General features: G+C 49.9%; 7 protein-coding genes across 7 annotated transcripts; 3 read left to right on the forward strand and 4 right to left on the reverse strand.

Moving 5' to 3' along the window:
• Positions 1 to 9193: 9193 nt before the first annotated feature.
• LOC143170211 (adenosine receptor A3-like) lies at positions 9194 to 10746 on the reverse strand. The gene is made up of 2 exons (XM_076358305.1): positions 10412 to 10746; positions 9194 to 9809 (listed from the first exon to the last, which is right to left on the reverse strand). The coding sequence occupies exons 1-2, from the start codon at positions 10744 to 10746 to the stop codon at positions 9194 to 9196; spliced, it is 951 nt and encodes a 316-aa protein (XP_076214420.1).
• Positions 10747 to 13176: 2430 nt separating this feature from the next.
• LOC143170043 (adenosine receptor A3-like) lies at positions 13177 to 15268 on the forward strand. The gene is given in 3 exon segments (XM_076357967.1): positions 13177 to 13564; positions 14545 to 15104; positions 15107 to 15268. Coding segments are annotated over 3 exon segments (981 nt in total). The 5' UTR covers positions 13177 to 13214; the 3' UTR covers positions 15178 to 15268.
• Positions 15269 to 19604: 4336 nt separating this feature from the next.
• Positions 19605 to 23507, reverse strand: LOC143170235 (uncharacterized). The gene is made up of 6 exons (XM_076358334.1): positions 23178 to 23507; positions 22377 to 22439; positions 21928 to 22027; positions 21524 to 21612; positions 20810 to 20889; positions 19605 to 20197 (listed from the first exon to the last, which is right to left on the reverse strand). Exons 2-6 carry the CDS (start codon positions 22405 to 22407, stop codon positions 20138 to 20140), a joined length of 360 nt encoding a protein of 119 aa, XP_076214449.1. The 5' UTR covers positions 22408 to 22439; positions 23178 to 23507; the 3' UTR covers positions 19605 to 20137.
• Positions 23508 to 24402: 895 nt separating this feature from the next.
• ATP5PB (ATP synthase peripheral stalk-membrane subunit b) lies at positions 24403 to 27579 on the reverse strand. Its single transcript, XM_076358333.1, has 7 exons — positions 27480 to 27579; positions 27327 to 27369; positions 26767 to 26912; positions 26102 to 26265; positions 25570 to 25695; positions 25168 to 25347; positions 24403 to 24560 (listed from the first exon to the last, which is right to left on the reverse strand). Exons 1-7 carry the CDS (start codon positions 27505 to 27507, stop codon positions 24489 to 24491), a joined length of 759 nt encoding a protein of 252 aa, XP_076214448.1. The 5' UTR covers positions 27508 to 27579; the 3' UTR covers positions 24403 to 24488.
• A 129-nt stretch (positions 27580 to 27708) lies between these two features.
• WDR77 (WD repeat domain 77) lies at positions 27709 to 32900 on the forward strand. Its single transcript, XM_076357793.1, has 10 exons — positions 27709 to 27859; positions 27991 to 28176; positions 28277 to 28418; positions 28491 to 28540; positions 29203 to 29273; positions 29657 to 29711; positions 29985 to 30056; positions 30156 to 30264; positions 30734 to 30802; positions 31015 to 32900. Exons 1-10 carry the CDS (start codon positions 27709 to 27711, stop codon positions 31172 to 31174), a joined length of 1065 nt encoding a protein of 354 aa, XP_076213908.1. The 3' UTR covers positions 31175 to 32900.
• Positions 32901 to 34408: 1508 nt separating this feature from the next.
• On the reverse strand, positions 34409 to 51255 carry C22H6orf132 (chromosome 22 C6orf132 homolog). Its single transcript, XM_076358043.1, has 5 exons — positions 51041 to 51255; positions 46203 to 46318; positions 41503 to 41578; positions 38265 to 41160; positions 34409 to 37853 (listed from the first exon to the last, which is right to left on the reverse strand). Exons 1-5 carry the CDS (start codon positions 51183 to 51185, stop codon positions 37742 to 37744), a joined length of 3345 nt encoding a protein of 1114 aa, XP_076214158.1. The 5' UTR covers positions 51186 to 51255; the 3' UTR covers positions 34409 to 37741.
• A 9948-nt stretch (positions 51256 to 61203) lies between these two features.
• Positions 61204 to 64693, forward strand: GUCA1A (guanylate cyclase activator 1A). The gene is made up of 4 exons (XM_076358010.1): positions 61204 to 61401; positions 63336 to 63485; positions 64050 to 64140; positions 64533 to 64693. The coding sequence occupies exons 1-4, from the start codon at positions 61204 to 61206 to the stop codon at positions 64691 to 64693; spliced, it is 600 nt and encodes a 199-aa protein (XP_076214125.1).
• Positions 64694 to 68372: the final 3679 nt, after the last annotated feature.

A 68372-nucleotide genomic window follows, 5' to 3' on the forward strand; every position in this document is an offset into this window, starting at 1 on the left:
GTCCATGAATGCCAGTCAGAGAGTGAGTCATGTTTCATAAATCAATTACACAAAGATATTCCCTGTCCCGGAGTACTCACCCATGGCAGGAGATTTCCACAAAACACGACAGGTGAGAAGCCAGCCCCAGGGGAAGGCAAAGGCACACCCAGAGCCCACAGCCTTCGCCCTTGCAGCAACCAAATTCCTGCTGGTCCTGACGCAGGAATCCCCAGTTCCTGAGGTGGGCGACATCCCGCCGGGCTCCCTGCAGCTGCATGGCGGGAGGGAACTTCGGTAAGGGGAACGGCCAGGGCAATAGAGGGGATGGAGAGAGCCGAGAAAGGGGTAAAGGGACTTGATTAAACCCCCAGCCGCTCATCACTGCCCCTTGGGGACTTCAGCAGCATCCGGGCCCGCGTGCCATGTGGCTCGGAGGAGGCAGAGGAGGCACAGGGTGGCACGAGCTCCCCAGGAGCTTGTGTCCCTGCCCGGAGAGAGCCCAAGCTCTGCACCCTTCTCACGCTGCTGCTACTGTACCTGTGTTTGTGTAGCCATAAGGCCCCACTGTCTGCCACAGGCCTTTCCCTGGACAGAAACCAGGCATTATCAGCTTTATTACTAGTAATAATAAAAATAACATTCTGCATACGATGAGCATCTTTCATCTTCACAAGCTGCAGCGCAAGCGTTTCGCTCTGCAGCCGCCCAGGATGAAGACGACTGTCCCCATCCAGCCCACGGCACCGCCGGGCACGGGCGAGGGCGGAAGGGAGGGTGAACTCCGGTCAAGTACGCAGAGAGTTTGGAGAGGCTGAAAATAATTGTCTAACTTGAAAGGTAGCCAGGGCAAAGGAGCCAGCAGTGCTATTCAGAACGTGTTAATGGGCTTTTAAATGACAACAAATGGCCATGCCTTCAGCTTGATGGTGGATCGAAGAGGCTGCATCTTCAATCATTTGTCTGAATTTTGGATTTTCACTCAGGAAAAAGAAAGGCAGGCATCTGTTGTTTGAAAGTGAGCAAAAGCTTTGCAGACTTCTGTTTAAGTACCATGAATACAGCTTGTTTCCAGAGGGCTTTTTAGAGCCCAGGTGCAGCCTGTGCACCCCTCAGTAATATTCACCTAATCCGGGACATTTGTAGGCTGAGATGCAGCTAAACGTTCAAAATTAAGAATAATGCAGTGACCCCATATTAAGCACGTATTTATTGTGGTTGATGTTAGAGCCACACATTTCGGGCAGTGTCCGTTCAGCCCTTGTTGGAGACAAACCGATATGGAGAAGCTGCTAAATGGGGTTTACACCCCATGTCCTCAACGGCCCTACCCCGGGGCTGGGAAGGTGAGTGAGTGCTGCCTGTGCCGGGCGGCTTGTCTCCTCCAGCGGCTGCTCACCAGCGGAGTAACGGCACTTTCCTCCCTCTTTCTTTTAAGAGAAAGAGGCTACTGTAAGTTGCAGTCCGCTGCAGTTAAATAATTTGCTGGTGGTCAAAAATAAGAGCTGGGAAGAGAGCTCAGGCCCTCGGCTCTGGTGTTTCACCCCGTTCTGCCTCCCCCAGCCTTGCCATACTTAGATGCAAAATTATCAGCAGAAGAGTTTATAAAACGTCAAAACAGTTTCTCTCACGTCAGCTAAACAATTTGTATAAATAGTGCCTCTTTAAAGATCTCCTGCCAGCTCAACCCTCCCTTTTATCTCCCCATGATTTATTTTATGCTTTTTTAATGGGATTTTAAAACAATCTCTAATGAAGAGCGAGGACGGAAAGTTCTGTGCTGTGCAGAAGAGTCCCCGGCGGTGGCAGGAGTGTGGCAGGCACCCAGCTCCGGCAGGATCCCATGTTTGCTGCCACCTGCCAGGTGCCTGATAACAGCCACGCAGAAAGGCTTTTAAAAAGAAATGGAGAGGTAGTTTCCTCTCATGTTACATGGGAGGTGAATGCTCAAAACTGCTATTGCTTGATGGGTGATGTCTCTATATCGCTGTGCAACAAGTCAGAGAAGCACCTCTGGGAACAAAATATTCCAAAAAGCTGCATTTCCCAAGCATTGCAAAACCACTTGAAAGAGCAGAAGAAACCATCTCAGTCCTTTTTGTTCTGCAAAATAAACAGGCTATCGCCATGCCAGGTAGGCTCAGATGAACATGGAGAAATTCTGATTTACAGGAGACTGGGCAGGGACAGCCCTTGGCTGGGATGCGGGAGACAGCAGCGTTGTGATGGCACTATCCACAGGGAAAGGGGGTGGCCAGCCTGGTCCTTTGCTAAATCATCACCGCTGCACAAGGGAACGATGGGGTTTGTTCAGCTCTCTGCCACGTCAGTACAGGGACCCAGGATGGCCACAAGCATCAGGACATCTCGCTCCCGTTGCAGTTTTCCTCCCCTTCTGCCAGGTTTGTCAGGGTGTGCTGGGTGCCGGTGGAGCAGCTCTCCTGCAAACCTGCCCCACACACACAACAAGGTGAAGCTCACGCCACAGCGGTGAATGCTTCGGTGCTGGTGTTAGCCAGGCTTTGCCAGGCCTGGGAGAGGTGCCAGCTGAGAAAGGAGAGAGCCCTGCAGGTTCAGGGGGATGCGGTGTGTGTCCACAGCCTCTTCGGCAGCGCAGGACTGATGCACACATGCACCCTGCCTCGCCAAACCCAGACCAAACACCCTCCATAGCTGGCGGCTAGGGGTGTCTAACCCAGGGGTAGGTGCGCTGTGGCAGCGGCAGCTCCCATAACATGTCCTTGGCCGCTGGCACGACGGCACGACACGAACAGCAAAGGCAGCGCTATGCTTTCTGCCTGGCTTCTCCAGCCTGACGTGACACGGTGGGACGAGGACCAGCCCACTGCTGTGTGATGTGTCGCAGCGCCAAAAATCATCTGGTGTTAATGAGGGAGGGAGAGGAGGGCCAAGACCATGGAAGGGTCCTGGCTACTGCACAAATGGGGGTCAGCTGTTCGCAGCAGCCCCCAAATCCTTTTGGCCCATAACTAGTGGGTCAGCGGGAAAAACACAGTGTGATACAGTTCACTCACGGCCCCAGGTTCTTTGAGAGAAAGGAACAGCCTTGGGCAGGGCGAGCTGGATAACCGGGGGGAATCGCCGTGCCCACGGGCTGGGAAAGATCATTGCTGTGCGGGTGAGCAGATTTAGCATCAAATGGGGTCCTGTGCCAGTTGCTCTGCCCAACTGCGGCTTCACCCGTTCCATAGCCACAGCCAAAGAAAACCGTAAAAAACTCCAATTATAATGCAATTAATTTTGAAATGCACAAAAATAGCAGTTGTCCAAGCCCCTATTCCTGCATTCCTGCCCTGTTTGTACTTTAGGGAGTTCCAGGGGCTGACAACCAGGAGCCGTTTCAAAGCTGCAGCCGCTGCATCCCTGCTGTCTGGTGGGCAAACCCACCGAGCCTTACTGGTTTGACAGCCCAGGCTCCCTCCTACACAGGCGCTGCGCTCCCTAACGAGCTGAGCAAGAAGAGCAAACAGATACACTCACTCCCAGGTTTCGGGAGGTTTAAAATCCAAAGCCACATAATCCAGCTGAGCAAAACCGCATAGGGAGCATAAGCATTGCAACGGTTCTTGCTGTTTTCTGAGTACAGGTTTCACTTCTGGAGCAGCATCTCCCCCCGCCCAGGCACAGGGCAGTGAGAGTGTCCGGCCAGCCGTGCCCCAGAGAGCAGCCCGGGCAGCCGCTGCGGCGAGCACCCTCCCGGGGAAGGGATGCCATCCCCATACATGGAGACCGCTGCCGTGGAAGAGCTGTACCGGCCCCTTGGACTTAAAAGGAGCGAAGCTCTCCCCACAGCGGGGCAAAGGCTGGCAGCCTGCTCGGGAGACGTGCAAACCCACTTGGCAGGAAACATCTCATGTCAGCCTCCCGGCTCACCTAGTGACAGTCTGGGGCCACGTTTCCTGCGATCGGCAGGTTGTCGGCACGCGCTCATCCCCGCTGCGGTGCCCTGGGAGCGATGCCTGTTGCTCCGCTCCCACTCAAAGTGTCAAACAGCGGGGAGGAGGGACGGGCTGTCTTTGCTGGAGGCGCCCAGGTCGCCACGCATGCTCCTTGAGAAATCAGGCAAAGCCACAGATTGCTGTCTCCCAGGAATTAAAATACCGAGAGAACACTGGTGATGCAGGTTATCCCAGCGCTGCTGCGGTCCTTGTGGCATTAACACTGTTTATTACCACCCTGATCTTTCCCACTGTCAGACCCCGGGGCGAAGGCTGCCCTGGAGGGCTGCGGTCATGCGTGCTGTGGGCTACATGTGCTGTAGGCTACGCGCGCCGGTGCTGGCGGTGCAGGAGTGCAGAGCAGTGATGCAGAGGGCCGGGGCTCAGCGGGAGCAGAGGCTGGGGGGTTCCCACGCTGCTGCACGGCTGTCCACGGCTGGACACCGGCTGCCGTGGGCAGCGGCGCGTCTCGCAGCACCATCTGCCGGCTCCGGCCACCGCTGTGCTAACCAAGTCCGGCGTTTTACACACTCTCTAGCTTTACTGCTCTGCTTTAAATAACATTCAGGACCAGCCAAGACTGAGACTATGCACTGCTGTTGCACTGGAGAGCAGTCAGCAGCAGATGCACATTTGCACCCTTTTCTGGCTGTCCAGAACACTGCGGGTGAGTCACCAGGAGTAATCCCCCGATTTCCAGCACAGTTCAAGCTCAGGGAACGGGATGTGGAAGGGAAGAAGAGCTTTCCAGATCTGATTTTCCACTGACAATTTGCTTTTGACAGTGGTTGAAATCATCTTTGGAACAAAACCTGGATTTTAAGGGCAGCGAACTTTGTCTTTCAGCAAAGCTGTATGCGTACCGGAGGGAGAGTTTTCTTCAGGTTTTCCCATCTGTGAGAAATACTGACAGCATTTTTTTAACATCACGGTACCCCCATATCCAAGGGGGCAGGTAAAATGATGCCCAAACGGGAAGTTTCAGAAGGAAACCAAAAGGACGCTGCTCCTGTCCAGCCCTTCCCAGCTCACAGAGCACTGTCAGGACCAGATTGACTCTCTTCTTTCCATGGATGGGGAAACTGAGGCATAGAGCAGTGACATGACACTGGTCACCAACGCCAGGCTCCAGACTCTCATTCTGGCTCATTATTCACCAGACCACAATCACTCCCTGTTAAACCAGATGCGACTCTGCTTCACATTCACATCCTCTCTCTGCTTTGCTTTCGCTTCCTTTCAAGGCAGGGAAGAGCCAGGACAGCACTCGCCACTCACCACCTCTTGTTCTATGAGCTGCTGCTTTTTTTTTCCCTTTAAAGTAAACATTAAATTTTAAAGTCGCAGAAAAAACCCTCCTCCACACCTCCTGGCACAAGAGCAGAAGCTGCCAGAAAGTAAGGAAAGAGGAACGAGAGCGTGGTATGTCGATGCCTCAGAGCGATGAGGCCTGGCTGTGGCCAGGGCACACCGGCACCATGCGGGCACAGGCTCTGGGGGGGCGGCCGGGAGCCCCGAGCCCCGGCGAGGGCTGCCTGCAAGGAGGCTGCCTTTTTCTCACTGCAAGTGTTTTACAGCTCTGCCAGAACAAAGGCGGCTGTTGCTGTTGTTGACTCACACGATAAGATCATTGTTGTGGGATTTTTTTTTTTCCCTGCATCTGTGTGTCACTTAGAAATAAATTTTTTTCTAGAAAATCTCTTCTCTCCACCCGCAATGTGCAAAGGGAATCTGTGCTCAGAGCTGCAGCTGAGATTGCAGATAGACCGTTCCCTTCCTGATCCTTATCTCACCAGGATGTAGGAGGATCCTTGGGGAATAGCTGGAAGCCTTTCGCTGGAGCCATCCAAGAAACAGCGAGCTGACTACAGCCTTTAAATGGCAAATCCATCAAGTGCTCGGGGACCAGGATCCGAAATGCTGTTTAACCCCATCAAACTACGACATAGCTGGACTCTGCCGCATGGGAGCTGCCCTGGCAGCCTGACCTGCCCCGGGCGCAGGCTCCTCATCGAGCCGCCTTCTCTGCAGAGCTCCGCGGGCACTGCCGCATCAGCTAAATAACATGATCTAAAAATACACCTTCGAATCCTAATCTAAACCAAAGCTTTAAATTGCTGGCTCACAAACTTATTCCAGCTGCAGCCCACTCGCAGGCAGGTAGTTTTATATGGCAGCAAACCCACAGCTGAGTTTCTCTTGGGCTGTGAGCGCTCCAGGGGCAGCCCCAGCTCCAAGAGCCCAGCCTGCAGCCTGGGCAGGCAGAAGCAGAGGACGGGAGAGCCGGCTGGGTGCCACGCAGCAGGACTGGGAGTAAAAGGTGGTGGGAAACAAAGAGGGGTCTGGTCCTTTCCTCCACCTCGGGCTGGGTCACACCAGCACTTCTGGATGCCGCTCTAAGCTACAGCCAGGAGCTCTCAACAGCAACGCAGCCACGGGGACGGACAGAGCCACCCTGGGTGACCGGAGAGGGCTGTGGATCAGTGGGTGCTGAAGTTCCCCGTGATGGTCATGAACCCAGGGGCTGACGAAGACCGTATCATCTACCTCAGCATCATCCTCCCACTTGTCCAGAGCAGACTGCTGAGATGTCCGACAGACTCTCTGCCTTTGCTCGATGGCTGATGCCCGCCTGATGCCATGGAGGAATGGAAAAATGAATCCTGGACCCCTGTGCAGCCGAGCCTGATCCTTCTTACTCAGTCCCTCCTACTGCCAGCTTTATCAGCCTGCACAAGGCGGCCTGCTTCAAATCATAACTGTTTTTATGAAAAAATATTACTGTATGTGGCAGCAAAAACGTCCAAATACTCTAACCACACCGACACAACTAGCAGAAGGATCATATATTATGGCAGCGTATATTTATATGTATACACATGCACACACGCAGAGTATAGCCATCAGCAGCAATAAGCAGAGGATTGTTAGCACCGATGTACGGAGCTCTGCTGCCTGAGCTCAGCCATATGTTTCCCTAAGCCTCTCGGCGGGAGCACAACACATGCTTATACGAGAGCGATTTGGTAGAGAAGTAAAGGAGGGAGCCCTTCGGTCAGGATCTGGGGTTGGATGCCTGTAAATAAATAGTGAGACGGGGACGGCAGAGCTGGTTTCCACGCCAAAACACTCCCTGATCCCACGCTTCAGCCCCACTTAGCTCCTCTGTGCAGGGAGTGTTTAAGCACTTTGCAAGCCGTAAAAACCTCCAGTCCAGTGTTTCCTGATGCTGGGGCTGAAGGAGGGCGGTGGGAGAAGAGCTGAGTGCCCACGGAAGGAGGATGCGGGGCCGCAAGGAGGGATGCAGCACCCACAGCACCCCAGGGTATCCCTGGGCTGGGGGTGAAGCCGTGCTGGTGCCGGGCAGGGACAGCGGAAAGGCACAGGCTCGTCCTCCTTTGGTGACAGAGGAGTCGCAGCAGCCCGGCAACCTGGTTCTTTCATATTTAGGACAGGAAACAGATGCTGCCTGGCGGAGGAAGCATCTGAAGAAAATAAGTGCACCTTGTGCCTTCCCCAGCAGGAACCCGGTGGGAACAGGGGGTGCTGGGCGGAAACGCCCCGATTCAGCCCCAGTGAGGGCAGGTGCAGCTCAGCTGGGTTTGATGGTGTTGCCCTCGGCTGCATCAGCGGGGATGGGGGCCCAAAGGGCTGTTTTCCTTCGGGTCTTTTATTTATCCTTAGAAGCACCGGGAGCTGGGGCAACAAAAGCACAGATTAGTCATGTACCTGTTGGGAAGGTGATGGTCCCCTCCTCTCGCAGTAACGGCTGCAGCAGCCCCTTGTGCGATCTGGCCTGAGGGTCATGAAATGAGCCAATGAAACATTTCTCACCCGACCTACAGCCCGAGAAACGTGGGCTCAGTGTACTGCGCAGTCTGGGTACGAAGCGAGACCCCTTGCCTCTGCTCAGCAGCAGGTTTTCAGTCCCAGGTCACACGCTTACGCAGGCACACGGACATGGGTTTACTGAAGACAGGTGTTTTTCTGAACACATCTCCAGTCCACCGCTGATAAAAAGGACAGACAAAAAGAAGCCAAACAGCCTGTGCCCTGGTAGGACCAGCAGCGTTGTGGGCATCTTTCAGGCAGCGACGGTGTTCCCATGGGAAAGCACCTGCCTTCTAAGAAAAAGCTATGGGGTGATCTAATGCTATTAAAGTTTATGGGCTGGTGCAAACAAAACCTTGCACAAAGGCTGCTCGTTTTCCTTCCGTTCCAAAGCACCTTTCCACAAGCGGGTGCTGCTGCCCCATTGAGCCGGGGCAGAGAATTTTCAGACCGTGAAGCACCCCCCTGCCAGCAGCTGGCCCCTGAGCCCCCCGCCCAGGCCTGGGTCCTCCATTTTGCTGTGCTGCTTTTTGCGCAACTAGGAATCTGGCAGCCAGGGTCCGGCTTCTTGTTACATCCTATAGTACCTCAGCATTTATAGAGAGGTTTGTTCTGTGGCAGCATGCCAGAGCATTTCTTTGTAGCTCCAGCAATTTGAGAAACAGTGTCCTTAAATAGAGCTGAAAAGACAAAGCAAATACTCTGAAAGGAAGAGCCGCTAGCCAGGGCAAACGTAGTGCCAAAGGTTAATGTCAGCTCTCCTGTCAACCCGCTAGAGTCAACCGCGCTGGCGGGCTGCGTCTAAGAGCCTTGCGCTGTGTTTCATGGTCAGTCGGGGCTTCTGCAGCGGTGGCTCCTGCCCCAGCCCACCCAGCAGCTGCAGAAATATTTGGGCCAGCCCAAGAGAGAGGGCCGGGGCTTGGGAAATGGGTGCCCCGGGAGGGTGATGAAGAGCCCGCATCTTGCCAGGGCACCAGCTGGGACCCGGACCCGCGGGGAACCGCTGCCACCTCCCGGCAGCTGCCGGCTGGCACCCGGGCTCTGCCGGCCCCCACCGCCTGCCAGCAGAGCACGGCGATGCTTGTTACGAACAGAGCAAAACACCCGCAAGCACGAGCAACGCTACCCTCTCCCCCGCACTCCCCCGTCGAGCTACCGCTCTGTTCCAAACCCGTCACACCTTTTGCCTCGGAAATGCAATGGAATTTCTTTGTTTTGGGGGCTAGCTAGGAACCTGAACTCGGCATCGCGTTGCCCAGAGCTTAAGTAGCTGAACACAGAGATATACACGCAGTTGTTGCTCCAGAATACATGCTCTGAGAAATACGTCTCAGTGTCTGTGCCATTTTCACCCCACTCTTGTTGCTCGCACGGTGTTTCGGTTGTTGTATCCAGCCCGGACGGACTGACGAGCGGGGCACAGCTCAGATGGTGCTCACTCCCAGCTCCGCTGTGTGCTCAGCTCTAGAAATAATTGACTCCGACTTCTGGAGCAGGATGTAAGTCCTCAGAATGAAAGTGTATGTTTCTTTGAACTTCTGTATTTTGAAGGCATAGATGACAGGGTTCATGGCTGAGTTGGCATGAGACAGCAGGATGCCCAGGTACATCAGAGGCTGCGGGATGGCGCAGGAGGGGCAGAAGTATGAAATGCAGTTCAGGATGCCCAAAGGGAGCCAAGACACTGCAAACAATAAGAGGATGAGGGCAAGATATTTGGCCATTTTGTATTCCTTCCCACAAACTCTTCCTCCTTCTTGAGGACTTGCTGAGCTCGGGCTTAGTTTTATCCACATGCTGTAGAAAATCTCGGTGTAGAGGGCACACATGATGAGCAAGGGAAGGACGATCCAGGCAAAGAAGCTGAAATACACCACATAATCCATTCTCATCACAGCCAAATAGCGACACTCGATGTAGCTGGAGCTGCCTGTGTGCTGGTTCCACCCCAGCATGGGGACCAGCCCCACCAGCACGGACACAAGCCAGCAGAGTCCCAGAATCACACAAATCCTTTTCTTCGTGACAGCTGCCCTGTACCTGGGTGGGCAGGAAGCATCAGCCATGTTAGATGCAATTCTTCAGAAAAAAGAACTACAATATTCAGGAACTTGGGCTTTTAAGCACTTATTTCAGGTTGGCCTTATTCGAGGTAAGCACAGTTCTGTGCAGTTGGTCCTTAGCAGCTTCTGATATTTAAAATGTATTTTGAAACTACAGGGGAACCCCCAAACGGTCACCGATCCCTTTTAAATGAGAACCCACAGATGCAGGGTCAAACCCTTTCCTCAGAAATACTGGTTTATTTTGATTCGCATCAGTAGAGCAGTATGGTTTCTCCCAGGGGAAAACCTAAAGACCACCACCTTATCCAGACTTCAAGCATATATGCATTTATGAGCAACCCTTCCCTGACTCTCTGTAGCTTAAGATCTTCAGGCATTCCTGAATTTCCAGGAGTGCCCACACTGCTGGTGCTCCATTGCCTACACTTTGGGAACCTCTGCCTTTGTGTGAGTTTCTCTCAGAGAACCAACAATACCCAGGAGGCCCTATGATGCTGCAAATACGGGAGAAGGAAAATGTAAGGGAGGAGAGAAATGGGGAAAAGATGATGAGATGGGACCTTAGCCCAGACTCACCTGGTCGGCAGTTTCACTCGCAGGTACCTGTCGACTGCGATGGCCAGGAGAGACAGGATCGAGGCATGAGAAAAGACCATCATCAGGCAGCACATGAACAGGCAGGAATAGAAATGGATGATGACTCCCAGGCTCACCAAGACAGCCAGCGGTATGACAAGGATCCCCATCGCAATGTCAGTGAGTGCCAGGGAAACGATGTAAAAGAAGGTGGTCTTCTGAAGAGCTGGGTTCAGCTTCACTGCCCAGATCACCAAGGCATTGCCCACCACTGCAAATATCCCAATAACAGACTCCATCATGATATAGCTCACATCCAGGCTGCCTACTGACATTTTGGACATCTGAGGCTGTTTAAATCCAAAATTAAGAAATGCTGCACTGAATTCTTTTTTTTCCTCCAACAGCCAGGTCAGAAGCCAGATCTTCTCTGCTCTGCCTTAATTTAAGTCCCTCATTCAGAATTTTGCACACTTTCTGATCTGCATACGCAATTCACTCTTTAAAGACGAGCAGAGCAAATTGTCCATGAAGATCCATTTATCAGATCTCCTATAACAAATCCCGTAACATCTTTCTCTCTGTCTCCTTGAGATTTCAATACATTTAGGTATGCTTTTGTAGGAGAGTCAACGTTATGTAGCGGCAGCATCACACTGTGAACAAACCACAGGGGCTACCTATTGGATGTGGTAGTTTTGCTAGCCTATTTTAGCCCCAAATGCACGCTCTCCTCCCCAGCTGGGTGCTCTGTACTACCTAGCAGGGTGAATTAGCCAATGCACAGCTACACAGCACTGCAGCTAGATTGCTGTCTCTGAGCTTCTTTAAAGCCTGCTCAGTCTATACTACATGCAGCGTAGGTGCAGCATCAGAGGAAACAGGGCCAAGGGACCTTGAGTGATCTAGTCTGTTCCCCTGCCACAAAGAAGGGGTGGGGAGGGCAAATGTGAAGACACTCAGCTGGATTTTGGGTGAGCAAAAGGCAAATGGAGGGAGAAACATTTTCTTTGACTCTGTTAGACAAACCTCTCCCCTACGGCCCCACGCAGTACCAAGTTCTTGTTCCCAGGAGCTGCGTTTACAGCAGGCACAGGGCAGCAGAGGAGGGTGGGCCCAATTAAAGCTTTGCAGTAGCTGTCTCTACGAGAGGCATCTGGCTGCAGCCACAAAAGTAGATGACAGAAAAAGGAAGCTGGCAGCTGAGGTCAAGAGAGGAGATGCACAGCGAGTGCAGGAAGTGGGGACCGCTCTTAACTCAAGCATGGCTGGCAGCCAGGAGGACACAGACAGTTGCCATGTCTGCCCAAAGCTGCAAAGTGCCGGCTACCCGCTCCTTCCCAGAGAAGTAACTCATTCAGCTCATGAAAGCCTAGCATACGTCCCAGCTGTGATCTTCACATGCCTCTCCTGGGATTTATCTCCTGCACCCACAGATATCCTGTGTCAGGTTTGATTAGAAAACCAGCACAGCCAAGTTCAGTTGCAGACCGGGACTGTCTATAGACAGCTCACCATTTTCTCAGCAGTAATTCTGCCAAAACGCCCTCCAGTCAGGGAGCAAGAAGCACTTACATCGATTTCAAGGAAGCGGAATTTGTCCAACTCTTTTGACAGCAGAGAATAAAGAAGTCTCATTTATTTCTGGCTCTGTCTCCTCCCAGGGCTGATTTCACTCCCCTATCCTCAGTTTTGCCAGAAAGTTGGATGGAAGAGATGGAGGACTCGCTGTCCGGGAAACCGAATGCTACCCATGTTTGCTTAAGGCTTCGTTACACTAATATGGCACCATCCACCTAGTCATTCACTTGCTATTTGCTCATTCCTGGAGAGCGTGCATTTCTGTTTGCCCAAGAGCCAGGTTACCCTGCGACTCACAGGCTGACATGAGCTCACACGTTTGCATCTCTTCTCAGTTTCATCCGAAATGGGAGCAGCTCTTTCACTGCAGACCCACGTCAAGGAGCAAGGCACCACGCAGTGCCGGGCTCACCCACAACAAGCAGATCACAGCTTTCACACCCTCTCCCTGCTACTTCCCATCACTTCCCACACCTTTCCTCAATTTCTCCGTCTTCCATAAACAAAGCGTAGGAAAGCATGCCACTCTCTGAACATGACTTGGGTGGTCGTCATACTGATTTCTGGCAGAAATGAGGGCTCTCACTGAAAACGTCACCTGCATTACGAGTGTTCTTGTCAGACTGAGAAAGGTCCAAGTAAAGAGCGTTTTTCGGCCACCTCAGGGCCTTAACTGAAATAGTATACCCTGAATTAAATCAAGTATTGGAATTCAATGAAACACTCTTCTAACATCCTCTGAATTGCCTCATTTCCTACAGTGACTGCAGAGTGATTATCTAGATTGATAAGTGGCAGCTTTGCACAGTCAACTCTGGTTACAGTTCTCCCGCTTCTAAAACCGTAGCTTGGAAGAGGAAGCAGTTAAAGCATTTGTTTATAGGTTGCTGGTAAGCAGGCTTGTGGAAACTTTTCCATTTTTTTTCCTTAAAAATAGCTTTCCAAAGTACTTTACTGATACCAGGCTGCTGTGAGCTTCAGGAGATGTGTCCAGAGGGGGAAACGTTTCCTGGATGCTAAGGTATTTGCAGCTCTTTGGAAAGGCAACAGCTGATTTGCTGCCCAAGTGCTGAGGATGTAAAATACTGGAAGAGGTTTGCATGCCGGAGAGTCACTGGAACAACTGAGCACAAGACACTGAGGACAAATCCCACACAGTCATCGATGTCCATGCTCCCTTCTGCAGCTCAAGCCAGGGTGGGAGCATCTCCAGCAACTCACCATGCCAAACGACAGCCTGGTGCTGAGCAGCCTGGATGGGATTTACATTGGTATCGAGTGCTTGGTTGCTTTGTTTGCCTCTTTGGGTAACATCCTGGTCATCTGGGCGGTGAAGCTGAACTCGACATTTCATAACACGACTCTGTACTTCATCGTTTCCCTGGCGCTGGCTGATATCGCGGTGGGGATCCTTGTCATGCCCCTGGCCATCGTGGTGAGTCTGGGCATCAGCATCCACTTCTACACCTGCCTATTTATGTGCTGCCTGATGGTGGTTTTCACTAACGCGTCCATCCTCTCCCTCCTGGCCATCGCCATCGACAGGTACCTGCGAGTGAAGCTGCCAACCAGGTGAGCACTGAACCACCATGGGCCCCTCCACTCGCCCCACTCCTGCCAGCTTTTCTGTGCCCAGCCTCTGCCCCACGGGTGCCACCTCCTCTCTCCTCCTTAACTCAGCCCTTTTCTAACAAATATTTACTCTAAATGCATGCGTGCGCATGGAGAAAATACCTGTGTCTAAAAGCCCACCTGAGACGAGCTTTCTAGAGCAGGAACTGCTCCCTGCGGTTAATAATGCAGCGCAGACAGACCCCGGGGGTGTTGGTGTGAGGCCGATAGCTCAGTGTTATTGCTGACCAGAATTTGGCCACAGGATGAGTATGTGGTCAAACAGCTGAATTCTTCAGATGTTTTGTTAATCGCACAGGGTGCTGAGAGTACTATAGATTTCTTTGGGTTTCTGAGGCTAGTCTTTTAAATAAAATTCCTTTTAGTGTTTGCTGAAAATACAAAAGAAGTAACAGACTTCTTAAGTTAGCCCTTAATAAGTAATTCACTTTTTATATTTGAATGGAAAAGTACGTAAGCTAGAAATGCAAAGCATAACCTCGAGTATGAAAGAATTCATATTTTTAATGGGGAAAGGACCTATAAAATTGAAGAATGAAAGAACAGTTTGGTCCTACAAATGGCATAAGCCAAATGTAAAGAGTAAGGTACACCCAAGGAAGCTGAGAAATAAGAGGACTGCTAACAGTAGAAAAGCAATATCTAGGCAAGAGGAGAACTAAGATCATAATGAAACAAGAAGCGAAATAGCTGAAAACATCCAATTATAGAAGTTAAGCATATGGGTGCTGCAAAGTAACTGTTACAAGTGAAGAGTTAGGGTTTGTCTCAAAATAAAATTCGGTTTCCCCCAAAAAAAAAGTTAATCCTCCATTTTGTGACAATGAACCTGTAGTATTTGAACATGCGAGTTCTTGAAACCATCCTTAACTATTTTCAACACTTCTGTTTAACACCACCTGGGTTTTCTTCCCCAACAGGTATAAGAGAATCACTACAGGGAGAAGAGTTTGGTGGGCGCTGGGTTTGTGCTGGTCTGTGTCCCTGCTGGCGGGATTAGTCCCCATGTTTGGATGGAACAAGACAGAACCAAGAAACTCTGACTTTCTCAGGTGTCAATTTACCTCTGTGATGAGGATGGATTACATGGTATATTTTGGCTTCTTCACATGGACCCTCGTCCCTCTGCTCATCATGTGTGCTCTGTATGTTGAAATCTTCTACATCATCCGGACAAAGCTAAATCAAGGTTCAACCAATGTGAGAGGAGCAGGAGCTTTTTATGGACAGGAGTTCAAAACAGCCAAGTCTCTAGCACTTGTTCTCTTCCTGTTTGCAATATCCTGGTTGCCTCTGTGCATTATAAACTGCATTGCCTATTTTTACCCTGCATGTCAGATCCCCCAGTATTTGATGTACTTGGGAATCCTGTTATCCCATGCCAATTCTGCCATGAACCCCATTGTCTATGCTTGCAAGATAAAGAAGTTCAAAAACATGTACCTTTTAATTTTAAGGACCTATATCCTGTGCAAAAAGCCAGACCCAGTTCTTACAAAGCAAACAACAGACCAACAATCATAAATAAAGAACGAACGTTGACCTGCCAGTAGATACCAGAGCATTGATAAACCACTTTGCTTTGTTAAGAAACTCATGGGAAAATATGTGTTCTGTTTCATCTACGCCTGCTCTTGCACGAACTGTTTTATGATAAGGGCAAGCTCCTCTTACTCAATCTGATGCACATTTGACATTAAGCCCAAAAGGATCATTCATGATCTTCTGCATTATTGTACCCCAGGGAATTCTGCTTGGTGATTGCTGTACCAAGCCCAGATCTTCTAGGCAAGCATCTTCATTTAACAGGACCTTGCAGTTTTTATTTATTGGCTTGGGCACTCTTTGGTAGACCAGCGACCCAAAGCACTGGTAACAAGGCAGGCTTTTTGCTCCTAGTTCCCCAGCTTGGATCCATGACCAACTGGTAAAAACAACAGTGCTTGTTCATTTCTAGTTTTAAGTCAAGACTGAGTAATTTTCTGTTATGATTTTGATTTCTCTTTTTGCCCAGTTATAGGCCCTTTGCTTACACACAGCCAGACTTGCCCTGACTTTTTTTTTGTCCAGTAGGACCTGTCCAATAAACCTATAGCATCTCCTGCGACACCTCCACCTGCAGCTGACCTGCATTGTGAAATTACCCTCACCCGCTGCTGATGGTCCCGCTGCTGACCACCTCAGCTGAAAGGCCAGAAGCTGCACAGCCTTTGGTGACCCTCCTCTTCTTTGGGGGAGATCCTGTCAGCGGGAGACTTTCATCGCTTTTTAATCAAGACAATTCTCGCCCCAGAAGCCTGCAAAATTGACCTCAGACATAGAGCACCAGGCAAGAGCCGAACTGCCGAACACACTGAAGCTATTCATTAATGAGATATGCTGGGGACAGGGGAGCACGCCAGGAAGAGATGACTGTCAGAAAATAAACTGATGATATCTTTAAGTTCTTCCCTCCTCCCCCAGCTACCTGACCAAGGATAGAATTGACTATCCCAAAACCATCAAGGATGCGTTTTCCTAATTTGTTACTAAAAATCATCCATATTTGGGATTCTTCCTGCACAGCATATTCCCATGCTTAATTCTGCTTACAATCACAAACTGTTTTCCTAACACCTGATTTAAATGTAATTTGCTGCAAGTCTCCTCTGCAAACCTGAAGAACAGTTGCTCTTTTTGTAGCCACCTGTTACAGATCTGAAGACTACTCTAAAGGTGTATGTAAATATGTGTCTATATATGTCTTCGTATTAAATTGTTTCAAAATACAGAAGAGATACCCAAGAGAAATTTTTTCCAGTGGGTTTTGGTTTGGTTTTTTTGTTTGTTTTTTTTTTTTTACATAAGGATTGGTTGGGTCCACTGAAAAATAGGATAAATGTGTTCTTTGTTGTTGGCAATACAGCAGCTCGCAATCCAGGCATCACAGTCCTCACTGACTGTTCTTACACCTTTTATCTTCTCTGTCAATTTAGACTAAATTTGAGTCTGGTCAACTTGTGCTGCGGTGTTGTCACATTTTCATGAATAATAAATATTAGATGGATTTTATATTAATTCAGTGTGCTCGTCTCCCACGACAGTCAAAAAAGCAGCCTGCATGAAATCTCCATGCTGTTTTAGTCGGTGTCCTGACTGGGATGGCATAGAAATTGAAGTAAATATTACACCACAGCTCACACAGCCTGTTTTTAGGGAACATGGGTCAAGCTGAAAATAGGTCATTAAAGGCCAGGCTCTTTTTTGTCCACCTTTAAATAATAAAAGTGGTCTAGAAAAAGCAGAAAAGGGAGCGCATCATTCTGTTATTTATCTCGGAAAGTGTTGGCGGCTGTTCCTTTAGCTGAGATCAGACATCTCAATTCATTATCTGATGTAACCCTTGTCACAGGCCAAAGCTCTGCCCTGTTACGCAGTTCAACTCTATTAATAAACAGGCCAAAGGAAGTCACTGCGTAAGTACATCAGAATTTTGCTACATGATCTCTCATTATCAGTTGATAGAACTGATTACTTTCAGCAGAAAAGCAGGTCCCTCCTAAAGAGGGGAAAATTATTCATTAGAACAATGCACAGCAAACTTTGCCTATGTATTTTTGAGAAATTGAGAAAAGAGGGAGCAACACTGCACCAAATTCCTAGCAGGCTGTCTGACAAACTCCAAGAGAACAAGGCATAGGGATATGGAGAAAGAACAGAAACAGAGAGGACTGAGAGCAGGGGAAACCGCCCTGCCTTCTGAAAGAGCGCTGCAAAGGAGAGCAGTCTCAGCAAGCTGACGGACCCCGCTCAGCCCCCCGAGAGGGAACCCCGGGCAACAGCTCACCTTTTCGTGACGAAGCAAGACGCTCAGCACAGCTGGACCCAGCCTCTCTCCACAAGGCAACCAGAGGAGGAGCTGCCCTGCTGCGGGAGAGGGTTCATCAGCTGCCTTCTGCCAGTGGCGGTGCTGGCTGGAAAACATTCATGCAGGTCTAGGTCCCCCGTTCTCACTTCTGGCAGTTACTCTGGAAATAGTTCTGGCGTTCAGCCCCAGACAGAGATCAAACAGGCTGAATAATGCTTAAACTAGATGTGAAGATGGGTGAAGGCACATACCAACAGTCCACTTGTATACAAATATCACCCAGGGAAAGCAGAGGATTTAGCTCTCCTGTGAGAGCCGACTCATTGCCGGCTGAGGGAAATGCAGCCTGACAGTCACATCAACATCATCGCTGTAGCTCTAATAGTCCATCCTTTTAACACTGCAACCAGATGTCAATTCCAAAATACCAGGGAATATCATAGGCCACTACTGCCCATGCATCCTTCAAAGCACCATTTAACCCGTGAGCCGTTTCCACCCACCCTTCCAGGGTTGGAAAATTTGTACTGGACTTTCCCATACCCAGGCAAATTCCTTGCAAGTTCCTGCTGTGAAAGCTTCTCTTTGGGGAGACCGCAAGTACGAACACCTCTAGCAGAAGCCTACTGAAATAGGGAAAAATGGGAGAACCAGAATAGAGAAACGCCTCTTCTATTCTGATTAGCAAACACAGTTGTCCCAAATTCCTCTATCTGTCTATAAAACAAAGAGTTGGCTGATGGCTACCATTAAAAGCTGTGTATGACTATGCAGAGCTCTTGGAGTGGGAAAGGGAGAGACAGACAGATGCTCTGGGATGAGTCTGAGACTTGTTAGCAGCCACGCAGCAAACGGAGGTTCTCTGTCACCCTCCATCTCCAAGGGCTATACCAGACTCCACTCTGTACGTAGGCACACAAAATCGCTGCACCGTGGTTGGCAACATTTCACAAAGTACATGAAATGGTTGTGCTAAGTCTCAGTACAATTCACGGTGAAGAAACATCTACATGAAAAACCCAACGTCCTAGCTGGTCTCAGGGGGGAAACGCATGGTGAGTCACCTTTTCTTGCACTTGTAACACAGGATCTATCAGTGTAGGAAGGTAGCGTGCTTGTTGGTGTGGTGAGATAACTTTTGTGCAAGCCAGGTAAGTTTTCAGACATTCTTACTTCTCAGTCGCTGTCAGGCAGCAGAGTAACACTGTTATTAATTTTAAACAAAAAAAAAAAAAATTGTGAATCAACTACAATCATCCCTCACAAACTTCTCAGCAGCTGCATTTGGAGGAGTAATATAGTATTGTCTCTATTAAATGGCACTTGAAAAAACTGCCAAGACTGAGATGAGAGCAGATACAGCAAAACAAAGACAGCAAGTTCTACTCCTGACCCTGTAAAACGGTCAGCAGCCTTACCCACAACGCCTCTCAGGCCAGATTTCAGAACATAAACGGTGTTTGTGCACCTGCTTTTCAGTGGTCCCCCGGCCTTCCACCAGCTTCTACAGTCACGAAGGCAGGACAACCCAGCAGAGCTGGCAGAGGTGGAGCCACTGCTCTGCTGACTGCTTGTTGGAAAGACACCAAACGCACCAGTCTAAGCTGAGCTAAACCCAGCTGCTCCCCTATGGCTTTGTGCTGCCATCAGGCGGCACATCCAGTCTCACTCGCCTGAAGCCTCTCAGATGTGGGGCTTGCTGTCCCCAGCTGCAGCGCACAGGACGCTGTAGGACCCAAGGCCCTTGTCCTGCCTAAGAGATTCCTCTAGAGAGGTGTTTACAATAGCGCACACACAATCATCTGCATTTTCAGAGAAGAGACACATCTGCCAGAATCTGACGCGCTCTGGTGACCAGAAACAAGGAGGCTTCTGAAGCCCAGAGGGTTGAGGCGGCAGGAAACTTAGCTCCCACATTCAGCCTTGCAGGAGAAGCGTTGTACGACAGAGTTCACTGCGCTTCCTCAGCCACCAGACCTCCCACCCGTGGGCACAGGAACATGCAGAGAAACTTCTCCACAGCTGCTAAGGCTGAGTCCCTAGTGGTACCTTATTCCCCAGTTTATGAAAAGGGGGTGATTTTTAGACTTTTTACAATATATTTAGAATGCTCTGGGTAATAACACATGAATGAACATGTCCATAAATTTTTATTGTCACACTGTGATTGTGCATTTCCTTTCTGTGACCCAATCAGGAAGCAGTCATTTGCATACAAACATTTCATTATCATAACTTCAATAAGCAGAAAATAACTTATCAGAGCACCTGGCAATCAAAAAACAAGAAAAATGCTATAGTCAGTGACAGAAGAAACAAACAAGGGCACAGATGTGAATAAATGCAGAAAACATTTCCATTTTTCAATTTTCTGGTAGTTCAAAGCACTAGCAAACACACAAATGGAAGCTTTACAAGCGCATTGTAAGGACTCACCGAGATTTCTACAGATAAGGAAATACAGTATAAAAAGTAACTTGTCCACAACTGTTGGTAAGCAGTTTGGAACAGGAGACATTTGTTTCCCCTTATAACTATAAAACGAGCTGATGTTACATACAGCAGTGCTGGCATTTTTCAGATCACCATAGGCCTTGACATAATGTTCCGGTGGCATTTGATGTGCAGAACGTGCAAACGTCTTCATTTCACTAGAAACTTCATCATCACACAGCCATCAATGTCTGACTTTGCTGGAAGACTAGAGTGGTGTAAGCAACCTCATTCTGGGGATGCGAAAGAAGCCACAAACATTAGAGTGTGCAAGCATCACATCTCAGCGTGAATTTCCCGCTTGTAATTTGTCCTCAACGCTACACACCATAAGCGGTCACAGTCTGTCCCTGCACATGGGAAATCTACTAAACGCTATGCTGGATCAGTCCAGTTGTTAGTCTAGCTCAGGATCCTGGGTCGACTCTGCATTAGGGGCTTCCAAAGAATCAATAACATGAACGAAAACTGCAGAAAATTTTGCCCTTTAGAAAGATTTTCCCCTAACTGGCCTAATTAGTGGTTAAACCATGACATGTAGCCCCAGAACCCTTGAAATACGTGGGGAGTTGGCATTTGAGCCCTGTGATAACAGAGAATGAATATCTTTCCCTCCTACACGTCGAGGTACCTCCTCAGGTAACTCACTGCAACTGTAAACACAGGCTGAAGCCTTGGATGCACAAAAGGAAGCACTCTTCCTCAGTCAAAAGAATTGTCGACTAACAATTGAGTCTTGCAAGAGCAAACATCTTTTCTCCCCCCCCCCAAATTAGTATTTACCATTCTCTCAAGAATCTGAAGTCTCTGCATTAAGTATTAGAAATAATAGTTGTGACCTTTACCTGGATGTCCTTAGCAGATTCCTCAGTCACTGTCTGGGAGGGAACTCGCTCTTGTAAATTTTGGTGGGATCTCTTGCACTCTGGGAAGGAGAGGGATACCAGTCTCAGCTGTCTGCTCTGTGTTTGGAGACAGCAGCGCAAGAGAGGCGAAAGAGTGGGGTGACAGAGCAGCACCAGAGAGTGCATGGCTTCGACACAGCTTGTAAAATCTGTCTCAGACCTTCACTGCAAAGTGAGCAGTTTGGCAGCCCAGGCAGGAGGGTAGCCCCTGCCCCTGCCCACCTGTTGGAAGGGGCTAGGATGAAAGCAGCTGATGAATTTGGTGAGAACTTGGTGTGGCCAGTGTTAGGATGAAAAAAAAAAAAAAAACCCACACACCCAAACCAAACACAACCAACAAAACCCACCACAACTCATCAGTGATAAACTTAATTCTTCCATGAAAACAGCCCCGGGATGATTCATGAGGAGTTACTGCCAGGAATGACCTGTTCACCAATACATTCATTATTCAAGGGAGACATAATTTGAGCCTCTTTCAGAGTAACTTCTGCAGAAGTTACTTTGAAACCCTAGTGCTGTAAGATGCAGCCCAAAGAGCATGGAAACTTAGCACCATCCATCTCAAGATGTGCAGCACAAGATGTTAAGCACTTCTCTGCCACCAGGTCTGGATCATCACGCTGCCGTTACTCCCTCTACTATGCCACTTACTTCTTCTGATGATGTAGATGATTGCAAAGACCAGAACAGTCAACAAGATGCCGGAGATAAAGGCTAGCGATATGTAGAGTATTTCATAGCTGTTGATACACAGAAAATAGTGTCAGAATCCCCAGTTTTAACAGAGGTGTTGAAGAATCAGCAGTGCTCAAATTCGCCAAGCTTTATGAAGTGTACTACATCATTTATCCCAAGCCTCATGAGATTAAAAGGTGCGTATCTGCATTAAGCATCACTATGAATTAAATATCTAGTGCACAGACTAGGAAATTCTAAGCAACCTTTTAAAACCCCAAGACATAAAACATATTACATGTAACTCCTCCTGTAAGGAGGAGTCTGCAGTCTCAGGGAACTCTGTGTTTGAAGTCAGGAAATAAAGGTGGAACATTTACGTATCAATCCAGCATTTGACTTCTGAAGCTTTTAAGGTAGCCGCAGGGGTATATACAGTGGTATGTACAGTGACAGTAGTGGAAATGGGTTCTGGTGTAACTGGAAGTGAATAGAAAAAAAATATTAAAACCTGTTTTTAAACATGTTGATTTCTCCAGTAATATTACAAGCAACAAGAACTACATAGAGGCACACGCCTATTCCAGTAAGTATTATTGTAAGTGTAACATTTCTCTATCAGGGGGCTGAAAGTAAAAACACCAGACAGAGAAATTTAGTTAGTTATTCATATTACTGTCCCACAGCGTCCTTCGGCAGCCATGCAGTTCTTCCCCAAACACATACATCTCCCGCTAAGCTACCCCCACAGCAGCCCGTTTTGAATCAGGGCAATATCAACTTAGGCAAGAATACTGCATCTAAGAAAATTCTTTAAAGAAGAAAATACCTGCATTTGCTTTTGAGGAGCTACCTCCCATTCTCTCCAAACACTAATGAACAGTAAGAGAAGCTAAAAGGAGGGGAGGGGGAAGAGAAAGTTGTATTTATATACATATATGTACACACACGAGAGCAAAACAAACCTATCGCCCTCTTCTAACTCACAGGCTTTATTTAGTTTTTGTCAATGTTTCAGACATCTTATACCAACTGGCACAAAGTCACAGCAGCAAACCCAGCAATTACTCAGCATGAATCCTACTTTCCAAGGTCTTCCTGCTCCTGTGCACGCACAGGCACGTTCACTATGCTTTGATGAACATGCTGCCTTCTTTCAGAAGGATCGAGTATATTTAATAACTAAAAAAGCACCCACAGTATTATTTTTGCAGCAGCTAGAGCTGAGTGAACATTTTCATAATCAGAAGCAGCTTTGACAAAATGCCCCTTTAAGTGTTTCTCCCTCAAGTTACACTGACTTTTTCCACCAAAGCAGGAGCGATAACTTTCTTCTCAAATTTGGGGGTGGAATCAAAGTTAGGGAAGTACCAGTCTACTAAGAAATTCCTACCCCGGTATTTCTCGCTACATGGCTTGCAAACTGCACAGTGTTAATAACATGGAAGTATTACCAACGACATGAAAGCAAACATCCTGTTACCATCATCTTTTTCTGCTGCATGCCCATTGCTGCCCGCGTTCCACGAGAGTCAAACACTTGAGGCCTCCCAGTTTCCTACACCAAGTCTAAAAGCGCGTTGTGTTCGCAGCGATAGAAGTAACGGCAGTAAGCGATACACCATCTTACCTCGCACCATAGAACTGCTGCCCACCTGCTGGTTGAAGACTCCTGAAGCGTTAGCACGGCAGTTTAACCACTTGCTTTGTGAAAAGCATCCCTGTCAGAACTAGTTAAATCTCACGCATCATTCAAATGTGGGGTTACACAAATGTGGAAGTTGAGCAACTTCACTTTAAAGTAACAGGAAATTACAAGAGACACCTGCATTCTCAGGAACTGTTGATCTAAAAAAAAAAGTAAGCTAACGATCTGAAGCCGACTTTAAGTAAGGTTCTTGCCTCTAAAGTACACCATTTTTGCTGAACTGTTGTATTGAAAAGTATAGAAAACTGTGCTATTTTACTAACTCCGCTGAAAATAAGTATTTCCTCACTCTAGTACCAATCCGCATAAAAGAGGCATGTAAGCACACCCTAGTCTGCTTACTTAAGTTTATTTACTAAATAAATCACTTCCCAACACAGAAAGGATGAGATTACACAGGCAAGTGCTTTGCTCAGCTGGAACATTTGAGATATAACAAAATCTTTCAGGGAAAGAGTTTCCTATAAGAAGAAAATGAAAAGGCTTATACTGTGTATTATCATAATGCACATAAAACCATTTTCCTTCTTACAGAAAAAAGAAAAAAGCAACTTTTTTTTTTCTATGGAAGTCTAGAAAAAAAACCCCACCACCCTCTAGAATAAACATATCCATTTCACTGTTTTAAACTTGATACTGGCAAGTTCAGTTGAAGCCAAGTTTTCCGGTAGCTTTTGGTATGCTTCCTGCCAGCTACATCCTCTTTTTTAGAGCACAGGGTAATGTTTTCATCACTATTTGAAGCTTTGTTATGAAAGTGTTTTTTTTCCAGTTCATTTTTAGAACGAGGACACTGATTCAGAGCACCTCCAAGTATTGGACTAGGTGAATGGGAGCACCGGCCCTCATTCTGATTTTAGAGCATGTTTACAGTTACAGTAGATATCTATATGTCATTATCACACAGAATTCTAAAACAAAAACTGATCACTGTATTAAAAAAATCACAGAATTTTTCACTGTGAAGTTCTGTATCTTGTCTCTGGAAGCGTTCAGGACCAAAGAAGGAACCAAACAGAATCGTACATACTGTAGTTGCAAATAATCCCCCAGATTAAACTAACTGTAGTGGTTTACAGGACTGATCTAGCTACTTCAAACATAAAGAGGAAATTACTGTTGCTACTGCTAGTGAAAGACAGCAGAGTGGTTTGTTTGTTTGTTTAATGATGCTTCAGAATCATACAGTTTCCAACAGTAAGTAACGAGACACGTCAGTGGAATCAGACATGGTTACACTGCTGCCTGTGCACTCTTCGATAATGCCTTCAGGTCCAAAATGCACTTTGTGATACTCTCCTTCTGCTGCAAAAGAGAGGAAAACAGCTTTCAGAAGAAAGACTTCATGAAAGACATTTAAACAAGCAAAGTATGCATTCTAATGCATTTTAGATACTCCTTTTTAGACCCATGAAATGAGTTACAGATTAAAAGGGATATAATTATAGCTCACAAAGTCAGAGATTCACATCCAAACAATGACCTATATTAAAGCACCTGCATGCAGTGCTAGGAACATTTTTTCTTTTTTTGTTGCTATCAGCTTCATTCCTTAAAAGAAAGGACATCTAGAGCCCATCTGCAGATCTTAAGCTGCCATGGTCTTACACGGAGAATTTTACAAGGGAGTTCCCTGACCTGTTAGCTATTCACCTTATCACAAGCTTAGCTCTACGTTGCAACGACAAACACCACACGTGATTCTACCTTAAATCACCAGCAACACAAGCATCTGGTACCTAGTAACTGGGCTTGTTAGCTCTTACTCAGCAGTAGGAATGCGTTGCAGCCACATTTGGAAGTCACCCAAAGATGACCTATCATCTTCTGGCTTAAGCCAGAACCACCAGACAGCAAATATTTGTGCTGACTGAAATGTAAAGCAGATTAAAAAAAAAAAAGGAGCAAGTACCTGTTGAGGTGTGATGCTCTGAACAACATTTTTCTCCACCCAATGAATCATGTGATCTTGTTCTTTCTGACGCTTTAAATTCTGCGTAGCCACTTGATAGTCCAGCCTTTTCTTTACTTCATTGTACACTGTCAGTAATCTTTCTCGATAATTAGTTTCCAGCAACATGGCAATGTTATTCTAGACACAGAATATGAAATCAAAAGGTTAGCGTTTGGCAAGAATACAAAACAGCAGCAGAACACATTCTATAGCAAAAGTCACTGGATCAGGTGGTGGAACTGGCCCTGTCTGCAACACACTGAGGGTAAATGGTTTGTTACTTGCTAGCGATTTAAGAGGTACCCAGGTTATGTAGCAGAGACTGCAGGGGAAGTGAACAGTAGAGCTGGAACTGCGTACCCGCTTAGCGTCAAAGAGGTAATTGCGGCCTTCAACCCGCCATTGCTCCTTCTTCTCCTGTTCAATGGCAGTCTCAAGATCTTTAATAGCTTCATTTTTCACAGCTAAAGCTTTAGCAACTTTCTCCTGGATGAAAAAACAAAAAATATGCTTCAGAACGAAAGCAAGATGCAAGGAAAACAAGTGATCTGTAATTAACTTCTGAAATTCTGCATTAAGATTTGAGAAATGTCTGCATGAACTGGACTGTGCCAGGGTTGAGGTTAAAGGATGGCAAGACAGAAGAATTAGGGTTCACAATCAATTGTACTTTAAAAAAAAAATTCTTTCGTGCTGGTATGAGGTGTTTTATTTTTGAAGACTTATGTAACAATACCAAGACCTAACACATACCTTATTTAAGCAACATTCTGAACATATTAGACTCAGATTTTTATGAGAGCCTGGACACAGTATTCTTTTAAATATTTAAGCAGATAACTTAGAATAGTTATTAATTACTACAAACTTAGATTATGGTTTCTTTTGTTACCTCATTAAGTTTGTCCGCAAAAGCTGCTACATCAGAGCCATATTTTTTCACGCCATAAATGATGACTGACAATATGCAGGCAGCTGCAACTGTCTCATGGTTAATTACATAGATTTCCTTAGAGAGAAAGTAAAGCAGGAGTCCAGTTCCCAACATGTAAGGCCCTAAAGAAAAAATAAAGCAGCAATATTTGTACAAAGCATAAAGACGCTCACTAAAGTCAAATACATAAGAGGTAGCTAGTTTAAGGCTTACAAGAAGAAGTGTTCTCTTTTACCATGACAAAAAGTAGAACCCAATACCACCAAGGGGAAGGGTGCCGTGAGAACACTCACCAGAAGTGGAAGCAACTTGCACCTTGCATGGGACCTGCTGCTTCTGGTCATTCAGAAACAGACAAAAACCTCTGTTTAAAGGTTTTGAGGGTCAGCAGGCAAATAAATCTCCCTGCAAGATCAAGCTCATGACAGTCTTTTAACCTTTAAAGGACAGATGCCTAGCTTTAAAGCCAGGAAGTGCTGCACTGGCTCATTCTTCACAACCTCCTTCTGCATATGCAAAAAAGAATTTTCCCTAATATTTTACCTTTTCAGCAGCCAGAAGTGGTGGACAGAACTAAATAAGCATAACTAAACACACGTTTAAAAAAAAAAGTATATGTTAACCTGTGACTCCTGTTTTAGGATAGAGAAACTGGAAAAACTCCTCAGGGATCAAACCATAACGTACTTCTCCTCCTTTCTCAGGCAGAGGTGGCAAAGGAGCCAAACACTGCTGAGTTGTATGCAGCGGTCTTGAGGTGTGTAGTACACTACAAATAATGAGAAAGTTTCCATTAAGCTTCTTAAAAAAACCCCAGCCTTAGATGAGACTCAAACACATTTCCAATGAAATGGGTAGGCATTAATTTGGCACGCCTCCTTTGAGGAAGTGGGCGGGATTAGATAACCTCCAGAGCTTCCTTCCGACAGTAACTGTTTCATAAGCCCACAACATTAATTAGGCAGATAAAGACAAAAAACCCGGAACAACGATATTTAAAAACAACGACTGGCAGGTTCTGGAGGCGCTCCCCGGCCTCCTCAGGCAGCTTGTCACTAGGAGGGGGCGGTAGGGGGCCGGGCCTCCCGCCACACCAGAGGCGCCACCAGGCCTCAGCCGGAGGTCAAAGCCCTCAGCGCTGCCCGCCGAGGCCCCCTGGCCGCCCGCCCCCCGCGGCACTCACCCCACGGTGACGGGAGGCGGCAGGCTCCTCAGCGCGGCCGGGACTGAGGGAAGAAGAGGGGCAGAGAGGGCGTCAGGACAGAGCTCAGCCAGGACGACCCCCCGCCCGCCCGCCACCCTCGCCCCAGAGAGACGGCGCTCCCTCCCGTCTCACCGGCGCGGAGGACGAGGCGGGAGAGCATGGCGGGGCGGGACAGGGCAGGCAGCGGCGCAACCCCCTTCGTCCCGGTGACCGCCGGCCGCCTCCGCGCCAAGATGGCGGCAGAAAAGCTCTCGCGAGAGGCGCGGGGCGGGGCGGGCGCTCTCGCGAGAGGCGGTGGCGCGCGCGCGGCGCGGGAGCACGTGGGGGCGCCGCCGGTCCCGCTCCCGCCGCCGCCGCCGCCATGGAGGAGCCGCCGCCCGAGCAGCCCCCGCCGCCCCCGGCAGCCCCGGCGGGCGGGGAGGCCGCGGCTGCGGCCGGCCCCGAGTGGAACATCCCGCCCAACGCGCCCGCCTGCATGGAGCGGCACCTGGAGGGCGCGCACTACCGCGCAGGTAGCGGGGCCGCGGGCGGGCCGCCGGCCCGCGGGAGGGGAGCGGGGTGGGGTCGGGGGCCGGGCCGCCCGGCCCCTCGAGGAGCGGCGGCGGCGGGCGCTCACCGGGCCTCTCCCCTCGCCTCTCCGCAGACGGGGCCTTGCTGCTGGGCGCCTCGGGGCTGAGCGGCCGCTGCTGGGCCGGCTCCCTCTGGGTCTTCGCCGACCCCCGCCGCGCCCCCAGCGAGGGCTTCTGCACCGCCGGCGTCCAGACCGAGGCGGGCGTCGCCGACCTGCGCTGGGTGGCTGACAGGGGCATCCTGGTGGCCTCCGACTCCGGTAAGCAACGGGGATCCCCCCGGTGGCCCCCCTGCCCCCGCTGAGATGGGTGCCCCCCCCCCTCCCCCGCTGAGGTGGGTGCCCCCCCGCTTCCCCCCAGGTGCCGTGGAGCTGTGGGAGCTGGATGAGAACGAAACCCTCATCGTCAACAAGTTCTGTAAATACGAGCACGATGACATCGTGATGACGGTGGCCGTCCTGGCCGGCAGCACCCAGGCCGTCAGCGGCGGCAGGGACTTCTGGTGAGTGTCCCCAGCCCGGCTGCCGTGCGCCAGGGCCGGTGCCAGGTACTGACTGCTCGCTCTTGTCCACAGCGTGAAGGTCTGGGACCTCCCACAGCAAACGGTGCTGCACTCCTACAGAGGTGAGTGCCACACCGGCCCCATCGCCCGGCTCCTCCTGGCCCCTCGCCGGTTGCTGCAGGCTGAGCTCAGTCCAGCAGCATCGCTGGTTATCTGTCTGCCAAACCGCGCTTGGGGCCGTGATCGAATGTCTGCCAGTCTGTGGAGTTTCCGGCACAGCCTTATTTCTTTGTTGTTTATTTGTCCTCACAAAATGAATGCTATAAGGCTTAGTTTGCCTTGCATCTCTAAGAGTATTTTATTTTTTCTGTACTGAAATCTTTCTTCCACCTGCATACAATCGTGTGATCTAACCCGTATTTGTTTTGAACAAGAGCTCATTGGAGGTGCCAATCTCAGGAGATGTGGTATTGTGATCTCTAGCCACAGCAAAGGCCATATTTTGTTTGATCCTCTCCCCCCCGGCCCCTTTTTAACTGACCTGTCTGGAGAGGCTTCCTCAAGCTTATGCATGTCACGGGGACTTGACTGCAGCGGCTCTGGTTGGATTTGGCAGCTCATCGGTTTGGGAGGAAGCAGTTGGCTATTGCTGAGTAGAAGTTAACCCTGTATCTGGGCATAAACTATTCTTTATTATACTGCTGTGCCTTCAGAGGTCCTTGGGAATATGCGGGAAAGTTGGATACAATCTTTGAGGCTCTTTATCCTTTTGTGCTTTTGGTAGCTCACTCCGGTTCAGTGACATGTGTGGCTTCCTGTCCTGGTAAGGACACTGTGTTCCTGTCCTGTGCTGAGGTAAAGCTCGCTCTCTGTCTAAATCTACCCAATAAAAGTGATATTTTAGTTATTTACAGTTAAGTGCACTTACTGAGAAACCACCTGTTGTGTCACAAGCTGCGTACCTGTGTTATTTCAATGTTCCAGTCTGATAAGTTGCCAGTCGGCTTACCAAGCTGATTTCTACAGGTTTGTATTAAAATGTGGGAGTTGCCAGCTCTGTCCTGGGGATGACTGAAGGAGCTAACTTGCAGTTGATGGCAGCATCATTTTTAACACAAAGGAAGAGGTGGTGTGGGTTTGAATGTGGGTCAGTGGCGGTTCTGCAGTGAATCTGAGTTATGCCTACGCCCTGCCACAAAGAAATTGTAGAAACCTTCTCATTCACTTTGGATTTATAGGACAGCAGAACTTTACTCTGGGACACCAGATGCCCGAAACCAGCTACTCGAATTGGTATGTTTCTGTATGCAGTCACTGCTTGCGTATGAGTTTTTGTTGGAAGAAATAAATTATTTTATGCCTGACTTCACTATGTCTAACTTCAAGTCTAGCGATCTGACCATTTGGGCAGAAAAGCCTATTAAAACCTAAGGAAGTTTAATACTATCACAGAAGTACAATAAGCTTTTAAATATTTGTCTTAGTGCAGTAGCAGTGCTAACTGAGATAGTGTAGGAATATCTTTGTACTGACTTTTCACACTCATCCCAATTTATTTACTTGCAGTTTGCAGTGCCTGTAATCACCTCCCTACCTCAGTCATGTGGCATCCACAGAAAAGTGACATCTTTGCTTTGGGTAAGAAGTGATCTTACTGACTTTCACCAGACAAATCAAGGTCTTCCTTTTCACATGACAATTTTGCTAATAACCTCATTCTCCCTTCCTCTCTTAAAGGTGATGAAAATGGAACAGTTGCATTAGTAGACACAAAGAATCCCGATTCTGCTCTCAGCTCTGCTGTGCATGCCCGAAGTATCACGGGGTTTGCATTTTCTACACATAGGTACAGTCTGATATACTGGCATAGAATGTGTGTCTGCATACACTTGAAAGCCTTATTTGTTTTTAGAGTAAAACCTGTGAGTACTAGTTTTGGTCTTTTTATCAAGATCGATAGTGAAGAATAGAGTAAACGAAACAACGTCTCACTTTTGACAAGAAGTGTGTGAATGTACAGGAGAACGCTTTTGCAGCATTCAGAATTATTGACCCACTCACTGTGGGGATTTTTCTAATTACAGTCACCTCTGCTTGAAGAAGGATTACTTGCTTTCCGATGCTAATAGAATATTCTCGCTTAGTGTGCTGGCGACCTGCCAAATGATGATGAAAAAATTTTTGTAAGATTTGGCATCTGTTAATTCACTGTACCTGGGTCAGGCTCACTAAGAAATGCGCTTTTCACAAGGTTATCCCTAAGCAGCTTTCTTGTATTTGATTGTTCTAATCGTGGTCTCATCTCTGTCCTCTAGTTCACCCTTACTGGCTTCAATCAGTGAAGACTGTTCAGTAGCTGTTCTTGACTCAGACCTCTCAGAGGTGTAAGTACTAGACAGAACGTATTCACTACTGTAGCCGTTTGTCTTGTTGACTTTTCATTAAGCTAATTATTTATCCGTATGCTGAGTGGAAGATGAAAACACCCCTTAAATAGGGGAGCATCATCCTAACAAACTAGCAGTTAGGAATTGCACAAGCCCATAAACTCTTACTGACAATGCTTTATGGCTAATGGAGTGTTCATGTTTTCCAGGTTCAGAAACCGTTCTCATCGAGACTTTGTAAAAGGCTTATCGTGGTCTCCTTCAGACAATGCCTTGCTCACTACAGTTGGATGGGATCATCAGGTTTTACATCACACTGTCCCCATACCAACTGGTGAAGCTTCTGGAGTCAACTGTGTAAAAGAATAGTTTTATAAACTCATGGTCCAAATTCCTTCCTGGCATTACTTTGATTCTGCTGAAGTCAAAGGCGTGTGTGAACTGGAGTGGGTATGGTCTCTCGTCTGCCTTGAAGCTTGTGACTAAGAAGGTTCCTGTAGTAATTTTGAATTAGGCATAAATTAGTTACAAACCAAGCTTTACCCTCTCCTCAGGAGTTGGCTTTACCTGTAATAAGACTTCAGTATTTTACCCAGAAAAAGATATTTACTTCAGGCACAGAGGAGACTTGGAGAGACAGGGAATTAGGTATAACTAAAAAAAAAAAAAAAAAAAAAAAAAAAATCAGAAAGACTCGATTCCTCCCTCAGTTCTCCAAACCATCCATGGAATTAATAGAAACATTTTTTGGGGAGGTTAAAAACACCACCGCTTGTTAGCTGGATGCGAGAGCCTCACCCTTGAGCAAAGCTCTTTGCTATGTAAATCAATTCTTCCAACTGAATGGGAAGATGGGTTAGCATTTAAAAGCTAGAAGGGTTCCACTGCTGTCCTTAATGCAGCATGTGGTTTAGAGGGCTGGTCTTCACTACCTACGAGCATGGATCCTATGGTGAGCACTGTTTATGCACTTCTGCTCCCTTGATGGGTATCGGGATGCCAGTGCTTGGTGTGAGAAGTCGAGTATGCTGTATGATAAGGATCCCAGCTGTAGCCCTGTAATTAAAACACCTTTGTGATAGTGCATGACACGTGCTGAAATACTGGGACCTCTGATGCTCAGCATTGGCTTGCAGCTGAGGCCAGCTCAAAGGGGCTGTTACTGCAGCATGCTGAAAGCCAAGAGAAGTTAACCGTTGCAATGCTGTTTGACACCATGTTCCATCTCCTCTGTGCTGAAGACAACTTACTCAAAGATAAGACCTGTGAACAAAAGTTTATGTAAGGGAAAAACTGGACTAAGGACTTCAGTTTTCATTTGCTTGCTCCTATAAACAGTCTCTGCTTAGTGATAAATGAGACTCTTTATGCACTTGTGATGAGTGGCTTTTTGTGCTGGAGACTGAGGGGACCAAGCATTCCCATAATCCCCAAAACAGACTCCACATAATCCTTAGAGGTGTTTTGTAATATACCACATACTTTTCAAACTAAACTGTTTCCCTGGAACATATTTAACTGAAAAAAAAAAAAAAAATCATTGCTCTGCATGCATTGCCACTGCTCTAGATGTGGCTTGGTCTGGCCTAATATTTCCTAGACAGTATAAAGCAGGTCCTGACTAATGAAACAAAAAATACTATTGAGATGAATGCTACTCCTGTTTCTTTAGCATGATAGCAACACTAAAATGTACACCACTTCCAGTGGGCTTATCCCTGCATAAAGATAGGTTTTAGCTGATCCAAATTATGCAGAGCCCACAATTAATCTTTAGGCAGACTAAGCTTTCCCAGGCTCTGTACTTTTCTCATACTCTTTAAACCTCGTTTGCTGCTTTTTTAATTCCCATGTCATACAGGTGTTTACAGAGCAGACATCCTGATCTAGGGCAGTGTATGACAAGGAAAAGGTAAATGATTATAAAAACTGACAAGTTTCTTCAAAAGTACCCCTCGAACAACCAACAAAAGTTACCTGTTACGGACCTCTGATGGTGTACTGAAAACTGAAACAGGTCTTGTGCTGTTTGTGAAAAAGTTGTCTTGGAAAAAGTGGAAGACGGTTTTTAAATAAATCATAGTTTTCATTTGTACCTGGGTATAAGTTTCACTGGGCCACTTCTGTAGTATTGAAGAGCCAGCTGAGATCATTCACACAGTTAAAGTGAAGTTGTGATTTCAGTCCCTGAAATTAAAACCGTTCTTAAATAAATGTGCACCGTATTACTGCTTAATGCTAGGGTCCTATGATTCTTCAGCACTAGTGCAAGGCAGGCTGTAAGTCAGTCCTGCTTGTTTTCAGGAAGCTTTTCTTTCAAAACTTGAAGTAAGTTTTCCATTGTGCCTAGCTAAAAAGAGGAGTTTCAGATGTCAAGTATTGAATCACGTTAAGTTCCTCACATTGCCACCCTGTGAGCAAAACACAACAGTCCATGGCAAAAAGCATGATGGTGGAAGGTGAAGCCTAGATCGACAACAGGTCATTATCGATATATTAATCCTGTTCTTTTACAATTGCTGAAAGACTTTTAGTGTGGCAGCACAAAAAAAACCCCAAACCCAAATGTTTCAGCATCTGGGTGAAGGTTTATGTTCTGCCACAGGAGGGCAGCAGCTGCCAGCTTGACAAGCGGCAAGGCAGCATCTCCCCCAAACATTTGGACATTTCTTTAAAAAGTATCTTTTTTTTTTTTAGCCACTTACACTTGGTTTTTTCGCCATCGTAAGAGAAGCACAGAAGAGCGGCAGTTTATCTAGGAGTCACTCATGCTGTGTTCGCTTGGCTCCTAGCTGATTGTACCAGCAAGGCTGTATTAAATAGTCACACCAACACGCAGGCGGCGTGGCAGAAACACTGGCAATACCACACCAGTGCTTGTTGACTTTGTAGCTCTCTGCAAAGGAATTGGAGAATTCTCTGGGGTTTGCGATATGCTCACACTGTCTGGACTACTTTACATGCTGCTCAGGTTTGGGGACACTTCAATAAATACATTGTGGCTAGAGTAAAAGCTTCAAGATACACATTGCACGCTTCCCTCCCGAAGAACCTGTAGCCAGAGCTGGATTAAAGAGGTGAGAATGTAAATAAGTATAATTTTGAGGAGTGGAGAGAATAAGCCACTATGAAGACAAGCCTGCCTTTTATGTTGCCGCTTGTATTGCTCACACGGTATTTTCAATTTTAAGTACAACATTCGAGTTAGGACTTGCAAATAAGTATGCAAGTTTCATTACTAATGAAAAGCTCAAACCCAAGAACTATTTATAGAAGAAGCACAGGCTGAACTGCACAGGCTCCTTTGCCAGCCTGCCTAACCAGCTGGATGTGAGGGGTGTTTGCAGAGTGACAGGGCAGTTAGGGCTAGCTGCCCGTTCATTCCTTGATCGGGCTTCTAAAAACACTTTAATTGCCACAGGGTTTATATCAACAACTGGTAAACAGAAATTGGACCAAGCCCGAGGTCAGCTGAAATTCAGACTGTTGCTGAGGCCAGTTTGAGCTACATTTTCCTGTCCTTTTAATCTTGCATGCAAAGATCTCGATCTTAAGAGCAGACGAACCACTTAAGCAATACTAAATAAAGACAGACCACACATGTAATAAAACAATATGTCCAGACATATTTAATGCAAGAAGGTTGGTGTTCAGTGGCACTCATAAATAAGACACTTGGACACTTTACAAGTAAAGCTATCAGTTATACTACATTAGCAGGTACTTTTGAGGAAGAGGCAGCTGCAGGGGATAATTTAAGTTGTATCAAGTCCTGAATGACTAAACCGCATCAGGAGAGCTGAAGTGAGAATAATTCCCATTGCCAGGCTTCAAGATTGCTTTCAGCACTAAGACTGGGCTATAAGGCAGGTTGCTTTGCTCCATTACTACCCCTCAGTTTCTTCCTCTTCTATTGCTAAATTTATATAGTGAAACAGAGCTGGGGAGAAGGAGCAGAAATGGGAATCGGAGTAGAGTTTATCTACGTGCTGTCCTGACAAAGTTACCTGACCAAGGAAGAGGGAACTCTTCCCCATCCCTGCAGCTGAGAGGTCTTTGCTCTTCATTACGGATTTAACTTTCTCCGTAAGTGCTTTGGCTGCCAACAGCTCTGACAGTGGTTTCTTTGTAACACAAACAGTTCCCAGTGGCCCCAGCATAAATGTCTAGTTGTTACTGAAATACTAGAATTTTGCTTAATGCATTCAAAATAAGCAGGGATAGCCCAAAGTGTTTAAAGAATAGAATAGTTCCGCTGCTTAAAACATTCATGCTAACCAGTTTTACAAGTGTGAGCGGAGTCCTACCTGATTTAGTTACAGCTTAGTCCACTACGCATTCCCAGAATGGTGTTCTTTGAATGAATAATGGCTATTTCATAAAACTGACTTACGTTATCATGCTTCTAATATTTAATATAAACAAACACTTCTGCTAGAAACAAGACACTCCACGCTATGTAACACCATATTACAGCTACATATGAATTGCGTGTCTGGGTGAAACAGTAAATGTGAAATTCAAAGCAAGTGCCACCATTGTAGTTTCACATTGTGCTCTTAAAAAACAAACAAACAAAAAAAAGAAACTTGTGTTGGAGATATGCTCAAATTTAGGAGAATTCTTGAGGGGGAAAATTGCACACACGCCATTTCTGGGCAAAGTCAATCTTGAGGGCCAAAGTCTCCCAACAAGCCTTTAAATTTAAAACTGCTTTTGAGAATTAATTTGCAGTTATAAGTTATTTTGAAAAAAAAGCATGAGGAAGAAAAAACAATTAGGTTGCAATATTATCAGAGAGGCTTCTTTGTTTTGTTTCAAGTTAAACTGGTGAAACTTCATCCAATACTAAAACATGACTCTGAAGCCACTCAAACAGGATCATGGCTTTACTTCCATAGATAAGTAAGAATCCTCAAGATGCTCCTTGCATGGAGAAACTTCCATGTTTTAAGGCAGGGGGGCTATTCTACATGACACTGGCACACTTAAATACCCAGATAGTTACTCCATAGTCACTTTTCTCCATAAATGTTTTCTAAAAACCAGCACCCAGATATTTAAAACGCTATTTCAATACTGGCTGGGGTGAGCATGTCTGGAAATCTTCCAAGTCACTGTGACTTACTGGCATAAAAATGCCATTTGAATTAGCTATTAGACCGATAATGGTATTTGCGTTTTCATTTTATTCACAGCAAAGTAAAGTTCAGAATACTTTGATGCTGCTGCAATATTTGAAACAACCATTAAATTATTAGGTAAAGCTGGAAGTAACATAAAACGTAGAACGTCAACGACATGACATTAATATCGAGATAACTTGAAAATTCCACCGTGAAGGAAAATTTATCGCTGAATTTTGAGTTGAATTGTAGAGCAAAATCCGCTTACATGCACGCATACACACGTGCATGCAACACAGGATAAGCTGGAGTGGAACTAATGATACTGCGTAGTATTGAAAATAGAAAGTGCTTTCCATAAAAGTAGACTAATGTCTCAAAGTGCTTTTAGTTTGTCAGTGATTAGAAAACGTTCTCTACAAGTTTTTACACTTATCTTACAGTGATTTTCAGCAAGTTTACCTATAAGGAAGATTATATATTTCTAATTTCAGGAAGCTGGCTATTCAAAACTTTGGTCAGCTATCGTGAGACTGTATTGCTCGCTCCATAGTATAAAATACCCTCTTTAAGGCTACTCATATCTCCCACCCAACCGCACAGCCATCACTAGCTCCTTCAGAGAGGCACTGGCAGGAAGCAGGGACAGGCTTGCACGCACGCCCAGCACCCAGACAAGTGCTTATGGAAACAGCAGGAGCCAGGTCCCTTAGGTATGTCACTGCAGACGTTCCACACACCAGGAGCATCGAATACTCTACAATCGCACCGAAATTTAGCTTCTTAGTCCCCCAAATCAGACAAACTAAAGCCAAGTTCTCAATACAAGTTTATAAGGACTCCGTGGCTTCGCTTTTAGAGCTGGGGTTTACATGGGTATGAAGTGGCAAGAGACCCCTCGAGGAAAGCACCACCAGCACAGCACCTTGGTGAGTCGCTGACACCCACCAGCTGATAAAGGAAAAGAAGGATTGCTCAATGTCTTAAGTCTCCAAAGTGCTTTACAGCCATCCATCCAGGCCTCACAGCCTTCTTCCATGAAGAATAATTACCAACAAAAACATTTACAGTGACCAAAAGGTGCAGGAAAGCAAGGGCCCGTACTCCCGAAGCTGCTGTCCCCCCCCAGTTGGTTCCTGGAGAAGGGAGCTCAGACCTTCATGGCAGAGCTGCCCCCGGCTCGGCAGGACAGGCACTGAAAGCCAGGAGCTGTTTTTAAGGCATCGGCATAATTGATTTGCTGAAGGCCATCGAAGGAGGTAGGGACAGAAGAGGTTAGGATCTAGACATCCTAAGCTCTTTCTATCCCATTGGCCTCACATCCTTATTTTAATCCCCCTACATTTAGCTACACACTGGCTTGTTTTCATTATGCACATCTCCCAGTTGGTTTCTCCCTACTCCCAAGCATGTTGGATTTAAACCAATTAAAAAAAACAAACTGAAAACAATCTCTCCAGTGGTGATGCTCTTTAAAGAGAGCTAAGGATGCTTTCTTGGAAGACCTATCAGGCTACAATTTTGAAAATAATATGGGGGGGGGGGGGAATAGGAGAAGGAAAACCACGTTTGCTCACGTAACAAGACAGCAGCCTGTCCTCTGTAGTAACTACTCTCCGTGACAGTCTTTTGAGAAGAGTCCAAGTCCCAGGTTCATTCCCCGCCTTCTCCATCAGTAGTTTCAAGCAGTGTGTTTGCTGGCCGGGTTGGGACTGTCCCTGGTGCCCGTGGAGAAGGAGACGATTAACCCAGGTGCCTTCTCACCCCTTCCCAGCCGGACGAAGGCGGCAGAGCAGCCCTGCGGACAAGCCTATCGGTGGCCGCTCTGGTAGGTGTAGGAGATGGGCTGCCGTGTCCCGGGCCTGACCGTGAAGGTGTTGCTGGGTCCGCCATAGCCATACTGCGAGCTGCCATGAGCAGGTCTGGAGGGAAAACAGAGCGGAAAGTCACTGAAAGCCAAGGAAACCCTTTATTTTTATTCAATATTGCAATTATATATTTTATTTTTTTTCCTAGCGGAGCAGGGCGAATTTTGTCACCTCGTGTCTCCATTCAGTGACGTGGGGAGGAGAGGGCGATGGGTGCCAGGGTTATGGCTGGGACCAGGGAGGAACCATGCCACAGCTGTGGCCCCGGACCGCGGCGGCGGGAGGAGACCCTGGCCGGGAGTGAGCACAGCCAGGCATCCGGCGGCACTGCACAAGCCAAGGGGCAACGACTTCTCTTGGGCCTGTGCACTGCTCTGGGGCCAGCCCAGGGCCCAGCACTCCTCTCCTTCAAATCAAAGGGACACAGAGGACAGAGAAGGGGTCAGCTCAGGGGGCAGCACGTACCTGCTGGCTGCCACCACGCTGGTGGGCGAGAAATCCCCGTTCTGCCCCTTGTACTTGGCATCAGCCCCGGCACTGCCATACGGTGTGGCTTTCCCAGCAGCATCGATGGACGTCCGCCTGCCCTGCACGCTCGTGGGGCCGTTCCTGTGGGCAGAGCCGACACGGCGGACCCCCTCCCCGGCCGGGGAGCTGTACCCCCCAGGGCCATAGGAGGAGAGGGCACCTGTGCCCCGGGGGGCTGCAGCTGCCCGGGGGTAGGAGCTGTCAGGCTCAGAGACATACAGCCGCTTCTTGATCAGCGGACGGGGGTTCGGGCAGCAGCCGACATAACCGGCAGAGCTGCTGTAGTCTGGGTACTGGGACACGAAGTCACTATTCCTCCCGCTCTTCTCTGAGGGCAGCGGGGCCGGCAGCTCATGGCTGCCCCTGTAGCCGCGGCCATAGCCAGGCCACCTGAAATACCGCGGTGCCTCTGAGCCCCGGCTGCAGTCGGGGAAGCTGGGGCACTTGCGGTTCTCCTCCCGACTTGGGAGGGGCCCCTTGGCCTCGTCCACCTCATTGCTGAATTCGGGGGGCGGGGGGATAATCCCATAGTCCAGCGCCGTCTCCCCGTTCTCCTCCTCCCTGGGCACACCATGGCGGGGAGGGCCAGCCTGGTTCAGCTGCCCGGACTCAAGGAGGCCCCGCAGCAGGCTGGAGGCAGCGGCCCGCCGGTGCCCAGGGAGGCTCGGGGGCTGCCCCTCACCCACTGCCCGTGCGTCCTGGCCCTGCTCCGAGGAGCTGGAGAAGGATGGAGGTTTGCTCTGTCCTGACCCTGCTGTACCTGCCCCAGGCGGCCGGGGCACCACAGTGAAGGAGTAGGGCTTGGACTCATGGTGGTAGAACCTAGTGGAGGTGGTGTCCGATGAGGCGCTGCTGAGTTTCAGGGGCGGCTTTGCCCGCAGCACAGCTCCCACCTCACCACCCTGCCGGCCCCGCTGGGCACGCTGCCGGGCTGCCAGGAGCAGCGCCATTGGGGACCCCCGCTCCACCCGCTCGCCCGTCACGGGGTGGATCAGCACCTCCTCTTGCCCTGCTCCCGAGGCGCCCGGCGGGCTCCTGGCCAAGCTTGTGGGGCAGGGTGGTTCAGCTGAGCTCGAGGTGCAGGGCGGTTTGGCTGAACTGGCCCCAGCTCGGTGCACTTTGTACTGGAAGATGGCTGCATTGGGCTCCGGTGCCGGGCTCTGTGCAGGAGAAATGGGGGGCGAGGGGGAGGTGGGAGCAGGGGGCTCCTCCACTGGTCCCTGAGGTGGGTCTGGGGGGCTCACACTGCTGTTGAGGGACCCGGGAGCAGGGGTCAAGTTCTCTGTGGCCTTGCTAGCAGCAGGAGTGGGATGGTCCTCGTGCCCAGTCTCATCCTTCTCCACTGCAGCCACTGGTGCTGGGAGCGGGCTTGGGGCCAGTTTCGGCAGCACCGAGTCACCTGGGTCAGGGGGGCTCTTCCTCGGGTCAGGGGGACTCTTCCTCATACATGGGGTGCTGCTGCCATCCTCGGTGCCCTGCTTCTGGCTGCTGAGCCCCAGAGCAGGTTTCCCTTCTTTCTTCAGGGAAAGCACAGCCTCCAGCTCGTTCCTGATTTTCATCACGCTGTGGGTCTGTGTGGTAGGGTTGCTCTCCGGAGGGGGGAGCACCATGCTGGGAGAGCCCCCTTTGGCACTGGGGGGGCTGCTGGGCACCTCTTTCTTCTCGGTCTCCCCTCCTGTGGGTAACCGTACGTCCTTCCCAGCAGGTCCGGCAAGTTGGGGCCCATTGAGACTGGGCCTATGGCTGCCAGCATGGTCAGTACCACCATCCGTGGGCTGGGGAGCAGCCGGCTTCTCCGGCAGCCTCTCCTCCCTCCGTGGGGAGCGCAGGAGGGCCGAGAGCTCATGCCGCAGCCTGTTCAGGTTGCTGGCGTCCCTCCAGTCGTCCTCGCAGGTTGGGTAGTCCGGAGGGGGGAGGTCCAGGTCATTTGCAGAGAGAGATTCAGATTTTGGAAGAGAGTCTCTCTCGGCTGTTTTCGGCTGGGGAACCTTCTCCATCTCGGAGCCTGGCAGCGGGGACCGGCGACCATCAGGATTCATCCCTTGACCGAACCCTGGACCCGGCTTGGGGCTCAGCGGCAGGGGGCTCGGCACAGCCGGCTTTGCAACAGCCTGTCTCAGTGGGGAATTTCTTTGCTTGGCTTCTCCTCCCATGTGAGCCTTGGCTGCGGGTCTTATGGTGAAGCAGGGCGGGAGGGGAGGCCGGGCGTGAGGCTGCCTGGGGAAGGGCTCCTGTCGGACAGGCTGACTCTCCTGCACGGGGATGGAGGAGGACCGGGCTGGGGCCGGTGGGGGCACCTTGAAGGACCTGGGGAAGGTCAGGTGGGGCTCAGGGCAGTGCTTGGGTTGCAGGCTCTCCTTTGGGCCGGGGGCAGCCGGCACCCCATCCTCGGCAGGGTGGAGCGGCCCCTCAGCGTCTGCCTGCCTAGTGTTCAGCACCGTTTCAGACTTCCACTTGGAGATGCCAGTGGTGAAGGGCACCGAGGCCTGGCTGAGCGGCAAGGCACCCAGCGGGGCTGGTGGGATGAAGTCTGGAGGAGCTGGTGTGCTGGGGGAGGACAGGGCAGAGGCTGGAGGTGGTGGAGGTGCCATGGCAGGAGGTGGTGGTACCATCTCAGGTGGTGGTGGTGGTGGAGGCAGCATTTCAGGTGGTGGAGGGACCGGTGAGGCTGGAGGTGGTGGCACAGGTGCCGGTGCCGTTGGAGGGGGTGGTGGGGGTACCGACGGCGGTGGAGGGATGTCTTCATCCAGGTCGTCCCCCTCGAGAGCCTGTGGGCGCAGGTCCCCCACTGAGCTGTACATTCGGTAGGTCCCATTGATCTGGGAGCCAGAGCCTGCAAGGAAGAGCGAGAGCATGGTGGTGTGAGCACCTTCTCGGTCAGCACCGTGGTGGCTAGCATCGCCCCTGGCCAGCTGTCCTCCTGGGAAGCCAGTTTATTTTCCTCAGCAGCTGTCTAAAGCTTGCTGAACTGTAACAGCCACTGTGCCTCACCCCTTAGAAATTAATTAATTTTCAATTACTTCAAAAAATAATAGTAGACTCTATTTTAGCATGAAAAATCTCATGATCAGACTGTCTGCTCCAGAGCTTGATACACACATGCTTCCTTCCCAGAGGGCACGGTACTGCTGAGTGCTTAGCACCAGTCAAGGACTCAGCAGAGAAGATCCCTTACCAAGAGCTGCTTTTTCCTCGAAGTCTTCTGGCACTGACGGCGTTGGCACAGCCACCCCATGAGATTCTTGGGCATTCTGCAATATTTGAGAAAACAGAGCCATTAGTTTTACGCCCAGGGTATCAGAGCAGTGCTGACAAGCAGGCCCTAGCCTGTATAGCTGGTAATTTGTCTACACAACCAGGGGCCTGATGGGATCCAGGGCATTTCTGAGACATGGAGGTCCCTGCGGTAGCTGCTGTTGACAGGGTTTAAGGGGACGAGTGAAGTGATCAAGGTTGCACAAGCCATGGACACAATTCCCCTGTGCTAGTCAGGTGCAGAGGGGCTGGAGAGGATCACGGCTATTTCACATCCAAGCTGAGGGCCCCCCAGCTCAAGATCAGCAGCACTAGTTTCTCACCATTCATGTACCAAGCAAATTCAATAGCTCCCGCTGGTTTTGTGGGTATTGCTCTCCAGCAAGCACTGCCAGCCCATGCTGCAGTCATGTACACACCCCACTGAAGTCAGACAGACTTCCAGCTTTTTGGGAAACTGGCACCAGCATATCTGAACAGTCTGGGGAAAACTGCTACTTGTGTGGCTTGTGTTTCACTCTCAATTACTCCCTTTGCATTCATGCTGAAAACTCAGCAGTGCATTTAGCTGGTACAGGACCATGCAATTTAGCAGCCTACACATTTGCGAGGATGCTTACAGCTAGGACACTTTGGATAATTACAGCCACCCACTGTGAGATATTCATGGCACGCTGACTCACCTGCAGTGCTGACCAGGGCTCCTGCCTCCTACACCTGCCAGAAGCAGAAAGCCTCTCCTTTTCTCCACTGACTCACTGCTAAGATCGCTCTGCAAAGGGACTGGAGTTGCTCAGGAAACGCACACTAACGCACCCATGTCCAAAACACAAACTGATGCTGAGTCAGCCTGTCAGCACAGACGTAAGTGGCTGAAGCAGCAGATTGGGCTTTCACATACCAGCCTTGGGAGAGACCCATAGCAAGGAAATAACACATGAGCAGCAGGAGCTCACAGACCCATGGGCAGCAGTCAGGGACATACGGCCCCATTCCCAGGCTGCAGGGTCCACCCTGTTGCACTCCTACTCACCCCAGGCAGCTGTTTGCATTAGCTGTTAACAGCCCCTTGTGCAAAGGAAACGTTATCCTACCATCAGTCTGCACCGCTCAGTGCAGTAGTTTTCTGCATACAAAAGCCTAGATAATGATTGAGCCCGGTGCCCTTTGCCTTTCACTGGCATTATCACTATTTTTACAAGAGATTGCTATAGGATTCCAAAGTCTCCTTGACCAAAGGTCAAGCTGGGTTTATACAGCCAGCCCCATCCAGGGCTCAGACAACACATTAACACTACACACCGCCCTGGGCGTAGGGAGTTCAGGAACGTAGGAGCTGCTGGGGCAGAGCTGACTTCAACAGCAGCAGCCTAGGCTCCTTCAGAAGAGCCCTGGAATCCCCCAGCTTTTGACAAAGTAATAAGAAAATACACATGCTTCGCTTGCAAAGTCCATCACCATGCAGATGACCAAAGATCCTCTATAACCACAAGGGAATGAGCCAGTTATTGGTGAGCCAGGAGAGAGTGAGTGGGAATTCACAGTCCTGGGATTGCACAACTGATCAGACAACTTGGTGCTGATGGAGAAGCCAAGGTCTGCTAAGGCATTAGGACAGATTTGTTAGTGGCAAAACATCAGACTAGGTGAGCCTTATAGCCTCATCTAAGACCTCTTTATTGGTCCCAAAGATACAGTACAATGCAGAGGAAAGATCCTTAACTTCATCTGAAAGCCAGAGAGAAGACAAAGGCTAGCAGAGGCACTTCAAGAGCCGATAATGAAGTTGTCCAGAGCAATGAGATACAAAAAACCACAAAGAAAAAAACCCAGCAGTTCTCATTTGCTATGGAATTCATTGCTGCCAGTCTCCAGAGCACACTGAGGATACCTGCTCATTTACAGGGAAACAAAGATGTCTGGGCACTGAATTAAAAGCAACATATGCATCACATATTTGGATAAGATTAGAAAGGGAATGGCAGTCGGAAGAGATCTATGCAAAGCTGGAGGAAACAGAGTCCACATTTCATAAGTGAGTAGTAATTTTGGACATGTCATTTCAATAGGTCCTAAAAACTGGGCAAGCCTGTTTCACACCAAAAATTTCTATTGCAGTTGCTAATGCTCAGCATCTCTCTCAAAAAACCACCCATCCTCACGTCATGAGCTGGCTTCTAAAATGGAAAGCATCTCCAGTACGCTGCCAGTCTCCAGAGATGACTAGAAAGATTGTTTCCCTCTCCTGTGTTTGCTAGGGGTGTGACCAGCCCAGCAGACCTCCACCTGATTCAGAGCAGGCTGCTGCGCTCGGGGTGGTGTGCCAGGAACCTGCATTTCCAGTCTGTGGTACCTGAATCAGATTTATGCGTGCCGAGGATCCTGTTGAGGGGAGCTTTCACTGCAACCACGAGGAATTGCTTTTCAGCGCTGGAACAGAGTTAGATATCCCCTGTACCCAGTGAAGGGGAGCCTGCCTGTCCTCACGTTCCCCAGCTCCCCCAGTCTCTCAGGAGCCCACGCTTCCCACCCATTAAATGAACTAGGTGCGAGGCTGCCTGTTAGAAAAAACGCACCAAAATACAACTGCTTAGCATCCTGGGGTCTCAGAGGCCAAGGATTTCTCCAAATATGAAGAGCTACTCCCAAACTCCTTGTTTTGAAGCAGAGCTAGGGAAGTTTGGTGGTTAACTGAAGGAATTTATTCCCCCAGGATGCCAAAGCTCTGCCCGCACCTGCGGTGCCTGGGAAGCCGGGTGGGCAGGGGGATGTGGTGGCACGCAAGAGGCAGGCAGAGAAGCCCCCTCTCCTGTAATCCCTGCTGCAACTCATCTCCCTGCGCAGCACGGCACGGCCAAGGGCCAGGCAGTTCAGGGGGGAAGGAAGCTGCTCCGTGCGGGGAGAGCTGCCAGGCGCACAAACACACGAAGCCCGGCGGGCCTGGCTGCCAGGCAGGGTGTGTGTGCATCCTCCTGACTCACAGCGACGCAGGCGGCTGCTTCTCAGCCTCCCCCTGCGCAGGAGAACGGGTGGGTGGAAAGAAAGGGTTAAGGCGGGAGCTGCAGAACAGCCCAGTGCAAGTATGTATGTGGCAGCAGAAGTGTCTGTGCCAAATCAAATCATCATCAAACCTAACCAAAATAATGCAAATATCCAACACAGACTGGTCCTTAAAAATCGTTGCTTATTCCTACTAATCTCTTCAGTTAAACCTGTTACTCTTGGAAGAGAAGCACAGTGAGAGGGACCCTCACAAAGGCAATCGAGGGGAAAAAAACCCCAGGGCCAGCTGTGCCTCTGCAGGCAGCAGGAAAGCACCATGGCTAGGGTGACAGCCCTTAGCATTTATCCCAGGGACATTTGTGCTGTTTATTCCTCTACTACATACGCTTCCACTAGTAAAGCATTTGAAAGCTCTGGAAAGATGCAAAAGGCCAGCTGCACTCTAAAAACCTGGTGATACGGGGTGCCAGCTCCAGTCGCACACCCAAGCCTGTGCTACTGGACAGGAGTTTCTCAGGCACCAGTCGTACGGTTACTTGACTTGGAGCCCAGGTGAGATTTTTCACCTCTTGTGATCTTTTGGAAGGGATCACAGAGGGCACAACCCCTTTGTAGAACCTGTGTAACCCCATACCTTCCTAATTATGTTCTCAAATAGATATATAAACGCCCCCCCTTGTCCTCCAGATGACACCAGCACAACCCCATTAATTCCTAATTGCACCCAGGTGACAGCAGACCAGCCCATTTTCTGCTGAAGGTGATGGCTGCTCTAAAGGATGAGGATGTACGAGGAAAAACATCCCTTGCTCTCAGAAAGGATTTCCTTTTCAAGACCAAGGGCTTTTAACTGTTTCACTGTCTTAAGTGACCTTCAGTGACCTGCGTGGATCACTTCAGATTTAGCTATCGCCATCTCCAAAATAACTCTGAGCAATCACGCGCTTCGCTGTACTCTTTAAGGGATAAGACCTTTGGAAAGGTGCATTACATGGGGGAGGAAAGCTTGCTCAGCACACGCAGCATCGGAGCATCGAAGCCAGCAACGACCATGTGTGGCTTCTGGAGGCAGCGGGGGGGTCCCAGCTGGGTTAAAGCCACCTCTGGGTCCAGCTTTGTTGGGACTTGCTGCTTCGGTCCCTGCAGCGGTAGCTCTGCAGGGAAAGGTTTCCCTCATACAGAGATTGGAAAATTAGCCTCTGCACAGACACCTGCTGCATCACCTCCTCGTTCCTCTGCTGTAAACAGGACAGTTTCACTATTGCTCTCTCCAGCAACATGCCTGATCCAGAGAGAGATACTGCCAGTAGCGGTTAGATAAAATGCAGTGCAAGCCAGATCTATCATCTACATGCTCAGCAATTTTTTTTTTAATTGAAAATACAAGTCTGATAATGCTTACGTCTCTCACCTGAGTATCTTGCCTATGCCCAACACAAGCCTTGAACTCAGATCACCTCCTAACCCCTTGTATCCAGCATTATTATAGAGTGGTTTTGCTTTTCATTTATTTTTTCCCCTCAGGTAGAGGATGAGAGCAGCAGCCAACCCAGCTGGTTCTGGGCACCAGTTACACACACTGCCGTAACGAATCCCAGCAGCGAGCCAGATACTCACAAGGGGTAAGAAAGTCAGCAGCGGCCGGACTCTCGGACGAGGCTTAAGCGTTGCTGTGCCAGAGTCGGTCATTGTCCCAAAGCGATTGTCACCATAGTACACTTCAATCACATCACCTGAGGGGAAGAGAAGACTGTTAGCAGCAGCACTGTGTTCGAGGCAACAGGAACAACAACATTGGACACCACCTAATTTTAAAAAGCGCTGTGAAGAATTCGCTGTATCAGCTCCCAGGAATGGGCAAAACCCATCGGATTCTGATGAGTATCTGGGTGTTTTGGAGCCGAGTTGAAGATGGGAGGAGAAAGGTCCCAGGTGAGCGGAACCCCCGGGCAGGCACTGGCAACCCTGGCGCACACCCGCAAGGTGCAGAGACCCCTCCCAGAACTCCAGATGCTGGAGTTTAAAGAGCACAGATGTCAAGTCTATTCTGAAAGGCTTATTTCTAATAGCAGCTAACTGAAATTTACCTCAGGAGGGTCAAAAGTTAGCACAAGCACTCAATTCCCTCCCCACCCAGATTATGTTTAGGGAAGGAAAATGCTTCAGGAGGAACTGGGCAGCTCTTTATAGTGCCGCGAGGCTCCGACCCCCAGGAGAGCAGGAGGTGGGTCCAGGGCCCTTAGAGGTGACACAAACCAGCTCGTACGCACAGACAGGATCTGATCTTGGCCGATCCGTCAGCGGCTGGAATTGAGGGGGGAGGCAGCAGCAGAGTCTAACCACCAGCCACACCAACTGGAGAGAGAGAGCTCCTGCCCTTCCTCACCTGCTGACCGCTCTGTGGGCAGAGCAGTTGCATCAAAGCACAGAGTTAATTACAGGTTCTTCACTCAGCCCTATCACAACAACAGGTCCCTGTCACTTACGCAGCAGAGAGGGACAGCGGAGGTGTCCCTGACCCCTGGCTGCCTGCTGGCAGTGGCACCATCCCTCGGGACTCCCTCTGGCTTGTGCCAGGCAGGACCGGGGTGAGTGGAGGGGAACGCTGCGCTGCACCACTCGGACACAGCGATGGAAATGGGGCACGCAGGGGCTTCCCAAGGAGGTTTTTTTCCCCCTCCGTGTTTCGCTGCCAGCGGCTGAGGGCAGTGGGAGGGAGGCAGCACAGCTGCTCTCCCTGCTGTGGACGGACGCCACCAGTGCCCACAGCATTCTTCTGCATGCTGCTGGAGCAATTTGTTTCTGACCCCTGATGCAACTGGCACTGGAGGACAAATTGTGCTTGCCACAACGCTTTCACACTTCAGCCTGCCTTACAGAGAAATGCTCTGAACGTCTTCCCGCAAAGTACCACTCTGAATGGAGACGCTATGGCAGAAAGGCACAGAGCCCTGGTGTTACAAGCAGGAGAAGCCATCAGGTACTCCTGGTTCCCAGCCCCGTGCTTTTACCTTGAACCACACCTTTTGGGCTGGTTTATTTCTGACAGTGAATAAAGCTCATAAAATTAGTTTCATTACGTTCTTTGTGTCTGATTAACAGCATGAATTAACAAGCAGGAGCACTGAAGCATGTAAACCCCACCTTAGCTGGAAGGAGATACACAAATAATTCGTAGCCAAGGAGACCAACATTAAAGAAAATACGAGGGTTTGAGGAAGGAGGGGGAAAGTGAGAAAAATGGCTGTGATCAGAGAGAAAACTCTGCAGGAGTGTTCCCATCTAACAGATTTTGATAGTGGTTTCAGTGAGAAGGAAGAAGCAAACAGCCTCCCCCTCTGCACCAAAACACAAACACCAAGAAGTAAATAGCTTTTTTTCCCCCCCCAAAAAAAGTTTGGAAGCAGTCCTCACATCTGACCCCATGCTAAAGTGTGAAGCACAGAAACAGTTTCTGTCAAGTATCGTACCGCAATTAAAGGCCAAGGAGCAGAAAGGTGAAGGTTGTGTAAGCCCTGCACACAGGCAAAGGGGCTGGGCTGCATTTCTAAGCCTCCAAAACGTGAGTGCAGCGCTTGCTGAAGCAGGACTGCCTGCCTGAGGAGCCTGCTGCACCCCAGAGTCCCTGAGACCGGGCAAGCAACCGGCCGCTGCCACGGCCCCAGCCAGTGTCCCCGCTCCCTCTTGTGTCTCTGCTCCCGCACGGCCCCTCGCTGGCCCGAGGCAGAGCCTGTGCCCTCCATACGCTGCTGGACCCGGCTCGTGCAGGTGGAACCAATGACCAGGGTCCCCAGCCCATCATAGACTGCCATGGCATGTAGTTGTGGTTGTCACGAAGTCTCCGCCCTCCTTGGACAGGCAGATATCAGGCAAGACACTCCCAAGGAAACAGAGCTTTACACTGAGTTTAGTGGGGAAAAAAAAAAAAAAGAGGAGGGCAAATGCTTGTGTGTGCATTCCCACAGACGAAAAGCACTTGCATGAACACCTGGAATGAAGAACCTGACCACGCCAGGGGCTGGGCATGAGCTACCACAGCCTCTGCCTAAGTTATGGGTTTGGAGGCAGATGAATTCCGCATAACCTTGAGACATGCCACTGAGTCCAGCAAGCCTCTAAGCTTTTCCTTTCTCCCACCCACTACACCACAAGTTACCCTGGAATACACCCAGGAGTATCCATCATCCTATCACTGTCCTTATGGTCAGTCACGACTTCCTTTCCCTTATCCCAAACTTCTGCCACTACAAGGGATTCTTTACTAAAACAACATTTTCTTCAGCTTTCAAAATACTAATCAGCCTGCACTTCAGTTAGTGTGGCCTTACCAACAGTTTAACACTTCCCTGCCTGTGAGGGGCCCAAGCACAAAGGAGGAGCTGCTGGAGTCCCAAGGATGGCAGAGATGCCAGCAAATTATTATTATTTTTGCATAACGCCTTGGGTGACCCCACACTCAGCGAGTAAGCAGCAACAATTAAGGCCAATGCAACATGAGAGTTCGGATTCAAACAGCTTTGTGGAACAGCGATAGAGTAGTTCAGAGACTTGAAATGACAACAGTTTTACATAAGACACTAGGTAAACTCAGTGAGAAACTGGATTAAAGATCACAAGGTCTTTGATCCTAGATTACTAAGCATCGCTAACCTGCATGCATTTAATTAAAGTAAAATGAAGTGCTTGTAGTTGTGTTTTCTTTGCTCGATAAACAGGACTTGCCTGCTAAGAGCCTGTCACCAGTCAGACCTGTGCTCTGCCAGCTTCGTTTCCTGGAAGGAGGGATCAGGAAACATGCCTTCAGAAGCGGCTGGCCCCGACTACACTTTGGCCACTTTTTGGCATTCAACCTCTTCTGGAGACATTTATGTCCTCTCAGTCATGGGAAATAAAATAAGCAATCTGCAACACAGGTAATGGAACTTCTTCCTACTTCGGGGTTGCATCACCTGCAGTAGGTGTAGCAGGTTTGACACTGGGGTATCCACAGCTCACAGCGAGGAGGTGGCATCAGTCACTGTGTTCAGGAATCTCTGAGTCAGTGACATGCAAACCTACACCCATTCCGCATTGCTTAACTTGTGTTTACTTTTATGAAAAACTAAGGTGGGGATTAGCAGAAGCAGTGGACTCCTTTTGGCAGCAGCCATGGCATGAAGCTACGCAGCAAATATTCAAGAGACGGGGCCAGGGATGGGGCTTCATTGGGTAAGACCGTGGCACTGTGGAAGTCAGCATACGGTAAAGTCTGTCCCTTGGACTGCTTAGCTGTAAGCATGCCGTTCCTCACGACGAGCCCACACCTCAGCACACGTTACTCCAAACATGGTCACTCAGCTCCCGTGTGTCACGCTACCCCACACAAATTAAATTAATGATATAAATGCCAAGAGGATGCTAAAGAGTGATTCAACAGCCTTTATTTATGCTCAGATTTCAAGGACTCCTGGCTTTTACTTTGCAAGCTGATCCATGCAGCAGCTCCCCACACCTGAAAGGAATGCCTTTGTACTGCAATTGCAGCCACGGAAATCAGGCTTGTAATAAGCAGAGACAGTGACTTTTTTTTTTTCTTTAAATCCAAACCACATCAGAGGGAGGCTTGAATCCTCCCCGGATTTATGACAGTTAGAAATCAGCAATTTTCCTTTTGTGTTTGAGAGTTGCATGAAACTCTCCGTCACATTTTCATTTTATCTTAGTTTCACCAGCTTGGCCTCCAGGGTGTAACCACCTTGCAATAGCTTTAATGGACACTGCTTCACACCGCACAGCTCAGCAAGCAGCGCTTCCATTTTTAAGCTTGGAAGTGTTTATTGGAATCTTACAGCCACCAAACTTCGTCCACAAACTGCTATCTTTTATCTACCTGGCTCCATTACTATTAATTTAGCTCCCTCCTACATAAGCCTGCAGGGCACAGTATTGCAATTAAAACCACAAAGAAATACAAATAAATCCTGAGGAATACGCAACGCTCGACTCCCCCTTTGCACACAGTCCTTCAAGAAACAGGTTTACCAGTAAATAACTAAAACCTGGGAAGGAGCAGATCAAACATGGCGTGGGAAAGAGCTACTGGAAGCAATAAAACAGATTCTCAATTATTCATCAGCCGGCTTTAGTCAAGTTTAACTTCCCGGAGCGGATTACGGCCCCGCGAGAGCAGCCTTCACGCCTTCCTCAGCGGCTCGGGGGCTTTGCTCCAGCTGCGAGCCCGCAGGAACACAGGTTTAAACTCGCACTTTTGTAACCCAGCCCAAGCAAACGCCTCCCGGAGTTGCCCAACCGGGCGGTCGATGAGCCACCGCCGCTCCCCGGCCCCGTCCGACCCCTTCGCCCGCCGGGACCGGCCCGTTCCCGGACCCCCATCACGCGTGGCCGCGCACAGAGCTCCCACCGGCCGCTTCGGGGCGAGCCCCGGGGCAAACCGGAGGAGGAGGGGAGATACCGACCGGTGCCACCCGCGCTGTCCGAGGTCACCTCCTGCGCGAAGATCCAGGGCGGGTTGGTAGCGAAGAGGGAAGCGGCGGCGGGGCTGGCGTGGCGCTTCCCGAAGAGGCGGCTGAAGGTGCCCTGCACGGAGTGATGCTTCTTCATCCTGGCGGAGCCTGGCGCTGCCCGCCGCCCTCCTAGCCGGGCATCCCCGCCGCGGCAGGCGGGCGCGGGGCCGGGGCCGCTGCCACAGCGGCTGCGGGGCGGGGGCGGGCCGGGCCGGGCCCACCTGGCCCCACCTTCGGCCCCACCTTCGGCCCCTCCTTCTCCCAGGTGCCTCCCGCCAGCCCCGGGGCCGCGCAGCTCCTCCTGCCCGGCGGAGGAAACCCCCGCGGGCCTCCGCAGGCAGGGCCGGCGCCGGGGGGGGGGGGGGTGTCCCCGGAGCTGCGCTCACGTCCCAGCCCGAGGGGCTTTCGCAGCCGCCAAGGGGCTGGGGGTCCCCCTGCCGCTGGCAGGAGCGGGGCTGGTCGTCAGCCCCTTCCTGCTGCCGGGGGAGCGTGGATAAGACGAGGTAACCTCGAGGGTCAGCGGGGCCCGCAGTCTAAATGTAGCTGAACGTCTGATTCCTCTTTAAAAATCCCCACGCAACGCAAACTATCAATCTTTTCGAGTTGGTCATACACCGAACATTTAGGTTTGAGAGTTTTGATCTTTCTCTCACTGTCTCCTGTGTTCATCTGTTTACTCGCCCGCCGCTGCAGCCCCGACCCGAGGGCTGGGCTCCCCTGCCCCAAGACTTTCTGCGTACCCTCTTGCGCAGTGCGTTGGGAGCTGACGTCCCTGTCTGAGATCTGCAGGTGTCCTTGCAATACAAGAAAATGTCAGCCAGAGTCAGGGGAAGCCGAACTGTTATCCTTTCCCTCTGCTGTGTGTATGCTAGGAGCAAATTAGCACCGAGTTTTTAGGAGGTGTCTTACTAAGCGGTAGAGCCCCCCCCCCCCCCGCATATGAGCCCCTGTGCAGATCCCTGCTGGCTTCGGTGGGACTCTGCGCTGCCAGAAACATCTCCCTGCCCAATGCGACCTGCGTGTTATTAGGGTTTGGGATTTTTTTGATGCAAAAGCTTAAAGACAGTGGGACTTGACACCAAATCATATCTTGTTTCAGGTACAAAAGCAAGTGTCTAGCATTGCCAACAATTTTCTGTGTCATACAAGTAAAAATTGAGAGTTAATGAGTAACACCAGTTAATAAATGCTGGGATTTATGGGGAACTTTAAACCCAAAATTGCTGTCAAAACATTAACTCTGAAACACAGCTTCAGGGTAAGGTCATCCTGTCTTATATCTATTTCTATTTCCACCACATTTTGAGAGTCGAAATGATACAGATTTCTTTTTTCAGTGATAAATATCACTTATTTAATCACTTTGAAATTATGCTTTTCACAACCTTTTCTTGCTGCAAAGTACAAATTAGGGCAACACATTAAATCACCCGGGAACAAAGAAAAATGAGTACTGTTATGATATTTCAAAAGAAAAATCTAATCATGGCATAAATTGTCAGGCAGCACTTAAATAAAGTGAACTAACATGAATGGCAAACGGGGGGAAAGAAAAGGAGAGTTGAAATGTCATACCACGTGGATTCAATACTGTGGTTGTAATATGGGGGTTATAGTTATGTAAGACAGTTTTCAGAGAATTTAGCCTGGTCTGCAGACGTGCAACTCCATCCAGCTGGTCGGACGCCTTTTCCCGGCCGGGCGTGGAGAGGCTCCGTGAGCAGCCTGCGCCCAGCTCCCACTGCCGCTCCTGAGATCCGCTCTAGGAGCAGCGTGCACAGGGCCTGCAATTAGTGGGACTCGCACCCTTTCTGACAGTTATCTTAACTGCTGTTTGTGTGAGACAGGGAAAGGAAACAATCCTGCAAATCCTGCAAACATTTGCACGAGCGTGACTCCTGCACACCCTGAGCTTGGTGCACAGGGAACACACCGCAGGGACATGCAGTCGTATTTCAGCCAAGGTAGTAGTAAAAGGGATAGTCCTGCCTGCAGATAAGAGCGGTTATAGGATGGAAACTGTGAAACAACATTCCTCCTGAGAGAGCGGTGCTGGAGCCAGCTCTATGCAGGAACCCACCCAGCTGAGCCCCAGACATTTAAAGAAAATTCACTGGCACCTCTCGAAAGCAGAAACCAGATGAAATGAAGGACCCACTCACTACTGGAAAGACAAAGGACGCATATCTTTGCAAGATAGGCAAGGCATACGTGCTCGCTGATACAAATTGAACAGGATATACAGAGAGACAGTCAAGGAAAAGGGGAAGGAGAAGAGGAACTATTTTAAGAAGAGAAGCCAATAAATCCCATGGAATGAGAAAGCCTGGGCTCCTGCACGAAGGCGTCCCACAAAATGTCGTTAAACCAAAGAGACTTCAAAGGGGCTGCACGGCTGCTTGCGATGCTCTGCGGGAACAGGAAAGTGTGATTCAGCTCCCTGACTTGCTCCCCCGGGGCAGGGGCAGGGGGGACTCCAGAGCAGCACCCGTGAGATTCGGGGGCAATGAGCCGTACCTGTGCCACCCCACCAACAATGGTTTTGCCTCACCCTAGATGGTGAGCGTAGGAAAACATATTCCTCACAACATGAAGGGATGTGTGTTTTGAGGTGAATTTATTATCCCAGGGAACACAAGCTGCTAAACAATTCTGCAAGAGCTCATGTGCACACTCCCGTTCATTTGTTCCAGATGAAAAATATTCCTTCTTTACCTTCCACCTCCCAGTAAAGCATGGACCTCCCCCGAGAAGACCAGAAAAAGCTCAGGACTAGCAAGAAGAGCGTGCGAGGTGTGGTGCTGGGCGGGCTGACTTCTGCAAAGTGAAAACTCAAAAGATGCAGAAAAGATGCTCAGTTTGGTGGCATGGCTGTATTTTCAAGGGAGGACGACTGCCACTCGCCATGATCTCCTGAGCAATAGAGGCCACACAGCTAAAGGGACAGGTGGGCTGGGCCGGGCGCAAAGCACGGGAAAGCACTTGGAAGACCGCCAATGCAGATTTTATGGCATAGAAATAGCCATGTGAGCACTGCTCTGATGTAATACACCGCAGTGTGAGGCTGCCTTTGATCCTAATATGGGTAAACACCCCAGAACAATCTGCCTTTGCATCAGCGTGAGGAGCTGCACCCTGCAGATGCAGATCTCTCCCTGCCGCTCTCACAGGTGTGTGAAGTGCTTGTGCAGCGCAGCGCCCCAGCTGGACCCGAAGGAGGGAGGGAGGGAGGGAGGGATGGGAGAAGAAATCCTCGTGCATGGCTGCACAACAGCAAACTGCACCTGTGGAAAGAGAAACAGCTCGTGTCTATAGCGGGGAGCAGGTCCACGCTGTCGAGGCCACATTTCGGTGGGGGTGGCAGGGCCAGTAGAGCAGCCCGGAGTGCTCTGGCTGGACGGGCAGCAGCAGTGGTTCCCATCAGGTGCGACTCTTCCCCTGTCCCAGCGGGCCAGGAGAAACAGCACCCTCCTAATTTCCATGGCTGAGCCCCTCCGCCCCTCCGCACCCTCTGCCCGAGGAGCCCTGCTCAGCCTGGGCACCCCTATGATAGCCACCACCCGGTGACACCCCGGTGGTCACAATGGCCCCGATGGCCCTGACGGCCAGCACTGCCCACCCTGGCAGCGCTGCCTCCAGCCTCCACTCCAGACGGCCCCGCATGCCGGGATCCCCGCCGGGGAGATGACCTCACAGGTGGGAGCGCCGGGCTCACGGTTTGGCAGGAGGGACTCCCGCTTGCCGTGTCCCCTTCCTGCGGGCAGGGGGCTGGAAGATCCTTGCCCTGAGGGTGGCCGGGACAAAAGGGTCCTGGTGGTGTCGGTGTGATGCATTGTCTCTCCCCTGCTGCGCAAATCCCAGCTGCACCATGGTCAGCTGGCTTTGCCCCCGTGGCCGCTGAGATCTCAGAGCAAACCGCATGTGATAGTCCTGGGATGGCTCCACGGGGACAAGCGAGGAGCTGCAGGAGTGGGGACTCCCCGCTGCAGAGCGAGCGGGGCGGCAGCGGCACAGAGGCAGGATGGGCAGCGCCGGCAGCCAGGCAGGGCTCCGGCAGCCGCCCAGGGGAACACTTCATCTGGGGTGGATGTCTGAACCCTTCATGCTTTCTTGATTACTGAAGTCAGTCTTCTCACTGTGACCCCACCTGTGAGGATCTTCTCTGAGACACAACAGACAATTTGGGAGGAATTAGGGATCTCTAAACATATGAGTGGATGCAATAGGATTATGTGTGACACTTAATTCAGGCACAGAGCTCTGGCAGTGCCATAAATAGCGCTGAGGACGTTAAGCTGGTGCTTCCCTTCAAAGACAGTGATCACGTAAGCAGGTGCACTCACCCGGGCACAAAGGATGTTTCTGCCAAGCTTGACATGCCCCAGAGGATGAGCAGGAACCCCCAGGGCAGACGAACCCCATCGCAAGAGCAAAGCCGAAAGCTCAGCAGTCCCTGGCATGGTATCCTGCCTGTCACTGGAAATGACTGTCAGCCCTCTATTGCCGAGCGCATGCAAGGCTTGCACATCTTGAAAGCATCTACATGACTTAGCAGTTGGGTTTTCAAAGTAACTACGGCCTCACCTCCACACCCCAAATGCACTGCTTTAATAACATTAATGCCTCCCTGCTGGGCGGATGCAGTTGCAACAGCAGTCGTGTGCGTACTTGTCTCTTATCTTCCAAAGCGATAAAGGCCATGAGCTATAATCATGCATGTATGTGAATATAATCATTTCTGAACAAATCTAAGTGTGTTCAGAGCAGGGGTACGCAAAACACACCAAAATGACTGCAGTGGTACAAAATCTGCTCTTCAGGAGTCAAAATCCCATTATTTTATCCCCTATGGAAAAAATGGACTCTTGTTTCCTTGTGGCAGTGACTGCTGAAATAACACTTGTCCTGAGCTCCAGCAGCGGAGCCTTTCAGGCGTCTGGCAGGTGGCTGTACCGGGGTGCCAAGAAGAGGCGGTGGACCTGGGGGGATCTGGTCATTTCCTTCAAAGGCTTTAAGGAGATTTCTAAACAATTTGCGGGTGTCACCCTCCTAGTAGGTTTAGGAGCCAGTGTTCAGAGCCAGCTACAGGGAACAGAAATAGAGCACCAAGTAAGCCAGGGCATCGTGGAAACCAGGAAACCTCTTTACAAGGTTAAAAATAAAGCCAGACAGCAAAGTGTTTATCTGGGACACCCAGGAGTAAATTGGATAATTGCTGGGGGAAGGGCCAGTTTCCATTAGCACAGAGGTGTCATCAATGAAAACAAGATAACTTAGTCATGGTTAAACAACAGCAGCAGAAATACTTTTCCGGTCAGGCACAGCCTTGGAGCAGCCACGGGTGACAAGTCAGCCCCACATGTGTCTTGGGGCACACACCCACACCACCTCCTCTGCAAAGGGTTCATGCAAATGCGCGGGCAAACCAGGCTGTTTCTGCAGCCCTTGGTCCCCCGCGCTGTGCGTAGGGGTGATGGCACTGACTTTGCTCCAAGACTTCAGAAATGTGACCCAAATGATGACAAGGAAGAGCTTGCCTCACAAGAGTCAGCAACCTTGTTTTTCCCTTCACATTTCTGGGGGGGGGAAATCCACTTAGAGTTATGGCAAGAGCACTTAGCATGGCAGTACAAGGTGCAGGGTGGTGTTAGGTACCTGCAGAGGGACCAGGAGCCTGCTGAGCTGATGTCCCAGGCTGTGTTTGTAAAGAACAGTGTTATGTTTCTGTAATCACGGATACACCCCGTTGCATCTTGTGGGTCAGACTGGGTTGAACCATTTTCACGGCTGGTTTGCCATGGCTGTGGTTTGGCAAAGACTTTACAAGAAGCATGTATTGCTATCATTTATAGCTATTATAATTGAGACCCTGATCTGGAACCAGGGCTCCACTGTGCCAAACAGAAGGAAAACGTAGTGTCCCCCAAAAGTGATGAAAGGGTGAGCCAGGTCAGACTGACAGCGGGAACATCAGAACCTGTGTAGCGCTTTATATTCACTGTGCACTGTTAGAAATAACCAGCTGAAATGCAAATCAAGAGAGAATGAGGTCCTTTGAGTCTCATCGTGTGCATTCCCTCAGTATGCTCTGTTTTATTTTCACTAAGTCGCTTCCATATTTCTAGTACATCATTTGATTTTAAACTCACTTTCTCTTTAAGTAATACCACCTTAGATTTTTAGCTAAAGAAATGTAAATACCTGACTTCTCAGCATTTATACTGCGTATTGACTGCCCTTGACGCAAGTGTAAGCAGGCTGGCACTCCCTAAACTCTCCTGGTTTGTTTAACTTGCTGCTTTTTGGTCACCAGTACACAACTCTTGCATCAGGGCCTTTAGCACTGATGAGGATGGCAAAGTGTGGGGGCAATTGCAATGCATTTGTCTGGCTCTTTTGCTCCACAGGTGACTAAAACACCAGAAGCCCCTGGCAAAGACTGAAAGAGACCAAAGGGAATGGAGGAGACCAAAGCGATGCAGGAGGTCTCTCGCACGCCGCCCATCCCAACGAGCCAGCAGTCTCCAGCACGTCGCCACAGGGACCAGCCTTTGGCCGCTCACTTCGTTCCTTTTGTCGCCCATTTTGGGAGCCATCAGCCCAACTCCCTCAAGTTTCTCTTCTACAAACCAAGTTGCTCCAACTCGTACAGCCCCTTCTACACTGCACAGAGGCCAACCTGCGGGTACCGCTACCACCACAACACCGATCACACCAGGAAGGTGATGGATGTCCCGAGTGCAAACATTGTGAAATGGAGACCCATCCTGGGCACAAGGCCGTAGTCGAGAGCAATAAAGCCCAAGCAATGAAACCAGCGACCAGTGTGACTTCAGCTTCCCATTGAGTGTCTGAGTTAGGACCAGCAGTGAACACGAGCCGAGGAATGGGTGGTGAGGCTGTGTCACTGCTCCCCAGAAAAAAAATGCAGTGTGGATTTTGCTCTAAAAACCTGGTCCAACTTGTCCTGTCATTTATTGCCAACTGCTTATACGGAGGCACTGGGTGTCAGCAGCGCACGGCACTGCACGAATGGCCACCCAGCCAAGCTCATCTGCACAAGCCTGCCCTCAGCACACGCTGCAAAACCTGGGAAGGTTTCACCAGCTTCTGCGGCTGAGCCTAAATTCTGCTCCTTCTTTGAAAGGACATCTTCTTTCACTAGGCTTTCCTAGACACAGGCAAAGTATTGTTCTTAGTGAATGGAAAAGCAAGTTTCTCAGAAATGAGATAGTAATTGGAGCTGAAATTCAGGCGGCACGTCCCTGCAGCTCTTCTCCAGAAGGCAGCATAAAACGGTTCAGCTTTTGCATTGCCCGTTCTGGAGAACTGGATGCACCGTTAGCAAGTACTTCTTGAAACAGTTGGCGAGCCTGTATCCACATTTAATACGCAACCTTTCTGCTGTTAATGAATGCCTCAATATTGCAGCCCTTCTCTGTGCTTCAGGACGGGCTAACCCAGCCGTGTCCCCTTTGCTGGGTGGGTCAGAGCCCAGGGCACACACTGAAGGCTCACCTTGCTCTCAGGTGCTGTGCACAGCGGGGACCTGTGCCGCCTGCTGCCGGCGAGTGCAGGATTAGCACATCCAATTAGCATTCCTCAATCTAATTCCTTTTTCATAACTGTTTTATGCTTGTGTAATGCCACCTGCTTTAGCAGAGTTATTCCTAATTTGCTTCAGTGCAGAAGCAATACCGAGCTCTGCAACACATAAAAGTTGGGCTCTTTGTCTTAAAGTTGTCAGATATAAAAAAGTGTTATAGGACAGACTCTCTGCAGGTAGAGAACCAATAGTCACGTCCATTTCATTACTAGTGGAGGATCTGGCCCATGCTATTTTCTGAGGATATACTTTTTTATCTTCCAGTCCCTCTCTGAATGTCATGTGTCAGAGTAAAAACAACATTGGTTTTGGTCATATTTACATGGAGAATTCATGGTAATTCATCATAAATGAAAATCGAAGCTGCATTCCACTCCACTGGCATCAGCCCAGTTCTGGTAATGCAGCGGTGACATGGCCAGGACACGCTCCCGGGACATGCCACGTGCGGGGCGATTCTGTGGAAGAAACACTCAACTGGCAGGACCAGAGAGACTGAACACGGGGACCCAGCAGCTGGGTGGAGGGAGCTTCCCCGGGAGAGGATCATTATAGCATCTGGTGTCTGCATTTAAAGCACTTAAAGCTTTACCATTTAAAGCAATAATGTTTCTGTGTTTATCTTGGCACACCAAATTTACCCTCATATAGCATCTCGTATAGGACCTGAAATGGTACTTCCCCCTCCCTGAATTTCAGGCTCAAATTGACAGCCCCCTCTGGAAATCCTCCATCCAGAGTAAGGCTAAGGGAGACCAAAAAGATAGTACAGCCCAGAGACTTTCAAGTGGTTTTCTCTCTTTCTTCTTACTCTGATTTTGGTGCAGAAGTTATTGCTCATCTGACCCCACACAAAATCATAAATCATAGAATCATAGAATCATAGAATCATTGAGGTTGGAAAAGACCTCTAAGATCATCGAGTCCAACCGTCGACCCAACACCACCATGCCCACTATACCATGTCCCTAAGCGCCTCATCTACTTGTCTTTTAAATACCTCCAGGGACGGGGACTCAACCGCTTCCCTGGGCAGCCCGGTCCAATGTTTCACCACTCTGTCAGTAAAGAAATTTTTCCTCACGTCCAATCTAAACCTCCCCTGGCACAACTTGAGGCCGTTTCCTCTCGTCCTATCGCTTGTTACTTGGGAGAAGAGACCGACCCCCCCCTCGCTACAACCTCCTTTCAGGTGGTTGTAGAGAGCGATGAGGTCTCCCCTGAGCCTCCTTTTCTCCAGGCTAAACACCCCCAGTTCCCTCAGCCGCTCCTCATCAGACTTGTTCTCCAGACCCCTCACCAGCCTCGTTGCCCTTCTCTGGACACGCTCCAGCACCTCAACGTCCTTCTTGTAGTGAGGGGCCCAAAACTGAACACAGTATTCGAGGTGCGGCCTCACCAGGGCCGAGTACAGGGGCACGATCGCTTCCCTACTCCTGCTGGCCACACCATTTCTGATACAGGCCAGGATGCCATTGGCCTTCTTGGCCGCCTGGGCACACTGCCGGCTCATGTTCAGCCGGCTGTCGACCAGCACCCCCAGGTCCTTTTCCGCCGGGCAGCTTTCCAGCCACTCTTCCCCAAGCCTGTAGCGCTGCATGGGGTTGTTGTGGCCGAAGTGCAGGACCCGGCACTTGGCCTTGTTGAACCTCATACAGTTGGCCTCGGCCCATCGATCCAGCCTGTCCAGGTCCCTCTGCAGAGCCTTCCTACCCTCGAGCAGATCAACGCTCCCGCCCAACTTGGTGTCATCTGCAAACTTACTGAGGGTGCACTCAATCCCCTCATCCAGATCATCGATAAAGATATTGAACAAGACCGGCCCCAAAACTGGGGAACACCGCTCGTGACCGGCCGCCAACTGGATTGAACTCCATTCACCACAACTCTCTGGGCCCGGCCGTCCAGCCAGTTTTTGACCCAGCGCAGAGTCCACCTGTCTAAGCCGTGAGCCGCCAGCTTCTCTAGGAGAATGCTGTGGGAGACGGTGTCAAAGGCCTTGCTGAAGTCCAGGTAGAGCACATCCACAGCCTTTCCCTCATCCACTAGGCGGGTCACCTGGTCAATGAAGTGGATTAGGAGATTACACCATCACGGAGAAAATTCCACCCTCATAATCTCCTGCTGGGCCTGTAATCTGTAAGATTTCCCATTTTACCTCCTTTCTATTTTAACCCTGAACCCTTAATGCCTGGCAGGAGCCCATCACCCCCCTGAGCCTCGTTGGCCGGGGAGGGATTTGCTGGGTATTTAAATGTCACCCTCTTGTCCAAAGAAGGTTTCATGCTTTTGAGTTTTCCTGGGGAGAGGTGTCGCCTGCGTCCATCACCACCAACACTGAATCGGTACAGCCCACACACAAGGCGGTTTGTTTTTTCCCGATACTGTGATCCCTGCAGTGCTGGGGACATTTGGACTTTAAAGGCAAGAAGCAGAATTTAAAAGAAAGCCCTCAAATTTCAGAAAACGTCCATTTTTGGCTGCAAAGTGACCAGCACTTGGTGTGGAGATGGGGAACTTGGATGGGAAAGCCGTGGAGGAGCTGAGCGCTACCGAGAGCCACCAGTGGTATAAGAAGTTCATGTCGGAGTGTCCTTCTGGCCAGCTCACCCTGTATGAGTTCAAACAGTTTTTTGGCTTGAAAAACCTGAGTCTGGCAGCGAACAAATACGTTGAGGAAATGTTTGAGACGTTTGACTTTAATAAGGTAAATATTGTCCTTCCCACTCAGCCTGCACGGGGATCGGCTGTGCTCTGCTCCCTGCGTCGATCACGTGTGGTATATTTGGGTGTATGTAATACAGACGTGTATCTAAGTATGTATGGTCTGATTCTCTATGGCCTCATAAATTGTAAAATCAGTTATGTAAGGCAAAAAATGTCAGCAAAAACTCCTCACCTGCTGACTGTCCTGGGAGAAAATAGACTTCTCCCAGAATTGATATTTCCCTTTTAGTTCTAAGTTATTAAAATAGTGGGGTTTTATCTGGTAGTCTGTGATCCCTTTAAAATGAAGTGCCCTTTAATCCTTAAATATCGAATGTTGTGACAGTAAGGAACAAGCAGGCGGCGGGAGAACAAGTGCTGCGTTCATGCAGAAACAGCGAGTTCCCGAGCCATGCAGCGTGGCATGAGCTATGGTTTACAGAACAGACTGGGTTTGTTTTTCTATTGTTTTAAGTTATAAATGGATTACAGTTTCATTGATTTTATTACATGTGCTCAGTCCCATATGATAAGGAACTTGGGCCCTTTGTTCCCTGCGGAGAGGCTTTGCACCTCGGGCTGTCGCTGTGCTGGACGCCAGAGCAGGGCAGTCCCGGAGCACCCGCACGCGTTCGGGAGCACTGTCTTCCCAGCTCAGAGGCAGTGCCAGAGAAGCAGATGGATGCTGTATCTCCGAGAGGAAACAACACCCTCCTTTACTTGCAAATGATCTGAAACTGCACCTCATGTGAGATGAGGAATATATTTTATGGCAACCCGAAGGGCTTAGTGGGCTTAATCCCACTGAAAATAATACAATTTAGGCCCTAAATCCTTTAGGTATTTTGTTTGTGCCTTGGCCTTTACCTTGCCCACTGCCCCGTGTTTGAATGCATGCTTGAAAAGGGAACTGATGCACAGGAAATCCTGCTGGGAATGGGGCTCAGCAGCTATTTATATCTAATCTGGCTCTTGCAGCAGTGGGGTAAAGCAGATGATCTCTTCTTGAACCTGCCCCGTGGTGCAGTGGCTATGTTCATTGACAAAACCCTGGCTTATTCCCTCCCAAAGACTTTCCGTGGTTTACAGTATGTACCATTTTCCTTCAAACTGCTTTGTATCTCAATGGTATGTGCCATCAAAATGATCTGTGGCGGGCACAACGCGTTTTAGCAAACTTCCTAGAAGCTGCCAACGTCACGGGGCAGTGCTGAGCTCACCCCAGCACAGCTCTGCATTGGTACCATAACCCTGGCTGGAGAGCCGTCCACGGACCCAGCTGAACGTCTCTAATACCGTGGAGTGAGCTGGTGGCAGGCAAACACCTAGGAGGAAAGTCAAAGATAAAACTGTTTGTGCTTTTGACGTGACCAAATGTGAAGCGGATACACAAATGGCACAGGGACAGAGCAGCGCCTTCCCGGCCTGAGATGTCGGCAACATGCGGGGGTAATTCCTGAGTTCATTCATCTCCTGGAGGTTTGCATGCGAGACCCCTTTGCAGCAGAAAAGAGCCATATGTGTGTGCAGAGAGGATAACATTAGGTAATCCGTCAGGGTTCGTCCCCATAAGCCTGTTCCTCTGACCTCTGAATTACTGCTGCTTTGCATGAAGAGATTCCTTTAGCACAGGCTAGCTTTCAAGGCTTCGTTAGTCCCCAAGCCAGACACACACACCGAGTTCGTTCGTTATCAACACATAACGGCTCTGCATAAGATTAACGTGGAGCCCTCACCGTACGGTGCATTGGCTTTAACCGGTGGGTGTGCGGGGGACCCGCACCCGGCACCTCTGCTGCGCTCCTCAAGCCCCTGCTCTCAAGGTGGTGGCCACGCACTGAAGTCTTCCAGTAGGGACTTCCAAAAGTGACCAGGAAAATCACTTGCTGCCTCTTTGCTTTTAATCTCATCTAGCTTCTAACCTTCTGCTTTTAGGATGGCTACATAGATTTTATGGAGTATGTGGCAGCTCTGAGTCTGGTCCTGAAAGGGAAGGTGGATCAGAAGCTGCGATGGTATTTCAAGCTCTACGATGTGGACGGGAATGGCTGCATTGACCGGGGAGAGTTGCTGAACATCATCAAAGTGAGTGGGCTCAGCTTTTTCCATTTCTTTCACAGACGATGGTTATTAAACGCAGGTAGACAGAAAGGTTGTAAGAGGAATATTCCCACCCAAAAGACAACTCCCTGGTAAATTAGTAGGCACTGGCCAAACCTGCTGCTTGTCCTCTGCCAGTCCTCCCACCAGGCTGGCCTCCCTGGCCGGACCTGTCTCGAACACCCCACACCCCCCACGGCACCTGCGCACTCCGACACGCAGCAACCCCTTGTCTTCTCATTGCAGTTTGTTTAACCACGTCCACTGAAACCCGGGCTGAGATAAGCACTTGAATTTAATCTAAGGATTTTCAGAGGTGAACAGCTCCTGGCTCATACCAGGATGCCCACTTAATCTTTTAATGCACTGATTGCCTCTTTAAGTGATTTTAATCTCCAGTTTTTTAGAAAGGACTTATTCCTTTCAGAACCTAACTGCCTGCAAAAAAGTTTGGCCTCTCATGTCCGGTCACTTAGCCGCTTGTACCAATGGACACACAAATCTGCACAATGCTCAGTAGTTGTCCTCTGTGTCCTTCTTTCCCTCCAGGCTATTCGAGCTATCAACCAGTGCAACGAAACAATGACGGCTGAGGAATTCACAAACATGGTGTTTGACAAAATTGATATAAACGGAGATGGTGAGGAACTTTCTTATGCGATGCCAAATACCGCTCCCTCTGCCCCCTTACCCGCAGTTCAGTCTGCCAGAGCAATTCCAGATGTTGCATGTCCCAAAACACCAGGACACGGGGAGAGCTGGCAGAGAGCGGCTCTCCATGAAGGTTTAGCTCCCCGTCCCCTCCGCAGGCTGCAGCTGGCCCGAGGGGACACTGCAAACAGCCCCTCTTCGTACTGGCAGTGTGGGGATCTGCACGGGGCTTAGCTGTGATGGGGTTTGGGGTCTACGATACACAGACCCGGGACCTCAGGAAGGTCTGTGCAACTCCTGGGGGGCTGCTCCGAGGCTCCTGGTAGAGGGAGGAGAAAGGCTGCAGGATTTAACAGACCTTTTCTGAACGTGCTCTTGCAGGCGAGCTCTCCTTGGAAGAGTTCATGGAGGGTGTGCAAAAGGATGAGCTGCTGCTCAATACCCTCACCCGCAGCCTGGACCTGACGCACATCGTCCGGTTGATCCAGAATGACGGGAAGAACCCGCACAAGCCGGAGCAGGCAGCGGAGGCTGCCCAGTAGGCTCCCGGGACGCCTTCCCTTCATCTCTACTTTTTCCCCCTTGCATTATTAAAACGAAACGTGTTGTGGTTGCGGGAGCTGGTGAGCTGTCCCAGCGCCAGTGCAACCAGCGATAGACTATCTCACTAGCACAGAGACCCAGATCTCCTCCAAAGGTGCCGCTCCCCTGGCAGACGGTTCGGGGGAGCCCGGAGCTCACCGGGCACTGCCTGCCGCAGCTGCACCAGCTGGCGAGAGGAAAGGCTGCTGTGAAGAGGGGTTGCTGCGCTGGCAGCTCATCACGCTGGAAGCACACAGCCACCCCCAGGACTGCCAACAGGGCCATGGGGCTCTTCGCTGTGCGGGGGGGCCTCTGGATATTGCTGCTGAGCAGAAAGGGGGTAGAGTCACGCCTCCCCGGGAAGGGGGAGCGGCACCACGCGACACGGTTAGAAAACACACCAAGAGAGCCTCAAAATTCACACCAAGGCTGTGGCCAGCACCAGCATCTGCAGCCTCTGCAGGGGACGAACCCCAGGGCTGCCCGGCACTTGGCCCTGGTGAGAGGAGGTCCCCCAAGAACACACGTAAAAAACCTAGAAAGCAGACCTGAACCTTCTCTTTCCATACATATTTCCAGAGCACGAGATCAGCGGTTTTGGTCACTTGTTCTTTGATTTGTTATTATTATATTAGCAATCATTAGTGATAATGTAAGATAAAAACATCTATGAGCTAGAAAAAGGAGAGTGGTGGAGTGGTGAATACAGTGGCTTTTCTCTGTTTAAAAGCATTAAAAACATAGAATGGTGCCTTTTTTTAACAACTATCTGAACTTTAAGGGCATGTTTCTCCTTGAAATATCTGGAAGGGCTGCAATGGCAGTAACCTGAGAGGGAAAAGTTTTGAATGTTTGTAGGAATATTCCTGTATGTCTTATCACCTGTACAACAGACTCTCCTGCAAGTTACACTCCGTGGCACCCGCGAGCATCATGTGGTTTTAACTACAATGGCAGCGAATTGTCTGCATGCAGTTTGGAGGGGTGTGCTGCTAGAGACGGGCTAGACGCAGTGTCCGCACCACGAGCATCCGCAAGTACCTGAGTATTCCTGAGCAGGCAATGGGTACCGTCACCTCCACAGTACAGTGAGCTCAAGCACCATCCCCCGTGGAATAAAACCCAGTCACCCCTTATTATAGCGTCCTAGGACAGCAACCTTGTCTGCTGGTGCTAATTACCCAGTGCCACGAGCAGGGCCCAGGTCCCATCACACGCACAAGGGAGGCTGCGGGAGCAGCGGCCTCACCCCCACACCACCCACTGGCCCCGCGCCGCGCCGGGGCTGCGCCTTGGCTGCTCCTGGAGAGGAGTTTCCTCATCTGATGGGAGCAAGTTTCAGGCACAGTGAGGCAATACAGGACACTGGGAAGGATTTCTTGCATAGCTGAAAGGCTTGTTATTTAGCACTGGATTCTTGTAATTCATAAGCAACTTTCTGGTAATTTTTCTCATGCATCTTTTTCATTTGACAGTGTTTTACCTGGAAGCTTTTGTACTTCCAATCTTATAGTGAACTAATAAAGATATTTTACAAGATTATTTCAGGTTGTGTTTTTTCTCTCTTTCAATCAATCATTCTGTTTCCAGCAGGACAGATTAACTGTCTCATGCAAGTGCAGAAACCTTTGTTTTGACTTCATTAAAATAGTTCTTTTACAAGAACAGCACGAGCGCAGAGACGGGTCTGTTTTCTTCAGCATCAGGGTAGAACCCCATCCTGGGTTCTCGCATCCCGTGAGCGCTGCCTGCTTTTCTGAACCTCGTCTGCACTGAGCAAGCATAGCTTGCTTTAATAAAACCTCACGCCCTGGGTAGTCCTACAACTCTTTCTTCTAGAGCTCTGCTTTGCCCACCCACATTTCCAGGCACCTTCTGCTTTCCTCCCTGCTGCCTTCTGGGTGGGCCACATGTGGCAGCCCCGTAGCTCCCTCCTGCCTCTGTTTTCCGCCCAGACCGACAGCGAGTGTGGGATGCACGTCCGTAGCCCCCCCGGCAGCTGCCCGCAGCTCCCGGCTGCCCCCCGGCAGCTTGATTCATGCTCTGGTGCTATTGGACAGGCTCACGAACACCAAAAGGCCACGGAGAGGAACCCTGTGACAGGCCAGCTTGTCCGGCCACCCCACTTACACCGGTGCAAGAGAGAGCAGGCTGCAATCATCCTATTAGAGCCGGGCTGAGCTGTTTACTCAGTGTGTAACACTCCTCCTTGCAGCAGAATTAACTTTCTCACGAACAACTGGCACAAAACTTACTGCACTTTGTCTTTACAACAGCAGCGAGGAGGGAGCCGAGTTCAGCGTGGGCTTTCTGTGCGCACTCCCCCCACAGAGACACATTCAGTCCCACCCGTGCTTCCTTCAGCCTCTCTCTCCTCTGCATGCCCAAGAAGCCACCAGAAGCAGCCCTGACAAGCCAAATTTCTATTTATAAAGACCAAGTTATTCTAAAAGGGCTGTCTCAGAATTGCTGGCTGGCCGAAGGCACCTTTCAAACCTCAGCGTCTCTCTACAAAGGATGTTTTTTCAGCCTCTAAGAAAGCAAATTAAAAATAATTAAAAACTAATATCGTGACTCTCTTTGCCCTAACTCATGCATAATTAATTTATTTCAAAATAGTGGTGGCTGTTCAGGTGCCAGCCATGGATGCATTGCTCACGCTTGTGACAATACCACTGGGGAATGAGAGGCAGCACAGCCCCTCTGGTGAGTGTGGGAGAGGCTTTTTTTGGGAGCTGCTGTCAGAGGGGTGATGGGCCTGCGAGGCTGCACCACGGCGCGGCAGGTCTGAGGTCAGGCCCTGGCTCTGCCTCCCCTTTGCGGTGACCTGGGACAAGTCCCCGGAGCCAGGTTTGTTAAGAAGAGTTGCAGCTACACTAAAACCACCCAGTGAGTGACCATGCCATTTATCCCAGTGGGGCTGAGGTGCCAAAACACCGTAAAAGCTGCAATGCACATCTGCCTTTTGAGGGATGCAGGTACCGGAGATCCATGGACCGTGTGAGGTGGGGAGGGATCTCAGGTGGGCTCTGCGCCCGCGTCCTGCGCGAGCAGGGCTGACCTGGAAGCCGGGCTGCTCAGGGCCTTTCCCAGCCCAGCCTCGGCGGGGGGACGTCGAGCAGCACTTCATCCTTTCGCACGCTCCCCCCAGCAGCGGAGCCCAGCCGGGGGCTCTGCCGTCCCCGCTGCGAAGGTACCCGCCCGACTGCCCCTCGCCGCTCCGCCTGCTGGTGCCGCTCGCCCCGGGGCGCCGGGGCTGCCCCGTCCCGTCCCGTCCCGTCCCGTCCCGTCCCGTCCCGTCCCGTCCCCGTCCCCGTCCCCGCAGTGCCCTCTGCCTGCCAGCGCGGAGCGGGCAGCGGCGGCGCCTCGGGCCGGCCCCGAGCGGGTCCCCGCGGGGGGAGCCCTGCGGAGGCACCTCGGCCCGCGGAGGAGCGGCGCTCGGGAACCCCGGGAACCCGCTGGGAATTGAGCCGATGGGCTCCTAGACAGCAAAATCGAAGAGAAGCGAGATGAGGAGCTCGGGAACGGACAATGGCAAATTGCAAAAATACCTCCTTTTGCATCCCCGTGCGTTAGGGTGTGAGGCCTAAAAGGCAAAGAAATGAAACAAAACAGGTTCTCAGCCAGATGCTTCTAAAG

This window comes from Aptenodytes patagonicus, chromosome 22 (assembly GCF_965638725.1).
Source record: "Aptenodytes patagonicus chromosome 22, bAptPat1.pri.cur, whole genome shotgun sequence".
Classification (NCBI taxonomy): Eukaryota; Metazoa; Chordata; class Aves; order Sphenisciformes; family Spheniscidae; genus Aptenodytes; species Aptenodytes patagonicus.

Bases quoted from the DNA above. Each gene is read 5' to 3' on its own strand.
- LOC143170211 (XM_076358305.1), bottom strand. From the start codon at position 10,746: ATGTCAGTAGGCAGCCTGGATGTGAGCTATATCATGATGGAGTCTGTT. The intron at 9,810-10,411 runs GTGAGTCTGGGC...CTGCCCACCCAG, and splicing joins CGAGTGAAACTGCCGACCAG to GTACAGGGCAGCTGTCACGA.
- LOC143170235 (XM_076358334.1), bottom strand. From the start codon at position 22,407: ATGGGAGGTAGCTCCTCAAAAGCAAATGCAG. The intron at 22,028-22,376 runs GTATTTTCTTCT...ATTCACTTCCAG, and splicing joins CTCCTCAAAAGCAAATGCAG to TTACACCAGAACCCATTTCC. The intron at 20,890-21,523 runs GTAAGTGGCATA...TCTCCTTCCCAG, and splicing joins CATCTACATCATCAGAAGAA to AGTGCAAGAGATCCCACCAA.
- ATP5PB (XM_076358333.1), bottom strand. From the start codon at position 27,507: ATGCTCTCCCGCCTCGTCCTCCGCGCCG. The intron at 25,696-26,101 runs GTAACAAAAGAA...TTTTTCATCCAG, and splicing joins TTGCGGACAAACTTAATGAG to GAGAAAGTTGCTAAAGCTTT. The intron at 24,561-25,167 runs GTACTTGCTCCT...TCTCTTTTGCAG, and splicing joins AGAGCATCACACCTCAACAG to CAGAAGGAGAGTATCACAAA.
- WDR77 (XM_076357793.1), top strand. From the start codon at position 27,709: ATGGAGGAGCCGCCGCCCGAGCAGCCCCCGCCGCCCCCGGCAGCCCCG. The intron at 28,541-29,202 runs GTGAGTGCCACA...TGCTTTTGGTAG, and splicing joins GGTGCTGCACTCCTACAGAG to CTCACTCCGGTTCAGTGACA. The intron at 29,274-29,656 runs GTAAAGCTCGCT...TTGGATTTATAG, and splicing joins TGTTCCTGTCCTGTGCTGAG to GACAGCAGAACTTTACTCTG.
- C22H6orf132 (XM_076358043.1), bottom strand. From the start codon at position 51,185: ATGAAGAAGCATCACTCCGTGCAGGGCACCTTCAGCCGCCTCTTCGGG. The intron at 46,319-51,040 runs GTCGGTATCTCC...TCTTCCCCTCAG, and splicing joins GGACAGCGCGGGTGGCACCG to GTGATGTGATTGAAGTGTAC. The intron at 41,161-41,502 runs GTAAGGGATCTT...TCTTCCTTGCAG, and splicing joins CGAGGAAAAAGCAGCTCTTG to GCTCTGGCTCCCAGATCAAT.
- GUCA1A (XM_076358010.1), top strand. From the start codon at position 61,204: ATGGGGAACTTGGATGGGAAAGCCGTGGAGGAGCTGAGCGCTACCGAG. The intron at 61,402-63,335 runs GTAAATATTGTC...TTCTGCTTTTAG, and splicing joins AGACGTTTGACTTTAATAAG to GATGGCTACATAGATTTTAT. The intron at 64,141-64,532 runs GTGAGGAACTTT...GTGCTCTTGCAG, and splicing joins AATTGATATAAACGGAGATG to GCGAGCTCTCCTTGGAAGAG.